The following is a 72089-nucleotide window of genomic DNA, read 5'->3' as shown; positions in this document are numbered from 1 at the left end:
CATGAATAACAGAAGGAAGCTGAGAGAACAATTTTATTTTACATGTCAAAATTCAACTCTATCAGATTAGGTCTTAATAGGAGAGATGACTTAGAAAACCTCATGTGTCCTGAATTGGTCCATTTTAGGGTCTTTGGGGTTTTCCTTCTATAGAAGGGCAGTGATATAGATGAAATACTGAAGAAATCCACTGGATTATGGTTGACATCTGGATGTAATGCATTAAGATTGATCCCTGGTTCTGATAAATTAGGGGAGTTTTGCTCTGGAAAAAAACATTATATGCTGAAAGTATATTAATAACCATTGGGTATCTCTGGAATGAGAATTGTTAAAGGCCTTCCTCTATGCATAGAGTGTTGGTACCATACCACATCGCAGGGGGGGTTCTGATAAATTTATTGAGTATGACACAGAGTTCTGTGTAAAATCGGCAGGTAATGACATTACGGGCATGTAAATGGCCACGACGGATCACCGGCTCTCCTGTGATTTTAGTTGACGGTCTCGTTTTTTCAAGCTACGTTGCTGTTTTAAGCCAGGGACAGTAGGTTGAAATTGTGCGGCAAACTTGAGGACACAAGATTACCACAATTTAAAAGGACGGGTGTATGCCACGGAACCCGGTATGCTGGGTGGGGGGGGGGGCTATAAGGCACATTTTGTTTTTAAGCTGTGTACCCCTAAAGATCTCTATATTTATTGGTGTTGGAGACTTGGAACTTTCCTAATTAGGTCTGGGTACTGAGTGCGCTTTAAATTTGCCTCAGCACCCTATTAAAGAATAGATACCCCAAGTTGGCATTTTCTTCATTACTGCCTTTGGGTTCATTGAACACGGGTACGGGGGCCATAATTTTGCTTCAGCATTGCTTTCACTACCGGCTTTTCACTGTAATCAAACACAGGTCCGAAGCACTTTCCTCATTACCCACATCTGCTTCAATTGAACATGGGTCCGGGGGCCCATAACTTAGCATGGGCATTGCTTTCACTACTGCCTTTTCGCTGCAATTAAATATAATTCTGCTTTGGCATCTCAAAAACTTTAAAACAAAATTGTGTTGTAAGACTTTGTGGCATTTGGGTTAAATACAATGCTGCTCAAGGTCATTGATGCTAAATTTCTATCTTGAATCGGTGCACATATGATGGGGTTATTTTCGATAATTCGGCTAATCCCCTATGCTTAGAATAGGATTAGCGCAGAGAGTGGAATACTGCCACTACATATACATACATGGTTTAATTTACTAATAAATATATGCGCTTAAGGTAGGAATACTTATTCGTGCTGGCATAGGGAAGCACTTGTTACTACATGGCCAAATAAGTTTAGTTTGATTTTTCCTCGTTATCCGAATACAAGGCCTACATAAATTCCTATAGAGAAATAATAGAGAGACCTGGCCAACATGCCATTTATAGTGGACACACACTGTTATGGAAAAAGCGGTTTTGCCCTCCTTTATGGTAAGGTCATTTATGCATTTAATACCCCGAGTGTGGTCAAAAGATCAGATGAGGTGGAAAAGCCCTTTGGGGTGGGAGTTATTGACCAGGTGAAACACATAAATACCTTCATTTACGTGTATAGGTTCCTCTTTTATGGTTGAAGAGAACCTGTTGAAGTATCTGTGATTGAAATATTTCTTAAGTGCCGATAGCTCTGAATGTGATTCGTAACTATGAACACTTCGTGTCAGGAGACAGTTTTTAGGTCTGTACCCCTGTGACGATGAGATTTGTGTTACAAATCTGCTACTAATACCTTTGGATTATTTTACTAAAATTATTTTTTGGATTTACTGTCATCTTAGGTACAAAAATAATTTCCTCTTAAGAGGCTGAGACATTGTGTTCCTGTCTACACCCATAATTATATGTGGCCAGTTTTATTTCAAAAAGGTAACATTTAATCTCAACCATTCTTTTGAATGTGGTGATACAATTGGCTGAATGAATATATGGAAGGGACACAAATGAATGAATGAATGTTGGACTCTAAACCTGACACTTGCTGGTGGAGGGTGTGATGATGTATCAGTGGGCATACTTGTGTCGCAGCCACAATTTTGTGCCACAGGATTTTGGGTTTGCACATATAAGTTGTTTTTGTTGAGATGGGTGTCTTTTTGAGTTTATGTACAGATGTATGTTTAAATGTTGTGTTCAAATGTTTTTATAGATATTCTTTGGGAAGAGTGAATTAATACATTTGTCCTGAAGAAGGTGGAATATTCTAATTAAGATCACCAAAATGCATTGACGGATTTTACAAACGCAACTCACTGTGCTTGGACAAGTAAACTACGCCCTTGAACATACTCAACGACACCCAATGACACGTTTAGTGGGAGTGTAACTCGTGTTAAATAATTTATTGGAGATTTTTAGACACTTTGCCTCCCCTTGGGTTTTTAACTAATTTGGATGTATTGTTTTTTTATATGTGATGCATTGTTGATCATTGTCAATTATGTGTGATGTATTGTTGATTGCAATATTTATGTTGGATATGAGGAGACACTCTTGAATTTCTTCATATTTTTTATGGATTGTTGTTTTATTAAATACTTTGATCCTATTTTGTATATGCGTTTTTATAAGGTCCTGTAGTAGCAATTTTGGTTGAGTGCAGAGAATGAAGTTATAAAGATTGTTTTTTAAGGTCTCATAAGGGGAATTATGTGGTAATTTGCGGTCACTCTAACTGTAACATTAAAAATGTGATATCATTATCTGCCCATGTGAACTAATGTGCTTAGGACAAACCACGCTGATGATCAACCAAACGATTTGCCAGCATCGAAGCCGTATTAGATGCAAGCAGTAAGGAGCATCTTTGGTGAAACATTACAGTGAAGCACATCATACAACGGTATGATACAGTGGTATATCCTGTAGTTCCGTAGTTTGAGGGTCTGAGGTTCAGTGGTTCCGAACCCATTCAATAAAGATCGTCAGAAATAGACGATTTTGGTGTCAGCGGACCGCAAATCACGAGTGCGGTATGTACGAGTGTTTTCGCATTAATCGATCAATGAGAACACTATGTATTCAGGGATTTCGTTTGAACCTTCGGGTTCCATTTTGTGAACGGCAGCCATTTTGTGTGGTTGCCCTCACATAGGCCGATGACTACGGCCGAACGAGTCCTTGGAACACATACACCTTAGCTGACTTCAGAATGACCTGGCCGAACTGACTCCCTTGCCCGAGGCTGACCTCGCTGAGCCAGTTCCTTGTTAAGCAGCTGGTCAGATAAAGATCAAAGAGCAGGACATGCCGAAGTTTACAGCACACTGCACCCACCTTTCTATATTGTTTCCAATCTGTTTCTGCTCCTTCCTTTACGACATAATCACTGATTTGGGTTGAGGTTTTATGATGGGTTTGTCCGGCCTGATCGAACAGGAGAATGGAATGTGCTTGGTCATTTCTGGTGGGCTGGACAACGGAAAGTGGGTTTGTCATCATGCGATATGTTTGAAATGTCACAATCTGATTGGTTAGTTTGTATGTAACTGATGCCACTTTGGAATGTGATTTTTGGGATAAAAGACCATGCTCCGCTCATTGAATTTGTGCAGTCTCTAGCGAACCACCCGTGTTGTGCTTCGTAGATCTCTGTTCCTGGTTGCAGCCAATAAACTTTGGTCTTTGACATCATCAAGAAGCGTCCCGTGTCTCTGTTTGCCAAGGCAGGGGAACTCAAAGGCATCGGGCGTTTTCCCTGGCGCCGCTGGGTTCTAAAAACCCGGTCCTTCAGTTGGCGCCCAATGTGGGGCAACTTCAGCGGTACCGGTGCAAGCCCGAAGATCGTGGAGAGCTTCGTGTGGAAATTCTGGAGGAAGGCCTGCCACTTCATCGATCCCTGTATGTCGTCGTGGTCCGAAAGTCTTTGCTGCGAGGTTCCCCGCCTTCCGACGGCTACGAAGGACTGCTGCCCTGATTGTCGCCCTGTTTGGAGCCTAGATGTTTGTAGAGCGAGACGATAGACGAGTCTTCTGGTGACGCCATCGACATTTCAGTTAAGTATGAGTGGAGCATCTCCCAGTCCTTAGTTTGTTTGGTATCCCTTCGTGGATCGCTTTGATTTGGTACCTGCAGGCCCCAAAGCCAAGGGACTCGTGTATTCACGAGGCTATCGTTTTTAGATTAAACTTGAAGTTTGAAGCTAGACTAGTGAGCAAAGATGCCTGGTCTTAGCAGACTTGGAAAGATATTTGGTTGTGGTTGTTCTAAGGATTGCCGGTTAGAGGATTTGTGTCTGGTTCCTCCGATTGGAACTCCTACATATGAACTCTATGTGAAGCATGGTGTAGGCCCTATTAGTTATAATGATATCTGGGTAAAATATACGAAGAAAGACGGTGTCCTACAGTGGCCCCGTTACGGTAGTTTTGAAACTGAGATTCTAGATAACCTTGAAGTTAAACTGTTCAAAAAGAAAGCCCGTCCGGCAATGTTTGACTCTTTCCGCATATGGCGCAAAGAAGCCAAACAGAAAGAAATTAAATTAGCGAAGAAGAATAATCGAGAACGATGTTTGTCAATGGTGCAAGCTGCTATAGCGTATAGGGATAATGAGGAAGAGCAAGAGAGCGAACAGATGCTTAGGGTTAGGAAGTTAGCGGTAGATAAATGCTACCCAGTTTTGCCGCTTAAAGAGCAGGAAGTAAAGAAAGATCTTGCGAAAGATCCTTTAATGTTGCATCTATTGAGTGAGGGAGCATTATCCTGCTGCTCTACATCTCCTTATATCAGGTGAGAGCCACTATGCCGGTTCAGACTTTCCTGCGAATGTTAGAAAATAACTTTTTTGCCCATACCTTAGAGTTGCTCTGTACCACTACAGATGCCATTTCTCCAATAATTTAGTTTGTGCCGTATGTTTGTTTTACAGACTGATAACAGCTTTTTTCAGTCACGAGAATGTCGTTGTGATAGGCATAATCCAACTACAGACGTACATCGCTCACTATTACTATTGGCCCATCAAAAATAGAGTAATCGAGGTAATTGCTCATTTTGGTGCTACACAGTTTTTATATTTTAATTCACTGTGCAACATAACTTAAGTAATACACATGCCATTTGTTTTTAGTTCCACATGCAACTGCAGACACGACAGTTGACGTCTTGGGACAACTTATCTCGTTGCCATACATATTCTACACGCTACCGACTTCTATCCAGAGAAATACTAAAGAAAGTCGTACATATGTTCAGGTAATGATGATGCATATATATGTATAGAATAGCAAGGTAGCACTTGTATGTTGAGGAGAAATTATGAACATCTTAGTTCTTTGGCTGCTGAATATATTTCCAATATACCGGTTATTTACCTTTTGTCTGTACCGGACTACTTCGATTACCCCTTGTATATATACATTTATCTCGGTAATCCTGGAATATATGGAACTTAGATAAGTCTGAATACCAATCTTGGGTTCATATAATCCTGTACCTGACAAACGGTATATCTTATCTTACCATTCATGCATGAGTCCACTGTCTTTTCGATTCACAAAGAAATGACATCGTCTTATATGTGACATTATAAATACCCCTGGACCAATGATTCATTCAGGATCTGTTTTTTGTTATTTCTTCCTCTAGATACTTTAGTAGATGGTTTTAAGATTTGTTTCATCACCAACCGTGACTAGCGATTGAAAACATCCAATACACCTGCTGATCTATTCTCTACAGGTACATCATCTTTATTTTGTGCGTTCTGTGACATTTATACAAATCCATCTAGCTTACACCAGCTTAGTTGATCGCCCTGGCAATCAAGTGCCTATTCATATATTTATCTGTTCTTGTCTTTGAGACTCAGTTAGGAGATAGCGTCTCCCACTTTGCTCATTCTTTTTGGAGTTTTTTACCAATATGTCATGTACCCGTGTGGCACCATGTGTTCAAAGGATTGTTATGAAATACTATGACACATATTTGTGTTTTTTTATTGACCAGGACTAACATTTACCGAGTGATGTTGTTTATCTATAAAAGAAGATATCATCTACCTTGACACCCAGTCTAGAATGTAAGTTTACATTAATGTACCTATAAATGCTTGTTCTGGATGCATCAATTAGTGTTCCGTTGTAATTATATGTATGTGTATTTTTGTAAATGTATTTGAGCTTATATAGCGCACAGCTACCCGCAGTGGGTTTCCCGGCGCTTGCTTAGGGAACCCGTCCTGATATTCCCCTGTGTGATAGCCCCAGCAGGGTATCCACAAGGTGAAAGTCAGGCATCCCGTCGCGAGAGGCCGTTGTGGAGATTAAGCAAGCTATTGCCCAGAGTCGCAGAGTGTGAACCCGTGAGTTGAGAAGGCACTGGAGCGAGATCTATATATCTTTATAGTCCTTACAGCAACCTGCATTGGATGGTTATAAGCTGTATTGTATATTATCATTCGAGTAAAAGACAATCGTTAGAAAAGATTTGTCTATTTTATGACATTTAGGGAACAAATTAGTAGATCTGATCTGATTAGTGTTGAGGACATTCTTGTTAGAGATATGCCATGTTATCCTTTGCTTTATGTATGTTATATTGGGGGATAAATTGAATAAAGTGTCTTTTTACCTGTATGTTCACAATGTATAAAAATGTATCTGATATTTGTTCCTTTTTTGTAAATAGATTTCCAGATAATCAACTGTACTCCTGAGGAAGGCGTTTTCTGCCGAAACGTGCGTCGAGTTTTTATTTATGAGTTTTTATTTATTCCTGTACTCTAGGCACCATTCACGAGTTAGGGTGTATTTTTTATTGATCTGTGTATAATTCTTGTGTATTTTATATACTTTTGTATTAAATGTAGAGTTTCTGATTGCATACATCATGATTCTTGTTTGATCTTATCATATAGTCTGATTTTTGTTCAGTTTCTATATGATTTTTACTATGTTAATTAAAAACATGTTTTTTATATGATTTTATTTCTTGAATGTTCCTTTCACTACTAGGTCAGATTAATTGTTTGCCTATTCATTAGACGGCCTAGGACATTTTGCTCACATACCTCACTTACCCTGCCCTAGGAGTCTGTTTTTTACTGCTACCCAGGGGGTCCTTGTTTTCCTCATCTGCATCTATTGAGTTCGCCACCCCCTTATGCACAGAATGCTACGGCACTACCGCCACCAGTTGTAGTTGTGCAACCTCCGATTGTTGTGCCATCTGCAATTCCTCCACAGCCAGCTCCTCTTCCGTTGGCTACTATTCCTTTGACGCAGCCTCCTCAGGGGCCGCCAACTTTGCCTCCTCCTTCGTCTGCTACTCCTACGCCTATCTATAATACTCCTTCTGTTCCGACTTTGGATTCTTCTACTATTGTTCCGTCTTCTCTTATTCTTTCACCTTCTCTTTCTGCTAGACAGAGAATGACTACTGCAGTTTCTAGCTTCTTTTCTCCTTTGTTGGGACAATTGGGTATGTCCCCTTTAATGAGCGTAGACAATCACGTAGTCAGTTGCCTGATACAGATGAACGTACAGTTTTGGATCATTTGGCGCGTAAATGGATTACGTATGCTTCCCAGTATGATCTTGAAGGTGTTATGGATGTTTTCCTTCAATGGGAAGCACCAAAGCAGCGGTACGTCTTTGAGATGATGTGTGTGTTCCTCCATGAACAATGGGTTGAGGAAGTAGGTAAAGCTCCTAATGAGTTGTACCGACTACGTTCCGAGTTTGCGAAAGGGACTATTGTGAGTCTTCTCGACATTGAGAGAGCAGTTGCGACGTTGTTGTCATTCCGTAATGATACTCCTTCTGAGCGACTATTTGAGCCTGATTCGTCAGTTAGGAGAGCAGCGTGTCAGTATCCGATGCGTGAGGTTCCTCCGGTTTGGAGACCTGGTGATCCTAATGCTCAGCCACCTGTTGTTGCACATTTTCAGCGTGTTTGGGTACATGTTCCTTGGAAGCATGTTGAAGTTTTGGCTATTAAGCAGTCTTTGCCTGATCCGCGCAAAAATCTGGCGGGATATTATAAAGAGCTCACTCAGACTGTGGGTTCGGGTATCATGAACTTAGCAGACATAGACATGTTGTTTGGGAATGTTGTTCCACAGCCTATTTGGAGTAAGATTCGTCACACGGATCATGCACAGGAATTGGGCGATGCATAGGTTAACCTTCGTGCTGCGAATGATAGACAAGTAGGAGGTGCTAAGCCTGAAGATGTCATTACTCTACTCCCTGGTAGGATAATTAATTATATGAAGACTTTGATGCCTAAAGTGCGTGTTAATTGGGACAAGTTGTCAGCATGTAAGCAGAAGAAAGATGAAACTGTGTCTGACTTTTTCACGCGGTTCGAGAGACATTTGTAGATCATAGTGGTCAGGATATGGCTACTGAGGGTGGCCAGAGATTGTTCGTCGACAAATTTGTACATAATCTGCTTCCCGAGTTGTGCACTAAGTTGAAAGATTCTGAGAGTACTTGGGCTGTTTCCACGTCAGTGCAGATTTTAGCTACTGCTCAGTACTATAAAAATAGGCACAAAGATGAAATAGAGAAAGCGGATAAGAAGACTAAGGAATTGAAGACTAAAGTTCTTCTACAACAAGCTTATCCACCCCGTACTAATAATCAACGCGATTATCAGCAGAATCAGCAATATTCGAGAAACTCGCGAAGGAATGAGTCTTCTCAACAGCGTTTTCCGTATGGGCCTAATCAGTGTGCGTATATTAGAGAAGAGGGCCATTTCAAGAATAGTTGTCCGGTTTTGTTGCAGCGCACGAATGGTGCTTCTGGTGTGAGAGGTCGAGGTGCTCAACAAGCGCCTAGAGGTAGAGGTCGCGAACAGAATGGGCGTTCTTTGCCTCCACAGAACTCAATGAATAGTTTTGATCAGCAGCAGGGTTCGTCTGGTAGGACAGCTCAGTACTATACGGACGATTACTATGTCGAAGGTGAGGAAGTGGATGGTAACGATTGCTAGGACAGCCATAGACAAAGAGAGGGAGGTGTTTCAGTTCCAGTAGATCAGAATGGACCTTATGTTGAAGTGATTGCATCAGGTGTGTCAGAGCCTTTTCTGTTAGATACTGGTGCTACGAAGAGTTCTATTATGCACTCTAAACTCCCTGGCGCACCTTTGTCTGGCTTTGAGAATGTTTCTGTAGGTTTTTCTGGCGCCCCGGTTACGAATCCGATTTCTACTCCGTTGTCTCTTTCTGTTGGACCTCGTAAATTTGAAGCACCCCTCATTTTGACTACAGGTTGTGGTGAGAACTTGTTGGGATTGGATTTATTGAAGAGATTGTATGCCACGTTCTATTGCTCTCCGTCAGGAGTACAACTTACGTTGGGTGAGAGAGTGATCTCTCCGATGTACGTATCCAAAGATGGACTTCCACCTGAATTGTCTTCTTTACCAGATTCATTGTGGGCCACTGGTCCGAATGATGTAGGTCTTTTGGAGATTCCTCCATATGTTGTGACACTAAAGGCGAATGCTAAGTTACCGCGCATTCCACAGTACCGTATCTCGAGTGATGGTGAGCAAGCACTTTTAACGATCATTTATGATTTGATCGATAAGGGTGTGATTGAGGAAACAAGAGGTAATGTGTGTAATAGTCCCGTTTTGCCTGTTCTGAAGAGAACCGATTCTTCACAGCCTCCTGTATATAGGTTTGTGATCGATCTTCGCGAATTGAACAAGATCGTCGTTCCACAGTTTCCTGTTGTGCCTGATATTACCGCTTTGTTGACTCTGATTCCGGCTACGGCCACATGGTTTTCGGTGATTGACTTGAAGAATGCTTTCTTCAGCATCCCGATTGCCATGGAGAGTAGAGATATCTTTGGATTCTCTTTAGGAGGACGAAGTTTCCGCTTTAAGCGCGCTCCTCAAGGCTATTGCGAGAGTCCATCGATCTATAGCCAAGCTTTGAAAACTCAACTTGATCTGTTGGTTTTACCTGATGGTGCTGCCCTTATTCAATATGTTGACGACTTGCTAGTTGCTGCTGACAGTGAAGATATTTGTAGAGAAGCTACTTTGTCGTTGTTACGCCACTTATCTGATTTTCATCACAAAGTTTCTCTCTGCAAGTTGCAATATTGTCGACAAGAAGTAACCTACTTAGGTCACCTCTTATCGAAGGAGGGAAGTAAACTGACCCCAGAAAGAATTCAAGCTATTGCGAAAATGAGTGTTCCTATGACACAGAGAGAAGTACGTGCGTTTTTGGGTATTACGTCGTACTGTAGACAGTGGATCCCTAATTTTTCTTTGTTAGGGAAGCCTTTGATAGCTCTTACTGTTAAGGATACTCCAAATCCTATTCCTTGGACTGACGAATGTCAGAAGAGCTTTTCCGAATTACGCAATGCGTTGTGTTCGGCTCCTGTGTTGGGTACCCCCGACTACAGTAAGCCTTTCACATTGTATGTCCATGAGAGAGAGGGATGTGCATTATCAGTGTTGACTCAGCAGTTTGGCGATAAGCAACGTCCATGTGCTTACTTTTCGTCGACTTTAGATCCGGTAGCTAGAGCGTTGCCAAGTTGCTTGAAAGCTACAGAGGCAGAGGCTGTTTCAATTCGACAGTCTGCTGGCTTGGTTATGGATAATACGTTAATCGTAATGGTTCCACATGCAGTGGATACCTTGTTGAACCGTACCAAGACACAGCACTTAACTAGTGCTCGGTTGTCGGTTTACGAGTTGACCTTGTTAGCGAGTCACGAGCACATTAAACGATGCAACATGTTGAATCCAGCCACGTTGTTGCCAATTTCAGTTGAGACAGATGATATTGAAGAACAACATGATTGTTTTCTGAGAACTGAGGAAGAAACGAAAGGGAGGATAGACCTTAGGGATACTCCTCTTCCAGAGTGTGATGGTACTTTATGGGTTGATGGTTCGTGCTTTAAGTTGCCGAATGGTGATACGACTGCGGCATATGCTGTTACGACTTTGCATACGATTGTTGAAGCTGCACGTATCCCACATAATTCAGCACAAGCAGCAGAGTTGATTGCATTAACGAGAGCATGTGTGTTGGCGAAAGGAAAACGAGTGAATGTGTACACTGACGGCCAGTATGCGTTTGGTGTGGCCCATAGTTTTGGACGTTTGTGGCGTGAACGTGGGTTTTTGACTTCGCATGGAACAAAGATTCAACATGGGCAATTGGTGAATGATCTTCTTGAATCACTTACTTTGCCATTGCAAGTAGCGATTGTGAAATGCAGTGCCCATAAGACAGTTACGGATGATGTTGGCCACGGAAATGCGTTTGCGGATGAAGTTGCAGGTCCGGCGAGATGGGTTCCAGAGAAAAGTATGTGTGAAGATACGATTGAGAGTGTGAATTCCATCCAAGCTGAAGCTACAGAGAAAGAGTTGAATGAATGGAGAGAAAGTAAGGGTAGATTGGACTCGAATGGTTGTTGGACTGATTTGTCTGAGCATCAAAGATGGTTGTTACCTGACGCGTATGTGCTTCCAGTTGTGACAATGACTCATGGGATGGCACATATTAGCGTGAAAGGGATTTGTAAGTTGTTGACTCCGGTTTGGCAGAATGCGGGAATTCCCAAATGTGCAGAAAACTTGGTTAAGAACTGTATGGTGTGTCTGATGTACAATCCTGGTAAGGGAACTCCAACACCAGCTGGTCATTTGTCTCCCCCTACGTATCCGTTCGAGGCTTTGCAGCTAGATTTCATCCACATGGAGAGGTGCAACAACCTGAAATATGTTTTAGTGGTTGTTTGCTCCTTTTCTAGATGGGTGGAAGGTTACCCTTTGAAGGACAATACTGCCTTGTCCACAGCGAAAGCCCTAATCAAGGAATTTTTCCCTAGGTTTGGTTTGCCGAGAATTATCTGGAGTGACAATGGGAGTGAATTTGTGGGTCAAGTGGTGAAGAGAGTATGCGAGGGATTAGGTATCCGGCAGATGTTCCACGCTGCAAATCACCCCCAATCAGCTGGTTTAGTCGAGTGCTATAATGGCACTTTGAAGTTAAAGTTGGCCAAAATCCAAGCGAGCTCTGGTTTACAATGGCCAGATGCTTTGCCTTTAGCGCTCTTGTCCACAAGAATGACTGTGCATTCGCGAATGGGTCTGAGACCGTATGAGGTTGTGTTTGGTCGCCCGGCGAATATTTGGGGCGTACCAAGACCAACAAAGTTTAGTGACCTTGAGTACCCTGTGTTGCTTGATTACTTGCACGAACTGACGGCTAAATTGCGTGTTTTACACCAACAGGTTTGTGACAGTTTGCCACAAGCTTCTGAAGATCCAGGTCACGCCATTGAACCCGGCAATTGGATCTTCATCAAGAACTTTCAGCGGAGCAAGAACGATCAGCCCCGCTGGATAGGACCACATCTAGTTCTCCTGTCTACACGTTCTGCAGTTCGAGTGCAAGGCAAGAAACACTGGATCCACAGCGTATATTGCAAACGGGCTCCATTGCCCTTACCGTACGACTGGTGGGTCCAGGAAGGACTCCCAGACTCTGAAACAGAAACTGTGCCATAATTTTTGCCATTCAGCGATGCCCGTTTGATTGGAACAAGCTCTGAGAAAGAAAGTGACGATCTCTTGTAAGAAGCTGTGCCTCCTTTGAATTGATTGAACACTACCGAGCCTGAGCTCCTGTTTAAAGAACAGACATTGCCTGGAAAAGATCGTTATAATTTGCGACCAAGAGTCGTGGGACTAATAAATAAATGAAGTTTTTATGATTTTTCTGTTTACAGGTTAACTCTCCACTGAGGATCTACTCATTTTTGTTTTTCGAACCGCCATCCGGGTTCAGCTGTAGGGTCGCGGTTGATAAGTCTTTGGAGTGCAAGCCCAAGACACTAGGTCGAAGGTTCTGGTTGACCTAAGGGAGTTGCCCTGGGTTGACAGAGGCATTTCTTAGCATAGAACACCCTACCATCGCGAGCAGCATATTTACTTAGGATGGATTTCTTCGAGTTGGAGAGACCTGTAAGGACAATGAATTTTAAGGATAAGATACACAAACTAATCACACGGAAACGATTTTTAATACTGTGTTTGTTTTTGCTATTGAGTTTAATGATATTTTTAATTGGTTATGTGACATTCTCTTTTAAAGTGATGTTTATTCCTACTGTGCAACCTCCACCTCCACCTACTATTTCTTCTCATTCTTTTCACCCTTTGCCTGAACACGAGGTAGCTAGACGACTGGAATTTGCCAATAATTCCTTCATTCAACTTTTGCATCAGCACCAGTTAGTGATGAACACAACGAATTGTTGGATTTGTGGTCTAATGCCCCATACGACCGATAATGGTATTCCGTACTTGGTTCTGCCTTTCAGCTTAAATGGTTCTATTTGGGCTTACAGAACGATGTTTATCTATGCCCATAGTGTCTATCCCCAACGTTCAGTGAAGGACAATCCGAAGAATAGTGCTCTGGTCAAGGGTATAGTCGATATGATTAGAGGAATTAGTTCGTATGAGACTATTCCGAAAGATGAGACACAAGCATACATTGGTTGGAACGTTACTGGATATGGAGTTAGTCTGAGTGTTAACGAGCGAGCGAAAAGTTCTCCACCGATTTGGATAGTGCCCCATCAGGGTCGCTATTGTCTGCAGGGTAATGGCAAGAATCCGAGAGCTCAGCTAGGGAAGAGCGTTTGTACTGACACCTATGTATTTAGGTCTCAGACTTCCCCAGCATTTCTAGCCGCTAAGGGTACTTACTTTGTTTGCTATGACAAAGCGTATACATGGTTGCCCCCTGATTTTTCGGGCACATGTTTTGTTTCCTTTCTGTTGCCTCCCACTTTTACAGCTGCGGCAGATTACCATAAGACGAGAGTTGCTAGAGGTGTTTTCAGTCAGGAAGACACTGTAGAGCAAGAGTTGGGAGATTTCTTTAAGGGTTTTCTGCTGTTTTGGGGACCGATGGCTAACAGCAGGAATATTCGCCAGTTGACGAGAGTGGTTGAGTCCACCATAGTCGAAACTGCTGGTGCCCTTAGTAACCTGACTGCTGAACTCCAGTCGGATAGACTTATGACACTTCAGAATAGAGTTGCTCTTGATGTCATACTAGCAGACCGAGGTGGAGTATGTAAACTGATTCAATCGAGCTGCTGCGTTTTCATTCCAGGCAACGCTCCAACAGTTTTCCAGGCCATTTCCAAGCTACATAAGATCTCCGAATTCTGTCCATTTAGATAAAGGAGATTGGTCGTTGATGGGATGGTTCTGGGGATTGATATCCACTTGGGGATGGAAGATTCTGATGGTCATTAGGATGGTCTTAGCTATCCTTTTCCTGTTCTGTCTCTGTGTACAGTGTGCTCCTGCTATTTGTGGCCTTTATGCTACCTCGTGTGCAAGGAGACCTGTCCAGAGAGAGGTACTAAGTACTAGGATGATGCTACAGCAACATATCGATGATCTGATGAATATAGATCCAGATTCAGACTGACATAAGTTTGGGTCTGTTGCCTATGTAAGGGAAAAAGGAGGGTCTGTAGTTCTGTAGTTTGAGGGTCTGAGGTTCAGTGGTTCCGAACCCATTCAATAAAGATCGTCGGAAATAGACGATTTTGGTGTCAGCGGACCGCAAATCACGAGTGCGGTATGTACGAGTGTTTTCGCATTAATCGATCAATGAGAACACTATGTATTCAGGGATTTCGTTTGAACCTTCGGGCTCCATTTTGTAAACGGCAGCCATTTTGTGTGGTTGCCCTCACATAGGCCGATGACTACGGCCAAACGAGTCCTTGGGACACGTACACCTTAGCTGACTTCTGAATGACCTGGCCGAACTGACTCCCTTGCCCGAGGCTGACCTCGCTGAGCCAGTTCCTTGTTAAGCAGCTGGTCAGATAAAGATCAAAGAGCAGAACATGCCGAAGTTTACAGCACACTGCACCCACCTTTCTATCTTGTTTCCAATCTGTTTCTGCTCCTTCCTTTACGATATAATCACTGATTTGGGTTGAGGTTTTATGATGGGTTTGTCCGGCCTGATCGAACAGGAGAATAGAATGTGCTTGGTCATTTCTGGTGGGCTGGACAACGGAAAGTGGGTTTGTCGTCATGCGATATGTTTGAAATGTCACAATCTGATTGGTTAGTTTGTATGTAACTGATGCCACTTTGGAATGTGATTTTTGGCATAAAAGACCATGCTCCGCTCATTGAATTTGTGCAGTCTCTAGCGAACCACCCGTGTTGTGCTTCGTAGATCTCTGTTCCTGGTTGCAGCCAATAAACTTTGGTCTTTGACGTCATCAAGAAGGGTCCCGTGTCTCTGTAAGCCAAGGCAGGGGGACTCGAAGGCATTGGGCGTTTTCCCTGGCGCCGCTGGGTTCTAAAAACCCGGTCCTTCAATCCTGGACACAGTAAAATTGGATACAAATAGTGAAAACCTAGGTGAGCTGTTGACTACTCAGGAATGAAGATGGGTGGAATTCTTAACATGCACTGAGAAAGGACTTAACAACATATGTGACTTAAGGGGAAGGGCAGGTACCCTGGCCCTAGAGATGCAAGAAAGTGTACACCTTCATTTGAGCAGACAATTCATATTTGTAATCATATGAATGAGCCATCCATGTTTCTGCAGTTGGTATAATGTGATAATCAAGAGTTTCATCTGACCTGAATGATATTACATGATTGTATGTGAATTGCCAGCCGGTGTAACATAAGCTGGTATTTTATACGGTGGTCATTAACAACATTCTCCAGTGTATGGCGGTATGACATATGTGAAACCCAAGTCTTTACTGTGATGGGATTGTATTCCTAAGCCAAATTCTCCAGAATATGGTGCATGACATATGAGAAACCCAAGTCATTACTGGGATGGAATTGTATTTCAAAACCACATTATTTTACCACTTTATCCTACTACTCCAGGCTTACACACAACGGTAGAGGTACTAATCACTCAATTGTGCTATTTCTGTGCTATGAGGATTGAGACGCAATTATAGTTGGGATAAATGTATTTTTGACCGTTAGGCTCACACACTAAAGGCACTATGCTCAACACCAGGGAACCAGCCATTTGGACTAGGATCAATAGGCTCACACACTAGAGACAGTATGCTGCACATGATATCGCAGAACAAGCAAATGGAGCTTGCTCATACCCATCCAAGATGGCCGCTGAGGTTAGCGGTCTAGTATACAGAGAGTACCGCAGGAGATAAAAGTATCTCTCTCCTGTAGCACAGGGCTCATACCTTGAGAGAAAACAGATGAGCTGAACCTCGCACACTGTGACTGCATGACCAAGAAAGAGCATGTTAGCAGCTCCATATACACTAGTGGGCACAATGGTGGACCGCACACCATTTCGTCCGAGACACACAGATTATATCTGAGGTTTTTAGCGGAGGAGGTTTGTGACACTTGCTGTCATACACAAAAAGGTATGTGGGTGAATGACACATATGTTTTTTTTACTGACTGCGCAAATCAAGACATGCAGTGTTTATATACATGCAATGGGTTTCATGTCACATTTAAAAGTTGTTACCTATCCCACTGACACTTGAACGTATTCCATAATTGGGTAGAACCTCATGGTGAGGACATATTGACCTTAATGTGGACCGGAGCTATGGGAACTGAGTACATGATGACACACATCTATCCAGATACATGTGATTTAGGGCCTGATTTTGATCTTGACGGATGGGTTACTCCATCACAACGGTGACGGATATCCCGTCCGCCAAAATACAATTCTCATTATGTCCTATGGGATTTATATTTTGTCAGACAGGATATCCGTCACTGTTGTGACTGAGTAACTCATCCGCAAAGATCTAAATCGGGCCCTAAGACTTTTTGCACAATTGGTCACTGGGTACTCAACAAAAAAAGGGGGGCATCATGAGTTGCTCTTCGGTATGCAGCATGTACAGTAGAATATGAACATTATAGCGAGTCAATACCCATATGGTGGATTGTTCTGAGAGAAAATACCAACTATGAAGCTATTGATTGATTATAGGGACCATGGCCTATTAATGGTGTACTGTAGACTATAATACCTTGAAGAGATACATATACACAGTCTGAATTATTTTCATGGATTTATTCTAGTGTGGATCCAGATACCCTAGCATTCGAGCAAGATGTACTGCTAGAAGATAGGATCCTTGTTTATTTATTACTCCTGTTTTGGAACAGATCTGTCTGTCATTTATTGTAATATTGTCCTCTCTTTATACTCTTGCCCCGACAGGAAAAGTGCCAGACAGCCTTGCACATAGATTACAGGTGTGAAATGTTGACAGTTGTATATGGGATAGTCTATTACACAATTGAATTGCAAACAATAATCTGTGACAAATGAATGGACTGGTTTGAAATTTATAAACTTAAATAGACAATCTGCTTGTATATATGGATCATTGTAAATATTGTACTATATCACATGTACATTGTACATGTTGAACTACAGCTATTGCTGGATAAAAAATGTTGATTGGAGATTAGTATAAAGAGCTAGATTCATATTGACCGTAAACCTAAACAGTCCCACGGAACCATTTTTTGTTATTCTGTACTATATACTTTTTTAAAACCTTTTTATTGGGTTTTAATATTTTTAAGAGCAATTCAGCTTGCATTGGAAATTATTACATATACATAGACTCTGTGTTCGGCTCACATATGCAGTGTAACAGGTGCAGGGTGAGACTTTTTGTGAATTAACATTTTATTGATGATGGGCTGGTGCAACTCTTTGCGTGAGTCTGTTGCTATGTAGTAATACTTCCTAAAGGAGTATATAAAGGACTAGGATCGTTAGGGGAGAATGCCTACACTTAGGATAGAATAATCATCTGTGAACTGGGGAACACACTGGGGGTCGAAGGAGAAAGGTGGTATGTGCGGGTGGGTGTATGCATTTCACATGTGTTTTTGTTCATGGGGTTGCGAGTATAGGTGAGTCTTGGTCTGATGGGTCCCGTAGTGGGCTGCCTATAGCATACGTTCGTATATGCTGTGTAGGGGGCTCTGATAGGGAGATTCTGCTTGTAACTGTGGTGTGTACAATTTGGTGTCACATGAAATCGCGGTAATGTAGAGGGGACTAGGTGTTTTCAATGGTGTTCCAGAAGCACTGGAGGAGTGAAGTCCATTCAGTAGAGATGCATCGGATGCACATTCCTTGAACCTCTTTATGTCTGAGCGCATCCTCCTCGACTGCTCCCCATTTATTGACCACTCCTGTCCAGACGTGGCCCTGTGGTCTCTCGCCAGTGCATGACGATTCCACGTTTCACCAACAGTAGGGTCAGAGATGCAAATCTTGTCTGGACTATACAGTTTTTTCGACATCAGAATATACCAAGCATGCAGGAGAGCCCCCTTACATCTCTCACTGTGTTATGGATTGCATCCCAGTAGAGCTGTAGCACCGGGCAGTTACAGAAAATGTGTAGGAATGTTGCACTGGGGGCGTGACAGCAGGGGTAGAAGAACTGTGAGGTTGGATAGTAGCGCCAAAGTTGCTCTGGTGTTAATAACGCGCGGTGTATGTTTTTAAAGCTGGCATTTCAGAACACCTGCTTTGGGAAATTTAGGGCATGCTCCCATTCCTTGTCGTTTAGTGGTCTCATGAGCTCTTCCTCCCTTTTGTGGTGAAGTTGATTAAGAAATACAGCCATTAGTTCCCGTTTAGCTTTGTTTTTCCAAGTGATTAAGTGCCACCTGGCTGGAGCCCATGAGTAGTATGGCGTGGAGAACTGGGTGTGTCGCTGGCTCAATGTTGGACGTGCTCCATATCCGGTGGCGATCCGACATTAGCTGCCGGTGGAGAAGGAATTGCCCTCTGGAGAGTCCAGTCTCCTCTATTAGACCATGAAATGTAAGTAAGTTGACCATCAGCAAACAGGGACTCCAACTTAAGAATCGAGTGATCTGTCCAAGTCTGTAGGGCCATTGCTGTGTAATACTTGCTACCCAGGGGTAAGTCCGCTAGTGGCAGCAGGGGGGAGTATAACAGGACCGTGCCACTGTCACCTGTATTGGGTAGGTCCTGGTTTCTGGCAGAATCAGATGTCGTATCGCTGATAACAGTAAAGGTCCCTTGTCTGTGCTGGCCTCTCCTAGATAGCTCCTTACTGCCTAGCACGATAGCCACTGGCGCTGAGCCACCAGAAAATATGCTTCAAAGAATGGGACTCACAGTCCACCTTGGCCTATCGGTAATTGTAATTTAGTCAAGACGACCAGGCGGCGACCGCTAACCCAAATGTGGTTGCAGAGCAATGTGTCTAGTTCCTGAAATAATGGGCAGGGGGAATAACCGGAAGGTTTGCAAAAAATGGTAAAGAATGCATTCTTCTGCAGTAGATATCTTAGTTCTGGCTACGGGCAGAAGGGTTAGGGCCTGTGTTTGTAATTAAATCAACAAAACATAACATAACAATAAACAATGACATCATGCCTTTCAAGAATAATATTGAGTACAATTCTATTGAGAAAAATATTGATAAACACATAACATCCTGTTCACCTAGTTATCCATGAGGACCCGGAAACATAGAGCTGATTTATAGCTTGGTGGGTGAATGACACATATGTTTTTTAATTACCGTCACCAAGGTGGAGTACTTTGCTCTCACCGTGACGAGGCTACTCTACTCATCATATTTAAAGATGTCCGCTGCAGACATCTCTCATCACCGCTGAGGTGGTTCCTGGAAATGCTTTATATGTTTGTTGGATAGCCCTGTCAATATGGCAAAGCTATCCTGTAAACTTACAACTTCTTTTTAAATAAAAAAAGAAAACCAAAGCTGGATTTTCTTTTTGAAATTAAAAAAGCAATGATTCCCCCCACCCCGCCTGCTATGGGAGCATTCTCTCATGGCGTGGGGTTATTAATATAAGAAAAAGGATGCTAATATGAAAAACGATCTTCATTTATGTGAATGAAATCGCGTGTTTATTAACGATTTCTCCCATTGTGAACTATACAGCCAGCCCGATTCGCAAATACGTAGTCAGGCAAGCACTGCAACTTGGGCCCGAGGTTATTGATTGATAGGTCACAGGTGGGGTGGCACGCAGCCAGCAGCCAAACAGACAGGCAGGAAAATTTGGATCAATCCCGCAGATGGGCGCAGCAACACTACCATGGTCAAGAGAGATTGGCCCCAATAAAGCACATATGGGCGTAGGGGATACGCATGTTCCTAAATCACCATAAAGTCAGATGTCACATGAGTTAGGATCCTATAGCCAATCGGAACACAGCACACACAGTGATCATGCGCTCCCAAAGCTGGACATCAAGTCTCAACACATTAACCACTGGCCACATTGTGTCCACACAAGGTCGAGTCCCATCTGTATTATCCATTAGACAATTAATTTATGACTCCAAAGGCAGCAACTTGAATTCCTCACTACATAAGGATCGTCTGAAACATTTATTACCTATGATGAACTATATATAAGAAAGTCACATATCAATTATAAATTGAGACAGTCCTCGGACCCTGTGCCAATAAGCATTGTTTAATTAAACAATTCAAATTATTTTATGTTCAAGTAGCATTTTGGCGAGCCACTATCAGAGCTGAATGGTACCCCGCCTGGATGGATTCATATTTGTGCAGGTGAGCAGACACAGCAATTGATTGGAAGTTCTGCTGAATCTGCAGGTTGGAGGTCCGTTCCCAAGCAGCCGTCATAGAGTGTAAGAGACTATATTAGAACCTAATTTTAAAGCAGCTGGCATATGTTAAACTAGGGACAAGCTTAAAAAGATAGTCTGAGCACCCTGTCACTGACAGAATCTGGCATATTAACTATTTTATATGTCCTTGCTGAGTAGTCGTAAGGCGGTCTCAGAAGTGGTCCGGTGGAAGTCACCTTTTTTTGATAGTCAGCACTCTGGGAAAGTGAATATTTATTGTATAGCCCTTGATAACTCCCAGGACACTGTTTGTGTGCCTGATGCATGGATTTTGCACCGCAATCTAATTTTGTAGTCTAAAAGGTTTTCTCAGTGCCACTGGTTTCTTAACACCGGTGGTATCTGAAAGGACTAAGGGGTGTTAGTTGCTTGGACTGCTGGGCGTAACACACATGGTACACTTTTTCTGCTGGGCGTGACACAGACATTACGCTTGAACAACTGGGCGTGACACAGATGGTACACTTGGCCCCTGGGTGTGATACAGGGTTTGATTAGGATGTTAGGGAAAAAGATTTTAGTAAACTAGGTGTAACTTGCGTGTGGCCTGTGGTTCCTGAGTTATTGCTTTTCCACATCAATTAGTATTACCTTTGTCCCAGAGCAGATACCGGCAGACTATCAGGCTTACTTAGTACTGTGTAGTGACCAGAGCTTCACCTGTCTACAGGATAGCAGGAGCTAGGAGTGAGCTAAGAATCTTTTGACAAAGCAATTATTTTTCTGTCAACCTTTGTTAAGTTGGTGTAATGTACATGTTATTTTATAGTGCTCTTATTTATTGCATCCTGTATTTTGTACAAGAGTTGATCAGAGACTATCCAAAATATTTAGGGTGCTGTTATTTCTTGCAAACTGTATTTGGCGCAAAAGCAGATGTAGTTCAGATACTGTTTTTTACAATTGTACTTTTTACCTATGTTGAAACTCTTCATATGCACTGTTATCTGTGTTTACTGAATAATTTCTAATTTCTAATTTAAAATGCTTATAAAGCGCAGCATACACCTTGCGGTTTCTTGGCGCTGAGGGTTCAGTGGCTGAGGGGAAGGAAGACCAGGGAGAAAATTTAGGCGGGGAAAGCCTGGCTAAATAGGAAGGTTTTCAAGTCTCCACGGAAGGAAAGGTACTGAGTTGCGGAGCGGAGGTTATCAGGGAGAGAGTTCCAGAAGGAAGGGGCCAGAGTAGAGAAATTGGATCCACCCCACTTCTTGCGCGAGAAACGGGGGATCAGGAGGAGGGACTTGGAGGAGGACCGGAGATTTCTTGCGGGGACGTAGGGTTTGATAAGTGAAGTGATGAAAGCAGGGGCAGTGCCCTGACGGGCCTGGAAAACCATGCACCCGATTTTAAAGAGGGAACGTTGTTTCACGGGGAGCCAGTGGAGTTTCTTTAGGAGGGGGGTGGAGTGGTGATAACGTGGGAGGCCAAATATCAGTCTGGCCGCCTGGTTCTGGATGGCTTGGAGTCTACGCAAACTATAGGCAGGAATGCCATGGAAAAGAGCGTTGGCGTAGTCCAAACGCGAGATTACCAGGGCGGCCATGATGGTCTTGAGGGCCTGAGGGGTGAAGAAGCGGGAGACAGAGCGGATGGTTCGAAGAGTGAGGAAACAGGAGGAGACCACGGAGCTGATGTGTGAGTGAAGAGTGAGCTGATTGTTCATTTTGACACCCAGTGTTTTGACAGTGGTGGAGGGGGAGGGTGCAAGGCCGAGGGAGGGGGGCCAGAAAAGAGAGTTCCAGGGGCTGGATGAACCACCAGTGAGAACCAGCTCAGTTTTATCAGGGTTCAGTTTAAGATGGTTGTGATTCATCCAGTCCCTGATGAATGTCATAGTAGACTGAAAATTGGAGACCGAGAGAGAAGAGGGGGACAGATCAAAGATGAGCTGGAGGTCATCCGCGTAGTTGAAGACGGTGACCTCCAGCTGCTGGAGAGCAAAGATGAGAGGAAAGATATAGAGGTTGAAGAGAAGGGGGGAGAGAGAGGAACCCTGGGGAACACCGCAGGTGACAGGGAGGGGAGTGGAGGTGAAGTCGCCTAGACGGACCGCCTGGGTGCGGTCCCTCAGAAAGGAGGAGAGCCAGACAAGGGCTGATCCCCCGATGCCAGCCGCCTTGACACGGGTGAGTAGGATGGTATGGTCCACCGTGTCAAAGGCGGCGGAAAGATCGAGGAGGACCAGTGCCTGGTGGTTGTTGTCATCCATGCCCTTTCTGAGGTTGTCTAGGACGGCGACTACGACCGATTCTGTTGAGTGCCTGGGGCGGAATCCTGCCTGACGAGAAGCCAGCCCCCCATTCGCCTCAATGTGAGTGCTCAGAGCCGCGGTAACATGGCGTTCCATCACCTTGCCCAGAAAGGGCAGCAGGGAGATGGGGCGAAAGTTGGACGAGATAGAAGGGTCCGAGCCGGGTTTCTTCAGCAGGGGTACTATGGTGGCTGCTTTTAGTACCGGGGTCACCACACCCTGTGCCAAGGCGCTGTTGAGGAAGGCAATCGGGGGATCAGGGCAGCTAGAATAGATTTGCTGTAGGATGCGAGCGGGGCAGACATCCGCCGGGGACCCTGATTTAACTTTGGGGAGAATCGACAGAAAGGATTCCTGAGTGAGGGGAGGGATAACAGTGAGATGATTTTGTACTGGGGGGGGGGAGGGATCGACGAAGGTAGGCGAGGGTAAAGGGATATTGGCCTTGATATTAGTGATCTTATCCACGAAGTAGTTGTTTAATTGGTCGCAGAGAAGCTGGGAGGGAGGGATTTGGGGCGAGGCTCGATCTGAGAACGCCAGGTCGTTTACGATGTCAAAGATAGCCCTGGGTTTGTTGGCGGCCGACATTATTCTCGTGGAGAAGTAGTCGGTCTTTGCAGCTAGAATTGCTGATTTGTAGTCAGCCAACAGTGTCAGAAAGTGGGTTTTTAGTAACGGGCTGTAGTCCTTCCTCCACTGCCTCTCCGCCCTCCGGACGCTCAGTTTAAGTTCTTTTAGATGGTCGTTAAACCATCGGTTAGAGTCCTGAATTGTTCAAGTTGAATTGTTTGATGCATCTGTGAAAAGTCCTGAGCTCATAGTACATACAACTGTAAAAGTGCACCATGCACGTTATCCCCATGATTAGAACAAACAAAGTAATATTTTGTCCACAAAACCAGTAAAGGTTTCATGGATTCCTAATTAAAACACATGGAAACCCAACTCCCTACACAGTAAAGGCACCTCAGGCCACATGTATGAAACCATTTTGCATTCGCAAACGGTGCAAATCGCTAAATCTGACAGTTTGTGAATGCAAAATAGCGTTTCAAGATGTATGAAAGGCTTTGTAGTCGCAATTTTAGGTAATCACAATGTTTTGCGATTACCTACATTTGTGAATACAAATAGGGAATCAAAATTTGCGATTTTGTAAGCACATGTACCAAGCAACTGTGCTTTCAGGAAATGCTATTAACATTGACTCCAAGTCAATGGTAACCATGTGCAATTTTTGAAAAATGCATAAAAAAGCATTTTTCAAAGTGCCATGTAGCGCACATATGTCCCTTGGGCTTGAGCATACTGTACATGTGCAAATGTTTTTTTGGGGTGTGCTTAAGGGGGCCCTTAGGCCCCTCCGACACCCTTGGTTTTGCATTATCTAATTTGGGATTACTAATTAGGTAATCACAAATTAGGTAATGCAAAACCATTTGCACCTATTAGTCTTTAGGCACATGGGAACAAATGGAATGGTATTACATAATAGTGATTACCTAATTGCGATTACAAATCTTTAGGAATAGCTAGTTGGTAATCGCTATTTTCTTACATACCATTTTGCATTCCTTAAATAGAGATTACCTAAAATTTGCTATTTAAGGAATGCAAAATGGATCGTTGATACATGTGGCCTGTAATAAGTTTTGCCAAGAATAGCACGCAAACACGACGGCATACACATTTTGATGACTTAAGGAGGGACATTTTTTCACTAACATAATAAAACATTCTAAAACACTCATAAAAAACGATATACAGGTCAAAAGAGAGATAAGAGAGAGGCACTCCTATAACTAGGGACCATCTTCGAAGAGGATTAGAGCGATATCCCTACAATACCAACAGCAAATAAGACATCAGCACCTCTACAACCATTTGCAGGTATGGAGCTGCTCACGCCAGCTTTCCTCACATTAGGATATTCCAATCCGCCAACAGTAGGAGCAGATGATCCCCCACCGAATGACAGACAGTTAGGCACATGCAAAAGAAACAATTGATGGACTAAATGCTGAACAATGCAAACATTCACCCCCAGTCACAAGGATCTGGGTTTAATCCAACATTCTTTTGCTCACCCCCCCCCCCCCCCCCAGTTTGGAAGCAGCCATTTGCAAATCAGTCTTGACCCTTATGGGAACAGTCCAGCCGAACTGCCAAGCCAGGTCCTCCCTAGACCGGAAACAAGCATCCTGGGACTGGTTTTTGGGCATCACCCTCCATCAGCCAGGCTGGCTTGAATCCAGTGGTGTAGTGAACACGGGACCCACTTCTGGGCATACCCTTCCCACTTAAGGCGACATATGCAAAAGAAACAATTGATGTACGGAATGCTGGACAATGCAAACATTCACCCCCAGTCACAAGGATCTGGGTTTAACCCATCATTCTTTTGCTCAACACACCACCTCCAGTTTGGACCTAGCCATATGCAAATCAGTCTTGAACCTTTTCTTTATGGGAACAGTCCAGCCCAAGCATGAGGAACCAACAAGCAAGCAAACCCAGACACTTCCAACACAGTCCAAGCCCCTTAGGAAGGTCCCAAAAGATCGACCCTCCGTCCATAATGACCAGCACATATGACCTCAACTTCCAACCGAGCACTCACCCCCACTGGTTTAGGTGAGCATAGAAAAGTGACAGGGAGGTTTTTGGTGGTCCTAGATAGTGGTTCAGCTTGTCAAGCAAGGAAGTGAATTTCACTCCCCTGGGAACCGATGATGAGGGTGGGGCTACAGGATTTGCCCAGGTAGCTGTGGAGACCACATAGAGCGAGGTTGAAGGCAAAGTCAAGCCAAAATGGACAGCATGTAGCTCAGAGAGACATAGACAAATTAGATGTAGTGAGGAAGAAAGGCATGAACTAAGATTAGAAACAGAAAGAGCACACACCCAGGAAATGCAGCAAGAAAACAGAGCAGCGCACACTTCACAGGAGGGTCGTAGGGGCAGGAACAGGACACTGCTCTGGAAAGAATCAGAGGTAGAAATAGATGAGAGGCTTTTGGAAGGGATAAGAGCCTCACCAATTGGTTGACAAAGGAGAGGACCAGGAAATAAAAGATCAAGGCAGTCTGGTACTAACCCAGCTGAGGTGCAGGAAGAATCAGATGGCGCCCTTGCATACACAGAAGTTAACTCAGAATGAGATAATACCAAGAGAGGAAATTAGATCTTTAAGCGTCCGTTCTGCCACCTATAAGCCTACTGGACTGAGGAAAGAGACCAATATATTAGACCTTGGCCAAATGAAGGCTCATTTAAGTCAGAGGACATGGCTATAGCAGAGGACTGCATCCAACATGATGGAGGAGATCCCAAGTGGAACTTCCCCATCATGCAGGAATGCCTAAAAAGATGGGAACGCCATGTTAGGGAGAAACCTGTACAGTCACCTGAAATACGAATTTACCCGCTACTACAGAGGGGCACAGCAGGGATCATTATGTGCCATGGGCTCAGATGGATAAAGAAAACTGTAGGAATAAATCTAGCAACAGGTGATGTTAAAAGTCTGCTAAGTAGCCTCATAGGAGAGCAGACAAATGCAATGTTTGTCCAAGCTCACATCCCAGCAATTAGGCTAACAGACACTGAGCATGACGGGCCACATTTAGCTCATAGAGGCACCTAATATGGATAGCCCTGAGTGATATGTTCCCTGACTGCCCTGATGTAATAGGGGTAATGGCAGAGACTATGAAGCCAGGGGACAGTATAACCAATTTTGCGTATAGAATGAGGGAACATTGTGGACAAGAGACAGGACAGCTGTTGACCGGTATAGGCCCACAAGTTATATTCTCTTACAATATTTTAAAAAGCAGTTACCCACCAAGATACAGAGTGGACCCGACAGTATGGTTGGGTTAGACACCAAACCCTGGTGGGAATCCCAAATATTATATTACCACAAAAAGAAGCAAGAAAAGGACTGAGGAAAACAGGAGCAAGCCCCAAGATACACAGCTAAATTTGTCCAACAGATTTTTTTTAAACTGCCCGTTGGCCATGACAATGCAAATGGCATCAGCCTCAAAGGGAGCTCCACAGCAAAACCCTGAAGGCTTTCAACTCAACTATGGCGGTAGAGGTCAGGGAGGTTGGTAGCAAGAAGACCCTAGGGAGTACTACTATTGTCACCTGGCAGACAAATGCCAGTTAAAGGCATATCATGAGCAGAGATCTATGGGCCAAAGCCAGCCACCAGAAAACCCCACAAACGTTAATCCACAGAACAAAGCATAGGGGGAACAGAAAGCACTCTACATTCAACCGGAGGGAGGTCCACCATCCACCACACCTCTGCAGCAGGGATTTGGTAGTTAGACAAACACGTGGAAGTAGCAACCGCAGGCAGGAAACTGGGGTCATAACTCTGGCAGGGAGGGGTGACTGTCTTGGTCGGTTACACCTTCACACAATCACAGACCCAAAATGCGCAGTAAGAAAAACCCCATCATAAGTAAGAATAATTAGCAACCACTCACACTCTTCCCCAAAAACTATACCAAACCAAAAGAAGGACAAATGAGACAACAATGGGAATTCAAACTTTTACTTGAGTCCAGGGATTCAGAGTGACTGAGAGCTGTGGTCACCGGATATCCTCACTAAGGTTTGACATCAATAAGTGACACCCAGGGGGTGTGAAACAAATAGGTTACCCAAAGTGCCTCAGGGAGCCATGGCCCCACTCTGCTGCTGATTCCCCAGGGCGGGGTTGGCCAGCCACACCCCAGGGGGAAGGCAATCCGATGAGGGGGTGGGGCGGCACCAAGAGAAAGTATTTAAAAAGCAGTCACCTAGGTCCCCGCGTCCAAATGTCAATAGGGACGGGTTCCAATCACCAAGTTGAAATATTCCCATTCTCAGGCGTCCGCCCCAGTACCAATTTTTCCATCATGGTGTGTAGTTCAAACAGTACCTCCAAAAAGCTGGAAGCCTCTGCCCAATGGAGGCTCCCTTACAGTTCTAAAACAAAGCTGTCACCAGTAGCGGTAATTAAGATTCTGTTCACCTTGGATGGTACAGACACTACAAACTCCACAACTTAGGCACAAAAAGCCAATAAGCTGCGAGACATCTGCATGATTTTGAGTTCAAGCCTTTAGTTTGGGGGTTCACCGGGATGACCAGGCATTCCAGAATTACTGAGGAAGTCCTATGTTTTTGGTCAAAGTCCAGGGGTTTTCACCTTTTTGTGTTTCCAAATAAGTCCATACGATTTTTCGATTTCTGAGGTCTGACAGTTGTCAAGGCCCTTGAAAATAGCGACACAAGCATACCAGTTCATTAGGAGATCATAGCCACAAGTCAGGAACCATAGGCCCAAATTTGCTAAAAAGAAGCAGGATGTAGTCCAAGGAAGAAGGGGTGCCTGGGAAGCAGGATTCCCAATGTCCACTGCAGCACCAGATGAAGGTAGGATAACAGATACGCTCCGCTCCATATCAGGCATAGCAACTAACAAACACTCCAACCCTTGCATGCACCATCCAGGAAAAGCAGTAGGCTCCAACGTTGGACACTACAAGAGAGCACAGGTAGGTATAAAAGAGGACCATAGAGTAGTCTTTGACCCCCTCTGCCTCATGACAAATGAGGCAGTAGATCAATCGAGACTTAGGGAAAACTAATGAAAGTAGCCCAAAGTTAACCCAAAAAGAAGCTTCCAGAGAAAGGTTGGAGTTGAGATACCTGGTGTAATAAGCGAGGGTCACATTGCACACCACATGCTGGGAACTGAGAGATCCATCCACATGATCTCAGGGCACATTGCAAACACCAACAACACTCAATAGCAACATGCTCCCTCATCGCATATTCCCATACACATGTAGGATGAAAGCCACAATTCATACCAATGGCGCCTCCATGTACACACCAGGCGAGACACATATCAAAAGATTCCCCAACAGGGGCCATCTTCAGGCACCTCACTAAAATTGCGCCTAGTGGAGTGTAGAGAACACACCCATTAGAAAAAATACAGGAACCCCAAAAACCATTGATTATGGCACATGTAATGTTTCTGAGTTAACAAATGAGCAGAGTTATTTTCCAAACAGCTCAGCCACGGAGTCTTCAAGTGTACCACCACCCAGCTGCCATATCAAATACCCCAGCATGGACAAGAAGTGTACAAGTCAAGACTTTGAACTAACACCACAAACCTTTTTGATTGAACTAATGAGGGAAACCACAGTCACTGGAGGACCACAGACGCCTCCTTGGGGACTAATACCAGCCTCTGCATTGTCAAATAAGAAATTACGTATGATTGTATTGTTATGCACCCTTTATCTACTATGGATGATACCCCACTTATTCGCTGTCCAGGAATAGCCTAGTCAAAAGGAGTCTATACAAAAATTATCACAGGGCTTGCGCAGGGATCTCTCTCATGTCACCTACAATTACAATAAGCCAAACACTAGCATCCCACATGCACTACACAGCAGCCTTTTGCACAACACATGGTATCAGCACATGACTGCAGTGGGCTCCAAAACATCAGCCAGGTCATGTTTGTTGATTCCATATGCAGTGGGCACAGACAGACTTTACTTATCTCAAAAGGTAGCCCCCAAAAAAGCAAAATGCCTTCTTCACTTACATATATGCAGAATTAGGTCCTACACAGCGGGATTGCTGAGAGGTCACCCGAGGCCCGTCCCCTTTCTCCACCATTTTGCAAATGTGTCTCCTGGTGCACAAATGGTTGGGGGAATGAAGTCCCCTTGTATGCTGAGGGTCCTTGGGACCAAGAACCCCTCCTGTCACCTTCAGGAAGTCCCACAAGCGAGCAGGTAAACAGATTAATTGCTTTCAGATACAAGGAAATATATGTTTAACAGCTCCCTGTGTCTGAAAGCAAAGCCTTCTCCCAGGAGGTGGGGAACCGGAGGCGACCGCTGGGGCCTTCAGGCTCTCCCCACGTTCCCAATGCAGACTGGGTACCCTGGGGGTACCCAGAACAATTGGCCAGGCCCTGGGAGATGGGGTCCCCAGTGCTAAAATCAGCCTGAGGAGGATGGCCATGCAACCCCTTCCCCCATTTGTAAATGGCCGGGCCTCAGGGGATGGGGTCCTCGGTACCAAAATCAACCCAGGGAGGGGGGCCGCATGGCCCCTCTCCCTTATAACTACTGATTTTTTTAAAAGGATGAGGTCCTCGGGGCTGAAATTGGCCCGAGGAGGGAGGATTCACATCCCCTTCCCCATTAATTTGTTTTTTTTAAAAATGCATGGGGATGGGGTCCCCGGGGCTAAATTCTGCCCAGGCGGGGGCAACGCAGCCCCCCTCCCCTAATTAAGATGATTAATAATAAATGTGCAGGCCCTGTGGATGAGGTCCTCGGGGCTGACATCACCCCAGGGAGGTGGGCCATTAAGCCCTCCTTCCCCAATAAAAATAAAATAAAAAAATAACACCAGCCCCAGGGAAGGTGCCGGAGGTCTCAACCCCTTAATCAACCCATCTACAAAGGGGCCTCCTGTCACACAACTTGGGGATGAAACCCCTTGCTGGTGAGGGACCTGGGGGCCAATAACCCCTCATGCTACCTCTGGTAGGTCCTACACAGTGGGATTGCTGAGAGGTCGAAAATAGGTGAGAGCAGAGATTCTACTCTCTGTTGGAGGTGTGCACATTTACACTTGGACCTAAATTGGTCCTGTTCACTGGTTCATTAAAGTTCAATAAAGTATTCAACGAAAAAAAGTTTTTTCAAAATCTTCCAATGAAATATTTATTCCATATTCCTCTTCATTCAATATATACTTCAAATAGTTGCAAGATTCATTGCTTAAAGCATTTCTACAAAACCCAATGCATTTCGGGTCCCACCTGACCCTTCCTCAGGGGTCTCTAGGGAAAGAACAAACAAGAGAACTTCGAACACTGCCAGCATATATTTTCGAATATATGCTGGCAGTGTTTCCAGACAAAACACTCCAGGAGGGAGTCGCACAGCGTTTTAAAAAAAAGTTTCAAACAGTGATATAAATCAAGATAATAAGAGTGCAACTAATGGACTTGTAAAAGATTTATTGCTGAGAGGTCACTAGAGGCCCGTCCTCTTTCTCTACCATTTTGCAAATGTGTCTCCTGGTGCACAAATGGTTGGGGAATGAAGTCCCCTTGTATGCTGAGGGTCCTTGGGGGCCAAGAACCCCTCCTGTTACCTTCAGGAAGTCCCACACAGCGTAATTGCAGGAGACACAATTTTGCAAATGTGTCTCCTGGTGCACTACTGGTTGGGGAATGAAGTTCCCTTGTATGCTGAGGGTCCAAGGACCTTTCCCGTTACCTCCAGAAAGTCCCACACAGCGTTATTGCTGAGATATTATTAGAGGCCTGTCCCCTTTGTCCACAACTCTGTAAACAAGCCTCCTGAGGTACTACGTGTTGGGGGATACATTCCCTTTGGACGCTAAGGGTCCTTGGGTGCCAAGAAGCCCTCATGTTACCAGCAGTAAATCCCACACCACTAGTAGTTAAAAAAAACTTACAAATTCACTTAAACAATCAAAGGTTAAAGGGACGTTATTGCTAGGAAAAAGATTTTGAAAAACCCTAGCAATTCAACGAAAAAACCAAAGGTTACAGGGATGTTTTAGTTAGAAAATAGAATTATAAAAACCACAGAAATTCACTGAAAAAACCTATAGAAATGCAGCACTTAAGTTACCTGAGCTAACTATAACTAATGCCCCTGCAATGCACTGCTTATGACCTAACATATTACATCACTTATGGCGTTGTCAGTGACATCACTGATGACATCATCCACATAACCACTCACACCCCATACCTCTCGTATGCCCACTCCCTCTCTCTCACAACTCCTTACATACCCATTCACAGACCCATACCAGTAATCACACGACCGATCACTCAACCATATATCCATTCACACAGCTACTTACTCATACAGCCACTCACACAACTTCTCACTTACCCATACAGCTACTCATTCAACCAGTCGCTCACCCATTCAGCTGCTCACACAGCCATACACTTATACATAAAGCTACTCACACTGACTAATTCACCTATACAGCCACTCACATACCCATACAGCCTCTCAACACAGCCACTCACTCACCCATACAAGCACTCACACACTCACTCACACATCCATACTCCCACTAGCATACCCATTCACACATCCATACAGGTACTCCCATATCTGCTCACTCACCTATATAGTCATTTGCACATACACTCACTCTCCATTACAACCATTCACACAACAACTCACTTAACCAAATACTCACTCAAACAGCCACTCACTCAACCATAGAGCCATTTACACACCCAGTCCCTCACTCGTACAGTCATTCAGGCGCCCACTCACTCACCCATACAATCACTCACACGGCCACTCACTCACCCAAACAGTCACTGACACACCCACTCACTTCATAGTCACTCGCACCCCACTCACTCACCCACCCAGCAACTCCATATGTACTTATACACCCATACAGCCACACAGATATCCACTCACACATTCATTCAACTACTGACACACCCACAGACCTGGGGTCGATTACGATGTTGTTCGGAAACTCTTCCGACCAAATCGGTTTTGGAATAGTTTCCGACTGACTCGTGTTCTGTGAGTCTGACTGATGGATTATGATGCTTCTCAACATCGTTCGGTCAGACTCGCATAGGCTGTGTTCCGAACAAGAACATAGGCTCCCATTGAAAAAAGGAGTGGTTGGGGAAAACCATGCACCCTATGACGGGCACCCCAAGGTGCCTGCCACACGATGCATGGTTTGTAATGGGGTCCCTTGCGTACCTCCACGGGCACTAACCGGAGGCCTACTTGTGATGAGGGGCCTGCTGCAGGCCCCTGAAGTCAGATTCTGACAGCCGTTTCGTGTTGGGCAGTATGAATCCGAATGGCTGTCCCAATCAGTTATCATAATCGCTTGTTATTACTTAATAAACTTCCCACCCAATACCCCTACAAATCCAATGACCTGCACCTAATATATTACTACAATTGTAATAATTACACAACTTGCATAGTTAATAATCAATTAAGAATTAATAATACATTAATAATTAATTGGTAAATAATTATTACTTAATTACCTTCCCATCCTTTACTCCTTACCTAATATGTACCTGAAAAAATCTAATTATTACACAATTTACATAATTATTAATCAAATAAATTATTAATACAAATGAATAATTAATTGCCAATTAGTTTTACTTAATTAACACCCTGCCCTATACCCCTACAATCCTAGCAACCTGCTATGACACTATAAATAAATATTAGCAATTACATTACACATGATTAATCACCTAAAATTACAAACTATATTTAAAAATAATATTAACAATCATACTTACAATAATAACACATACAGTTAATATATACACTAAAATACATGAATATAATTAAACATTATACTTTTTACAGCTATATTATTGAAAACGATATTAACAATGATATTCTTGATAACAATATTACTTACCTGAAGTAATCAATATTCCTGTCAACTAGATTTCTGCATCAAGATATTTTTGTATCATGATATTTTTTTTTTAGATTTCTGTAACTGTATATTGAAACTTGATATTTTGTCCAAATACCTTAAACATTTTTCCTGCCCCGTTTTTCATGGTGGTGACGGCCAGTGAAAACTGGCCATGTGTCCACTCACTCTAACCTTTGTTGGCCCGACAGAGATGTGTGCAGGCAGCAGAGATGTAGTAGTCTGCACTGAAGGTCTGCCTAACTCTAAATAAGGCAGGCGGAACTTCAGGCTGGTGGAAAGGGTACTTCGCTGTGATGGAGAACTCTTTCTGCCAACATCTAATTCAAGCACCGTCTTATGTAAAATTTGCACAGCTGCTAAAAATGGAGTGATTCCATTTTTCACCTCTTGAACAGTATGAAATTTAGGAAACAGCAGAAACAGCATTTGCTCCAACATCAGTGTTGCACAAAGGCAAAAAAAGTTATTTCTCATCATATTGGCTGTGGTTATACAATTGAAAATGGGGCAACACATATTGCTTCACATCTCAGGTGTGACAAAGCTATTGTGTTACATTTCATATCACTTAAGCAGAATAAACTCTTCAAAAATAGTTGTTCCAGTTAAAAAAGATCAACAATTGATTGCTTTGTCAGAGTAAAATGATTTTAATCAATGCATGTGGTGTTATTTTCTTTGCAATGGACTTGAAGATCCCTAAGTAAACTTGCACTAAAGTAAATAGGGGACACCTACTTGTTTGCACCATGGAGGTCCTTGTTTTAACTGCAGAGGCATAGCAGCATTTTCTTCAGCGCACCAGCCCACCCCTCGCCGTGTGGGACACTGGGCTGCATCTTCGACGGAGCTTTGACCAAGGCGGCACCGGGTGAGAGGCATCAGCGGGGCTGCGAGCGTGCGGTGACTACAATACCCAGGAGTCCCTGCAAGACCGACGCCCAGCTTCCGGTCCGCTCTCCCTGCTGGCCCGCCCCCCGCCCAACTGAGGCCTTTTAAAAGTGTATCTGATCATCTACGTGTGGGACACCTACTTGTTTGCACCACGGAGGTCCTTGTTTTAACTGCAGAGGCATAGCAGCATTTTCTTCAGCGCACCAGCCCACCCCTCGCCGCACCCGCTACGCGGGTGCCGTTTCGCCGTGTGGGACACTGGGCTGCATCTTTGACGGAGCTTTGACCAAGGCGGCACCGGGTGAGAGGCATCAGCGGGGCTGCGAGCGTGCGGGGACTACAATACCCAGGAGTCCCTGCAAGACCGACGCCCAGCTTCCGGTCCGCTATCTCCCTGCGGGCCCGCCCCCCGCCCATCACGCCCCCTATATCATATCCTCAAACTCCCGCAGCGCGGGACGCAGCCCGGGGCGAAGACTGGGCAAAGACCGGGCCGTTTCAGGCCGTTCCAGACCGATTAAGACCGGACCGGGCCATCTCCCTTGGCTGTATTTGTTACGGTATCCAGACTTATTAGTGTTTTATAAACCCCTACCCTCCAAACAATGTCTGTTCGTGAAACACGGAGCAGGGCCACCAAGACTGTGAAAAAGGCTACAGGAACCCTGGATGATTTTATCACAAGGACTAGTTTATCCATTGACAATGAGATTACCAAACTCCAGCATAGAGTCTCCCTGGAGTTAGAGTCTGCAAGAAGGCTGTCAACTGAATTAGCACTAAGGAAAAAATCTTCGTTAGGTAGTATTGCCTCTTCTAAAACTCCTGAGCGTACTACTGGCCCCACACCAATCATCACCTTGGCCGAGGTACATCCTATCCCCGAGGAAACAGTTCCCTCTGCCAACCATGAATTAGACCCCACAAAGCTATCTGCCAGTGTTGTATCTGAAAGCATTCAATCTTCAGATCCACTGATTGAGAATGTTGAGGGGGGAAAGGTGTCGAGGGAAGCGGCTTCAAATAAGAATCAGGGAGTCGTAAAGGCAATACCCAAACTAAAAAGAAAACGGAAACATCTATCTGTGTACGCTAGGAAAAAGGCAAAGGTAGCCTCAAGCCAATGCATTATAGGGGGGGCTTTACAACAACCTATTGCTACTATTGGGTCCGATCAGACGCCTCTAACTGTACAAAGCAGTAATGACAACATAGAGGCACTAAACCCGGATTTAAGGGCTGACCATTCTGTTGATGAGGGCGGGAAAACTTCCATATCCGTGGATGATCTAGAAGGGGATAGGGAAGAGTTTTTGAAAATTGTGTGGGAAACGCTTAAAAAACTTCTCAGGCCGATAGAAGTTAGGCTTACTGGCATTGAGAATCAGCTACTTGAGGTGGAAAAAAGTGTTATAACTTTAGCTAGCTTAAGCCTTAATGGTAGCGATATACCTACAATTCCCACTCAGGCTCCAACCATGGCCCCTGTGGCATTCTCGAACACAAATCCATCTAGTGTACAGCATCAAAAAGAGGGAGTGGTAAAAAATATAAGTACTAATTTGATAGCAAGTACCCAAATAAATTCTAATGCTACACCCTTGAAATTGCCATCTGTTAACACCATTAGTAAACCCTCGTCAAAGGGTCCTGTACAAAGTAAAAAGTCACAATTGGCAAATGTAGCTGCCACCCATGCTTCTCCCCTCAAGACTCCCGTTCTGCAGAAGTCCTCATCTAATCTACCTCCCCCTAATCACACTACTCTGGGTTTAAACAAATCTTTGGCTGATAAATCATTTGCCAACAGAACAAACACATATAACTATCAATCAGCCCACGCTTCTAACAACTTTAAGGGAGGATATATAGACCTGCCCCCTGATGCCAGTCCCTTTGTAATTGTTCTTACTGGGGTACCTGTATTGGATAACCAATATGAAGAGAACTTCTTATCCCTAAAAAATAAGGTGATCTATTGGTTAAACTCAAACAAACCCATTGCAAACCATATGAAAAGTAAAATTCTTATGGTTCGTAGGGTACCATGGGTCGGTCCCACAGTTAAATCAATTCCGGGTGATTGTATAGTTATTTCATTCGAGGAACCCCATAGTGCTAATCAGATTTGCACATGGAAATCATATGGTGACACATCATCTATTGAAGCTAGACCCTTATCGTTTTTTTTATCCTCCACCCAGGCCCTTAAATTACGGGTCTAACTGGAATACTGTTAAACAACACTATGGTTATGCACCAAACCTGGCCAGACAGGCTGACCAAAATATGTGGGATGGAATTCCCACTTTCAACAGGTTCAGTTGCTTAGATGCAGTTGATTGACTTGAGACCATGCCAAATTGTATCTCAAAGCTATATGACACCTACCGTACACCCGGTGATGGGAATATTTACCCCAGAACTAGAAATAGTAAGATATCACAAAACGAGGGAGCGGGTGTTGGAAACAATACCAAAACGTGGGACCCTCAGAATAAGGAAAGCTTTTCAGTAGCGAACCCAGTATGCCACGACATAGATGAGGGTTGTCTTGGTGAAGAAACTAGTATTGTAGCAGGGGTTTTGATCACCGAAGCAGAGAACCAAACTGCCGACCTACAGCTAGATAGTGTAGATCCTCTGTCGGTATCAGTGCCCCCCATTGATGATGGTACCTGTGCTGGTAATCGGCTAACCCCAAAGTTGCTTATTCTGTCATGGAATATTGCTGGAGTCGGCAAAAATCTGAAAGACCCAGAATGGGCTGATTATGTTGACTCCAGTGATTTCTGTTTATTGCAAGAAACATGGGCAATGGATATTCCACACAGGATGGGATACAAAACCTTTGGTATTGAGGCAGTCCAGTCCGACAGGGGGAGGCCGTCCGGAGGGTTGATCATATGGCTCAAAGTTACCTTGACAATAAGGGTCGAACCTATAGACACAGGAACCCCTGACATTCTGGCCTTAAAACTTGTAACCTTAAAGGGGGATGAATATTACATTGTTAATGTTTACAATAGACCCCTTGGTCGTTCCAAGGTCTCACCTACTCTGGAAACCTTGGATTCTTTTTTGAAAAGAGTGGTTGGTGATGTCCCTGTAATTCTGGGAGGCGATTTGAACTGTAATTTTGAACCGGTTTCTGGGATTACTGATGTCTTTGAGGATGAAGACCAAGCATATAAAATCCCCCAGCTTGAGTCTTCAAATTGCGTTAAATGCTCTACACTGGCCGTCCAACTATTGAAGCTAACTGCTGATCATGGTCTCAGAGCATGTAACGGCCGCCTCCCATCTGACCTATCTAAACAGCCAACCTTCGCTAAATCCAAAAGTAATCTAGACTTCATACTTGTCTCACTAAGCATTTGGCACTTTATGGTTGATTTTAAAGTGACAAATAGGGATGAGAGTGATCACTATCCCCTAGAACTTCATATTGATGCACACATGTTCAGTGACATCCCTGCCCCTACATCGACTGAGATTGCCACTGGTAAAATGTGCGAGCTGGTACACATTAATAATAATAGACGTGCTTTAAAATGGCCGTATATTCTATCTGAAGGCAAGGCCTTAGCATCGGTTTACTCGCTTTTTGGGACGATGTTTGCGCCTATAGTTGGACAACCCTTCTCACCTGACCACTATGATCACTTTGTTGAATTACACAAGGTCTTTTTCAAGGAGCTAAAAACCTACTTGTCTAAAATGCCTAAGAAAAAGCATCAAAATGTACGAGTGGGATGCCCCAGATAACTATGGTATGACCACTCATGCAGGTCGGCCAAGAGGAAGCTGTTGTTTGCTATTAAAAATAAATCAAAAGAAGATGTCAGACTAGCAAGGGAAGAGTACAAGCTTGTCCAAAAAACCTCGAAAAAATCATGGGAAGAGTCGATTTGGGCTGATATGTTGGCTGCTGCAAAATCAAATGACAACGTCGGCTTTTGGGGGTTGGTTGCAAACGAGGGGCATGCAGGTAGAGCTGTGAAGGACAAGTTTTTAGATGAATTGACATGGGTGACACACTTCACATCTCTGTATAAACAATATGATAGTGGTGTTGATGAGATTCCATGGCTACCCCCACCTTATGAATGCCTTGACTTTACACTGGAAGAAACAAAAAGGGCAATCAATGAACTAAAAAACAGTAAAGCTCCTGGCCCTGATAAAATACCGGGCGATTTGTATAAACACGAAATTGAAGTTTGGGCCCCATATATAAATCGCTTGTTTAATGCTTTGTCCAAAAATTGTCAATTCCCTGACAGCTGGCGTGCAGCAGAAGTTGTTTTAATTTTCAAAAAGGGGAATAGATCTGTCCCTTCAAACTACAGACCAATTAGTTTAATGGACATCCTGCAAAAACTCTATGCCAAACACTTATTATTTCGGATAAATGATTGGCTGGAGGAATCGGCCATACTTTCCAAATTTCAAGCAGGCTTTAGGAGCAAGACCAGGACTATAGACCAGGTTTTCAGATTTTGTTGTATATATTGGAAGTATGTGCACATTAGGAAAGGTCATCTGTATGTAGCTTTCGTAGATCTGAGAGCGGCATTTGACCTTGTCCCTCGAAACCTGCTCTGGAGATCCTTAAGCGAAGCCGGCCTACCAGGGTGTCTTTTGGTACAAATAATTGAGTTGCACGCAAGAAACCATGCCAACATTAGGTGGGGTCCAAATGGTGAACTGACGCGTAACATTCCAATTGAGCGTGGTGTCCGGCAAGGATGCGTCTTGGCCCCCACCCTTTTTTCTTTATTTGTCAATGATGTTCCTGATCATTTGAATGTTTGTAGCAATGATTCACCACAGCTTAATGGAGAGAGGGTGCCTGCGTTGCTCTTCGCGGATGATACCATCTTAATATCCCAAACCAGGAAGGGCCTCCAGGCACTCTTAAACTCCTTTAGTGGCTACTGTGTGACCAAAGGACTTGAAATAAACGTTGACAAAACTAAATGTATGGCATTGAATCCCAGTAGACCGGACAGAGGGAACTTGACTTTGAATGGTCAAACTTTAGGAACTGTGGACACTTTTTCCTATCTGGGGGTAGTACTTGATTCAAAATTAACATGGAAGGCCCAAATCGAGAAAAGCAAAGTGTCATATGCCCATAATGTTAAACCAATCATTAGCAAACTGAATGCAAGTACAAGTATGAGCGTAACCCCTGTCCTTGAACTCTTTAAATTCAAAATCCAATCTGCCGCCCTTTATGGGGCTGAGATATGGGGACCTTGGGCCAGGGATAGCTTCCAAAGCCTGGATAATAAATTTATGAGATCAATTGTAAGGGTTCCCACCAGCACACCATTAATTCCCCTCCAATTCGATTTGAATTTTAAACAAACCGATTATTTGATCATCATAAGACCATTAATGTTTTGGATAAGGATATGGTCTACCCCAGAATTACTTGAATATAGGAATGGTCTCAGAGAGCTGTTGAATTTAGACTCTTTTCACTCCATCCTATGGTTTGGGCATATTAAAAAATGGTTCTTAATACTGGGCTTGAACCCGCTGTGGGAAAATCCAGATAATTTACCACCTTTTGCCAAGACCATAGTAAAAAGAGCCTTTTGGTCCTACATGACTAATAGGCTTGTACATGAAAGTAGAATTGGGACCTTAATCCAAGACTTCTTATCTTTTAAAGATGAACCCTGTTTTGAATCCTTTTTGGACGAAATAGAGCCTCCTGTTGCGAAGTCTCTTTTTTTGAAATTCAGGTATGGGAACCTCATGTTGAATTCCAATATAGAACGCTGGTCAAAGAAAAAATTGGAATGTCTGAATGGTAAAAGTGGGAAATGTTCCATGTGCTCAGATTCTTGTATGGAGAACGAGGTTCACATGTTTTTTATATGCAAAGCGTATTCGAAAGCTCGAAAGAGATGGCTAAAACCCATGTGTGCTCTCTTAGGAACCAGATCCTGTCTCACAGCATATAGGATTATTAAAACCAATACTGCCCAGTTTATTGTATTCAGTATCAGTAGGTTCCTCTATTCTGTGTATATTGTTCGCAGGAAATTTGGTCAGATGCTTTGAGTAGGGCTCTTGTATAAGCTTATACTTTTAATGTCAAATGAAATATGCTTATAAGAGGATTAATTTTGTACTGTATTTTAAAAGTTAACTGTTTTTAAAAGCTTTTGGTGTATGTATATTGCTATGACCCTCTGTTTTTATGTATGCTTATATGTGTGTCTTTTATGGCCAACTGGCCGAAATAAAGAAATATAATAATAATAATAATGTTAAATGTTGTATACTTGTAAAGCGCACAGCTGCCCCAGCAAAGGGGCGTCCCGGCGCTGTATACCGCTGGGGAACCCGTCCTGGCTTTCCCTGTGGGATGGTCCCTACTGGGAATCCCCAAGGTGGAGCCAGGCATCCCCGGCGTTGGTGGGGCCGTTGTGGAGATTAGGCAAGCTAATGCCCAGAGTTGCCGAGAGGGACCCCAGGTTAGAGTAGGCACCGAGGCGAGAATTGTCGAGTCCGCTGACCCTGGTCCACGACCCTGCCGCGTCGGGAATTGAACCCTGGTCCCGGGCCGACTTCTGCTCCCGGGTCTGCCGCCTCTAACCAGTGAGCCACACCACTCCACAATAATAATAATAAAATATGTGGAACAGGCTGGATTAAAATCAGTGGGCTTCATTTTTACATTACAAGTAAGCTAAAAAGATAGTTTAATATGTATTTGCTATGCTTCCAAACCAGTTCAAAATAGGCCTCATTCAGCGACAGAGTTCTCTCTTCTATATACGTCAGTACCCTCACTTCTTTTTAGCCATGAATTATTCAAACATATTTAAGAAATAGTCTTGGTTTAAGCGGCTGTTCGTTCCAGTTTCATGTAATGTGGCTATTCTTTCAAACATATTTTCAGAAATGGATCATTGCTTTTTTTATTTTACCTATTTTGTTCCAGGTATTCGTTCATTTTTTTAAAAACAGATTTGATTGCATTTTACACAATTCTCACATCATACAATATCTCTGTTGCAAGTACGTCAACATGTGAACATATTCTTCTTCTCGAAACACAGTTGTCTCTATTATTGTTGTACAGTTCCATGCCTGGTCTGTCTTCGTATCCCCCCTCTCCCCCACCCGCAAACTTAAACCTAAACATGTCCCCTACCCCCTCCCTCAACCTACCGGCATTGCTGTCTCTTATAACTACCGGATGTCTTCCTGTGGTCTCTTCTCACACGTCACATTGTGTGTGTTGCTATTCTCTGGCTGCCCTGAAGTATTCCAGATCCTCCTCAGCGCATGTGGCCCTACTGATCCTCACCAACTGGTGCCTGCTATCCCCTCTCCCCCTGGCTCTCTCTCTGGGGCCGTCCCTGTCGTGGGGACCATTCAAGGGTGGTGGCCTCAGATCCATCATCCTTGTCCCTCAGCTCCTCCATCAGGTCCTCTCATGTCCGTGCCCTTTCTAGTGTTCCCAATCCCCTTCTCGCATTTCTGAGCAAGATTCTGCCCTCGCTTCCTGCCCATTTCTTTAACTCTCTCTGTCATCTATGTATAATGGGGCCTCCGGAGCCTTCTATCTGCTTGTAATCTCCCGCTTCACCAATATGAAGGCGAGGTCCTGGAATTTATCATTGATCTTAGTCTTAGCCATATGGGGAAATAGGTTAAGTAGGACATGCTCTGGTGTGCACCCAACTATGCGTTCTGTAACCCTAGCTGTCTCCTTCGTTACTTCTTGCCAGTAGTGAGCCAGGGCCTGGCATTGCCATACCATGAGGATGTAGGTCACTCTTTCTCTTTACACCTTGGACATTCTGCATCCTCCATAGGGAACAATCGGTTAACCCGTTCAGGTGTTATATATGCTTGGTGTAATGGGTAGAAACTAATGAGGCTAAAGCGTGCATTTCTGGATACCTTAGTCGTGCATGAGAGGATGTTCTCCCAGTCTTTATCTTCCAATGGTTTGTCAATATCTGCCACCCACTAATTCCTCAGCCTTTTCAGCGGTTGTATAGAGTCATGCCTCATGGCCCTATACAGGCAAGTAATGGTTTTTATAGTGATGGAGCAGGGTGAAGAGCAAAATTTTGTTCTAACCTGTGAAGTTAACCTCCCATAATGTATAACTTGACTAATAAACATGTGGTGAAAAGTATTAATCAGCTTAGTTTAAAAATTGCAAACATTATACGCTGGATTAATTAATGTGCTTTATGTTGCAAACGCAAATATGAAAATAATAAACTAACCTTGTCTATTCGCTTTGTCAGTATTAAATGCGGCTGTTTAACTAATCCCATGTGCTTATTATGTTTGCTTATGTTATGTCTTTTGTGACCAAAGCCTTTGGAGTTCGTGCAGTTCCTGAAGGAAAAAGTAAATATATTGCTGCATACATGTGCTTCAGCTAGGTAACATAAATAACTGGTTAATTATTAGAAGGGGGTGGGTAACAGAATGGGTCTCAATTCTTTAATTAATTGATGTCTTGTGTTTGTTTAAATAATAGTTTCCGAAGTGAGGCCTAAAAAGTGGCCTAGAAAATATGGCTGACAGCATGGCAGACGTGAAACCTTGTCCAGAGTGGAGCCTTGCATTTACATAATGGAGATTTATGCTGCACAAACATTATTAATAAAAAGAAAAGACTTTTGCTTGAATAAAATGTGCTCACGGAGAGAAGGCCCAAGGACAGGAAGAAAAGTATCTGCCAAGTTTAGGAAGTAATGTTCTGAACTCGAATAATGTAACATTTCCGAGGAAATGGAGAAACGTGAAATTGAATGAACAATAGGGCTTATGTAAAGCCTAGTCTTGGTCAAAATTCGAAGATGACCTAACTGTGGACTGACATGGCTCAGCCAATGAGAAACCTGGATTTTGTTGAAAGAATGTAAAATGTAGAAAGTTTAGATAGAGAAAAGGTATAAAACCTGACATCATGAGCAGGGCAAAAAAGCTTGCTTCCCGATTCCTGAATGACGTGCTGACTTTTGGCGCACGTAAGGACAGCAGACTATGATATTTTTCTTTTCAGGTGAAGTGAGAAATAGTCAGGGAAATAGAATTAGGGTATGGAAACTGTTATTTGCTAATACTTCATGTTTCTGATCTTGCTTTAACAAATGTCAGTTTAATGATTCTTTTCCTAATAAAATGCTGCTTTATTATTTGCTTTTAAAATAAAGATTCTAAACGTAAATGCTCTGCCTTTATGAAGAATAAAGTCAATAAAAATTTGATTCGAAAAGACAAGCTGGTCTTGTTTATTCATGGTCTAGTTACTATCAGTTGATCCAATCACCATAGTGATCTGTTTAATAAATAATAAATGTTTATAAAACCATGGTAAAGATGATAAACTGCAGTTGTATATAAAAGTGTAAATAATAAGTGAGTGAATTTATTAATCAGACCACATGATTCAGTTGCTCAAAAATTGTCTCTTTGGTGTTATGGGCCTGTTTGAGTGTTTCATAATTAATGGTGAGTATTGAGGTAATAGGTAGTGCTTATGAGACAGTTTTTCAATAGGAGCGCTGGATCAATAAATTGGTAGCAGAGTTCGGTTACTATGGTAACTGACATGTGCATAGAAATACATAGGATACATGTCTAAAACATGTTAAGTTTGTTCAGTTGTTAAATGTAGTCGAAAGGACATTTTTTTATTGTATATAGTTAATTAAAACCTTTACAATATTGTAACATATATATACATGTAGTCGAAAGGTTTTTTCCAGCAGTGTGAAAATTCCTAGTTGTGCCGGCATGAGTAGTGTGAGAGGTGAAGTTACACAGTGCATTTGTTCTGTTTTAAAATAGTGGTATCGTCGTATATCACAAGTGTTGTGGATGTACAGCACAAGTTTAGGGATTTTAGGTGTGTAAGGTAAAATGTATAGCGAGGATTGACTATGAAATCGTAGCTTTCGAGTATAGGGACTTCTGTCCTGTTTTAAAACTCACTGTGAAAAGAGTAGTAGAATTTATCTAAGCTTGAGTGAAGGGTAAGGAAGCGTCGTCTATCTTACTGACGAATGAGTATTTCTATTAGCCGGTTGGAGTCCTACTAAAGATTTATGTATGAATGGTTAGGGATCCTTTCCATATGAATGTGCGTAAATGAATGTGTAAAGTAGTCTTACTTTATCGACGAATTTAAATATTCTGTGAAAATAGCGTCGTCTATTTCACGCGAAAGAATACTTGAATGTTTGAGAAAGCTATCACTTTATTTAGTGAAACAGGCAAATGGTTTGTTTATGTGGTGTTACTAACTGAATTCAATCGGAAGGTTTGTAAATATGGCGCTGTGAACATTTTTTATAAAGGAGGTGTCAGTGTAAGGAGCGAAGGGAGAGACAGAAGCTGCAGCGGTAGCATACGTCACAAGAGTCGCGCTGTGATTGGCTAACATACGTTACAGTATTCGTGCACAGATTGGTTCACGTGACAAGATGAGCTTACAGCTGATTGGCTCATCCTGAAAAGCAGTGATTTTATTAGTAGAGCAGAACAGTGATGTGGCTTAACCTTATTGGTTAATTAGTTTGTTTCGCGCACGAATTGGTTGGTGTTGCGGAATAACAATTTTTCTTGTTACGATCTTTACTGAAGCAAGGAAAATTTGTTTAAAAGACATGGATTATTATTATTTGAAAGGGAAAAAGAAACTTACATGGTTTCAGAAGTTGAAAAACAAAATTAAACCTGACAAGAAAATGTCAACGCAAAATGGAAGATTAATTCATAAGTACAAAACACCAGCAGCTTATATGTTAGGTGAATATGGTTACCCTACTTGTCTTTGGATTGAGAATTGGATAAAATATACTGAAAATGATGGTATTTTAGCATGGCCGGAAGATGGATCGTTTAACATAGCGGTCTTGAGAAACTTAAGAGAAAGGATGATGAAACTTGTACCAAAGCCTAGACCCGGGGTCTCCAACCGGTCGATCGCGAGCTACCGGTAGCTCGCGGAGACCCCGGGAGTAGCTCGCCTAGCCCTTCGCTCGGATTGGGCATTATCTGTGGATGGGTCGGGCGAAGAGGATGACGCGATGACGCGATGACGCGATGACGCTCCTCTCCTGGAGTTTCCGACTTCTCTTCTCTCGTGAAAGTCTGACGTCATCGTCTACAAAACGCGCTGGCATCGCACTGTCGGCCTTGTGAGACGGGTGCCAGCGCGGAGCAGGAGGAGACGTGATTCCACCGCCAGAAGCAGCCACTGCAGGTAAGCTCGTTTTTTTCTTGCCTTCCCCCCCTGATTTTGCCGTTTTTCGTGTCTTGCCTCTCCCCCTGATTGTGCCGTTTTTCGTGTCTTGCCTTTCCCCCTGATTGCCCTGTTTTTCGTGTCATGCCCCCCCCCCCCGATTGTGCCGTTTTTCTTGTTTTGAAATACAAACAGCATTTTAAGCACAGCGAATCTGAACTGCCACTTCCTGCTTGAAGACGGGCAGTAACCTTGAAAGGTGTCTAGGAATGCGCAGAAATACTAGGCCTAGCTAGACCAGCTGATGGCAGTCAGTTTCTCCCTTTGTGTGTTGCTGAAAATATTATGAACTGTAATAAACAGTGCAATGGGAAAATATGCTGATATGACAGAAGCATGCTCCTTCTGCCCCTGTAATGAAAGCAAATGACCCCATGTGTGAGAACTGTATCCTTGTCTAGGGGATCTGGTAGGCAGTTTCCCAAAGGGTGCATGTAGAAGGCAGGTGCCTGTGACTACAAAATTAGCTGCCAACACACTACATTGCTTGGGTAAAGAGGGTAGTAAACGCATCTGGGTGTCGGGTAAATCGTGGTAAATCCAGTGGGCTTGCATGATTGTCGAGTTCACTGGAGGTAAAATAAAAATGACTATACTTAAAACTGACCAAGTAGTCCCTGCTCACAAGAAAACTGGAATTGGAAAACCGGATCCATGTTAATTGACCACACAAACCGTACCTCGTATCCTAATTTTGCACAGAACGTCTTCAGAAAGACGCCAGAGTTCAAGGATTTTGCAGATTAGTCTGCCCTCTTCAATTCACAAATGCAGTCCTTTCCTTAGCAAAAAGTTAACTTTAAACTTGAACGGGAGCAAAAACGCAATCAGACCTGCAGGTGACTATATCACACGGGCATTCATACATCAATCTTAGACACCGAAAGTAGAAAGTGCCTCCAGAATTACTATTTAAGCCTTGAAGCGTGCAGTATTGGGAGGTGGCAGGGTAGTAGTTATCCAGGCTTGTGGAGCGTCTTGCCTCCCCCCCTCCCCCCCCCCGATTGTGTCATTTTTCAGAAGGCATTTGTAAACGTCAAACACCTACTATTGATTAGTAAGAGGCGACAGAGAGCCTGTGATGGATGAAGTCGGGGGTCGGTAGGATGCAGAAATAAACATTACCTGTGGTGGATGGGAGGGGGCAGGATCAGGGGAATGGTGGAGACGTGGAGAGCCTGAGACCTGTGATAGGTGGGAGTGGGGGCGGGATCAGGAGAGACAGTGGACTTCCGATGGGCGAGAGCGGCTTGGAGAGACATCCTGTCATGGATGGTAGTGATGAGGATGAGCAGTGACACAGACCTGCGGTGGGTGGGAGTGGTGGGGGGGAATGAGTGGAGAGGAAGAACCGGGGTTGTGGGTGGCAGGGGGAAGGCAGCTACAGACCCTGTGACAGGTGGGACAGGCGGGAATCAAACCAGGATATCCAGAAGAGATGCCAGGATAGGCTGGGGAGGCGACCCAGAGAGCCTGTAATGGATGAAGGGGAGACCCGGGAGTCACAAGCATGGCTGAGGAGGAGAGACAGCGAACTATGAGAGACATCGAGCTTGTGGTCAGTGAAGGGAAGGCTGGAAACACATGCCTGGATAGGAAAGAGATCCAGGGATACTTTGTTGGATGAAGGGGAGACACGGGATGCTCACGCATGGCTGAGAAGGAGAGACAGCGAGCTTGTGGTCATTGAAGGGAAGGCTGGAAACACATGCCTGGCCGTAGAGGAGACCCAGAGAGCCTGTGATAGACGAGGGAAGAGTGGAAACACACACATGACTGACTGGGGAAGAGAGCAGAGATACTGAGATGAGGGGGTTTGCTCATTAGTGATGCATACCTCGTGATTTTTTAATCCCCTGTAGTTTGATTGTCCTTCCTGTGTTCTTGCAGCATGGCTCACATTGCAATAGGCCTGTCTTGGCAGGTCCAGCGGTGCTTTACTCGAGAAAGAAGTGAGACCCTTCTGAGCATACGCTGGTCACTGGAACGCGTCACTACTGCTGAAATTGGATGTGCAAACACACCTGATCCCTTTTACTGGGCTTGGAACAGGGCTAGCCTTTCCAAGAGTTAGCTGCCATTTGGCGAGCTTCTAGTTATGAGAATTTCGCTCTTTAGTCCAATATAACTCTCAAATGCATTTAAAAGCGAACGGCCTGTTTTGGGTATTTTTTTCAAACCACAGTATGGGCTCTGATGAAATTAGGCTTAAAGGCAATGAAACTGGGCGTGGGGGGGTCTCTCGGAAAAATGCGCGTGTTGATTCGGGTTCAGTAGCTCACGACGATTTTCAATAGCCAGAAGTAGCTCTGACTACACAAAAGGTTGGAGACCCCTGGCCTAGACCTACTCAATTTGAAGCTTTAGTTGAATGGGAGGATGAAATGTTTGAATTAGAACGAGAAAGTAGAGGTATACCAAAGCGAACAGGTTTAGGTTTTGAGAGAGAGACACATGAGGATAGAATGCGTCGATGGAGAAAGGCAGACATGTGTGATGGTTTATACCCAGTGAGACTAATTGATGAGACAACTGGTAAAAAGGGGTCCCAAAAGAAAAAACATATTAGGGAGGAAAGTGGTTCAGAAGATGCGGTATTAGAAAAAATTTATACCAGAAAGCCAAGTGCCCCTCCAAGAGAAATAATTAATGGGACATCCCCTGAAACAAATCCGAATTTTAAAAGAAAGCCTGAAAGAGTAGCGACATCTCTAGACACAAATCAGAGCAACAGAAAAACACCTGAGAGAGTAGAAACAGGATGTAATTCAAATATATCAGGAGAAAATAGTAATTTCACTGAAACTCCTGTTCAAAGAACTGAAACCCCAAGAAATGGAAATAGAACAGAAAGGTATGAGGGATTGCCAGATACTTCAAAATACATTAGTTCTGCGAATGAAATAATACAGCAGTTAACTAAAAGCATAGAAGCGGTAACAGTACCTGTAACAATTGGACCTGTTCTTCCAGTGTTTGATCAAAAAGAAATTAGACATTCAGCTTTAACTGTTCCATTAAATGCAGAAATTCAGAAAGTGACTGAAAAATTGTATTAAGATTTAAGTGAAATGCATCGAGAAAAAATGATTGTGCCTGATTTAACTTTTAATCAAAGTTTGTCATGTAAAACCCCAACTGGTCCAGATTCTGATTCTGGGTCTCCAGTAAAAAGTTTGAGCAAAATAGATTTAACGCAAACCCCAGAATGTAAAATACTTGATATTGCAAAATTGAAAGCAGACATAGAGGAATTAATAATTGGAACGATTGGAACTGACAGATTAAAAGCATATAAGGATGATGAATTATTATTCATTTGCAAAAGCATAACATGGAAAACAAAAAACAAATATGACCAATTAGAGGAAATGGCTTTTGAATTAGAAATAGATTTAAGCGAGCAGAAGAGTTTGCAGAGAAATTATATAGTGGATTTTTCTGAAAAAGACATTGAAAATTTGAATACTGCAGGAAGAATCACTCATATAAAAGATTTAATTGTGATTCTGAGAAAATGGGGTGAATTAAGCAAATGGAGAGCAAAATGGGCAAAGAAGAAAGATGAAGACACAATAACCTTAGCTTTTCCTATCAGAGAAAAAGAAAAAGAGGCAAAAGAGTTTCCAATGAGAGAAATAGCAGGAGGAGGCTATGTGCATGTTCCTTGGACAAGGCAGGACATTCTAATGTTTACTAATGATTTTCCCCAATTAAGAGAAAAACCTGTAGAATGGTATCGACAGGTAGATAGATTTGTGAAAGTTTCAAAAGTCCTGTGGGCTGATCTTGATGGATTCTTTGATATAGTTGCCCCATGAGATCTTTGGACGGAATGTAAAATTTCCATAGATTGGCCTAGAGAAGAACCCTCTCGAGATAAAGTAACGGGTGCTCCTTCGCCAGATGTAATGAAAATGTATGATAAAGTAATTGTATTTTTGAAAAACAAGATTCCCCCAAAAGAAGTGGATTGGGTTAAAATAGACAGAACAACCCAAGAGCCGAAAGAATCAGTGCATTCATTCTATGAAAGATTACTCCTGGTATTTAAACAATACAGTGGTTATGAGCATCTAAGTGAAAAGGATATGAGCCATTTCATATACAGATTTGTATATGGCTTAAGACCTGAAATTGGTGAGATGATAAGATCTGGAATTGTTGGTTGGCAGTCACTCACAGTGGATGATATTTTGAGAAAAGCAAAATACTGCCAGGGATGGGGAATTCCTAAAGCCCGACGCCCAGGACATATTGTTTGGGGTCAAGGGCAACAAGTTATCATGTGTATTATGTCCTTGGGACAAGTAGGCCCAACCCACTACAGCACAAACCCTTTGGTTGCCAGTTTACAGTACCACGTTATGGATCAAGGAAAGGCATTGCCTGCAGTTAAGGTAATATTAGTGTCCATGTGGTAATGCTTTTCAAACTTGTATTTATGGTTCATTAATGCAAAGCCTTTTCATTAGGGTGAGCGCTCTAAGTAAATGTTGTAAACCCAGACTGCACTACTGACATTAGTTCCAGTATAAAAATGTGCACACACTTTTTCAATGTTTAGAAATATGAGGCTATGTATAGTGCTCCCAGAATGCTCTCTAATTAGATGCAAATATTTGCAGAAGCTTGAAAGCAAGTTTGATGATTCTTTGCTTTCAAAATAAAATGTTCACAAAATAATGCAAAAACATTTTGCTAAACTACTGTCAAATTTTAGGAACACTTTTTTGCAGCATCATTTAGCAAAATGTGTTGATGTATGCTAGTATTTCCCCAAAATATTCATAATGGAAAATCAGTGTAACCAGTTTTAATAAGATTATGGGAAACATAAAAATAAACAAGCATTGGTAAAGCCAGTAGGTCTGAAACTGTTAGTCAGCCTTTTGGTTTTGTCAATGCGTAACTTGTTTTGGCATGGTTTTTGTAAAACCTTATTGGTGTGGAAGATGCCGGGATCTCACCGTTATAACAAACACTGGCAAAAGCAAAAATTGATTTGGTCTCAAAAAGCACACATTGCCTCAGTAGTTCCTGGCACTGAACAAAACATTTGTGTGTCAATGTGCTTCTTGTGAAAGAACAGAACGCTGTCACCCACAGTGAAACTAGCCGATAGACAGAGAGGGGGAGAAACAGACAGAATTTTAATAAACACAAAAGGTCATGGATAACGCCAGACCTACTTAGGGGCCCAATTATTAAATATAGCCTCAAAAGTGCACCCATGTCCTTGCATTAAGTGCAGATATATGGCTTTCGTGAATTCACAATACTTTACAGAAGTAGGCCAAGAAATAGTACTCCTAGAAAATATTTGTGAACTGCATTTTAGCATGATCAAATCTTGAGGTGTAGATTTGCTCATGCAAAAATGTGAGGGTTTGGAAGTTCGCTTACCTCCAACCACTTTTTTCCCAACCCTGGAAGAAGTTTTATGTCTGCCATTGTCAGGAGTACATTTCCAACCTTTCTCAGTATGGTACTCTAAGTCTAGAGAAGAGTTGGTGAAAACCCTTAAAAACATGCAAGATAGAAGGTTTGCACAGACTCAAAAGGGCATTCCAACCCTTGAAATGTTGCTTACTATTACCTTCAGCCCCCAGTATGTAGATCTGCAGAAACGTGGTAACATAAGAGATCTGCTAGTATTCAACCCCTACTATGGTATGAGCCCTGGCATATTCCGAGACGCTATTTCAGAGCTCTTATATAATGAGATTCCTTTCATAATTTGTGGCCTCATTACATTGAACAAAAGGGACAAGTGGATTTTGTTACAAGACAAGTAGATTTATGAAGCAACCTGTCCCATGGGCAAGTAGATATTTTATTAAATTCCACACCCCTGTACTGCAGTGATGAATTAGATGCGAAACAAAAGAAGCTGAAAGAAAAAGCTATGTGGGCACAGGTAAAAGTGGCTGAACGGCAAATAGCAACTTTAAACAAAAATGTTGATCAGAATCAAGGGAAATTTAAAGGTAATTATAATGAACCAAAATTGATGGGAAACATAGAAGAGTTAAAAAAGAAACTCCCATGTTTTAATTGCGGCGAAATTGGACACTGGAAGCGCAAGTGTAAAAATCCACCCAGAAATTTTGTAAAAAATGCATCATTAAATCCACAGATGCAGAATGAGATAAATGAGCAGCAACAGCTACAGCGACACATAGTGAATCAGCAAGGTCAGATACCACAACCGCCACTTCCAACCTGTGTAAATGTGCAGAGATACAATACAGAAACAGGATTCTGCGGAAGTGAACAGTTAAACAGATCACTGAGAGTGAATGTGTCAAATGTGTCTCAACAATTTTGGATGAAAGAGGATGGGAGTGAATCTGAGGATTACTTCTGACGGTGCCTAGGAGAGGAGGAAGAGTGTGTGCTTGGAGCCACTCTTGAGGTAGATCAATCTGGTCCATTTGTGAATGGTAAAGTGAATGATGTAGAAATTACTTTCCTAGTGGATACAGGTGCTACCCGTTCCACTGTTAGATCAGTGGAAATAGAAAACCTGCCTCTCTCTGGTGACAAGATCCAAGTAGTAGGTGTAGCTAATCAGCAAATCAGAACAGATCTAACTGAACCAGTTGAAGTTGAAATAGGTAAATTTAAGGACATACATAGATTTGTAGTTTGTGATAGCAGTCCTGTAAATGTATTAGGAAGGGATATTCTCTGCAAGATGAATTGCAAAATATATTGCTCACCGGATGGTATAGAGCTGCAAACTTCAGAAGAGGATGGACTTTACAAATTAACAATGTCAATGGTTGAGGAAGAAGAAAGCAAATTATTTCCTGTGTTTGATAAAAATAATTTGCCTGAAGAATTAAAAGACACAGTGAATGTTGAAATTTGGGACTTCAGTGGAGATGAGATGACTTTGATGAAAAATGTAGATCCAGTACAAATAACAGTAAAAAAAGGAGCAGATTACCCAAACATTCCTCAGTATAAAATTAAATCAGAAGTGATTGAAGGAGTTACTCCTGTAATAGACAAATTCATAAAACAGGGAATTCTAAGAGAAATCGAGAGTAGCCCATGTAACTCACCGATTATGGGAATTAAAAAGCCATACGGTACCTTCAGAATTGTTCAGGACCTGAGAAAGGTAAACAAAATTGTTGTTCCATGTTGTCCAGTTGTACCAAACCCTGCGGTAATTTTATATCAGATTCCGCATGATGCAGAATGGTACACAGTTATTGATCTATGTAATGCATTCTTTACTGTTCCATTGCATCCAGAAAGCCTACACATTTTTGTGTTCCGGTTCAAAGAGCGCATATTAGCATGGTGTAGAATCCCACAAGGGTACACTGAGAGTCCATCTATCTTTAATCAGTTGCTAAAGAAATCCTTGGAAGATCTAGAGTTACCTGGAAGGTCTACATTAGTGCAGTATATTGATGACCTCCTTGTAGCTGCAAAAACAAGAGATAACTGTGTGACAGATACCATTACTCTTTTAAATCACCTGGCAGATGAGGGACATAAAGTGTCACCTGCGAAATTACAGTTTTGCAAACAAGAAGTAAAATATCTTGGTCACAGTATTGCAAAGGGAATCAGACAAGTGACAACAGAAAGAATTAAAATGATTCAAGCAATGCAACCTCCAAAAACACAGAGACAAGTCAGAATGTTTCTAGGAATGGTAGGTTATTGTCGTCAATGGATCAGTGGATTTTCGGTAATTGCAAAACCACTGCAGAGACTGACAAAAGCAGACATAAAAGACCCAATTAAATTAACAAAAACTGAATTAGAAGCTTTTGAACAGTTAAAGAGAAGTTTGTGTGAAGCTCCAGCATTGGGAATGCCTGATTATGAAAAAGAGTTTGAGCTGTATTGCAGTGAAAGAGAAGGATGTGCATTATCAGTTCTGATTCAAAGACACGGAAGACTGAGAAAGCCAATAGCATATTTCTCAGCAGTTCTTGACCCTGTTGCAAAAGCATTATCAGGTTGCTTAAAAGCAGTAGCTGCAACAAGTGTGAGTTTGGAACAAAGTGAATGAATAATAATGGGATTTCCAGTTAAAGTTTATGTCCCACACTCAGTTGAGATTCTCCTCACCAGAAGCAAAACACAGCATTTGACAAACAACAGGTTGACAAAATATGAAAAGGTTATTCAGATAATGTCTCGATTTCAAGATGTGTGAATTTAAATCCTTCCACATTGTTACCTGACACTACTGAAACAGAAGTCAGAGATGAGATTAAACATGAATGCCTGGATGTATTAGAATATTGCACAAAACCAAGGCAGGATATTAAGGATGTCCCATTGCCTGAATCAGACTTAGTTTTGTTTGTTGATGGTTCATGCTTAAGAACAGATGATGGTGTTCTATGTGCGGCATATTCAGTGTGCACTGTTGCAGATGTAATTGAAGCCTCCAGTCTCAAAGGAATTCATTCAGCTCAAGTGGCAGAATTAATTGCTTTGATTCGTGTATGTGAATTGGGAAAAGATCAGAAGATTACCATAGTGACTGATAGTCAGTATGGTTATGGTGTAGTCCATGACTATGGCCAGCTTTGGTCTCAAAGAGGTTATTTAACTTCTGCGGGATCACCAATAAGAAATGCTCAGCTGATTAAAAGACTAATAGACGGAATTCAGCTTCCAGAAAAGATTGCTGTGGTGAAATACACAGCTCACAAAAAGGGAGTGGACTATAAAGCTTTGGGAATTGCATATGCTGATGCAATAGCAAAATTTTGCGCAAGACAAAATGTGTCTGTAAATCGGGAAAAAAATAATGAACATGTTTTGAACTCACTTATGCTAATATCTGTAGTTGAAACTTGGCAAGGAGTAAAACAGTTACAAGATGAGGCAAGTGATGAGGAAAAAGACACATGGCTAAAAGCAGGATGCAGGCAAAGAGAGGAAGATGAGATCTGGGTTTACAAAGATGACAGACCAGTAATGCCAGACAGCATGATTTCTGATATGGCACGCATGTACCATGGTCCAGGACATATTGGAAGAGACTCTATGATTAGATTGTTTAGGCAGACTTGGTAAATCCAAAATTCAGAATAATTGCAGAGTGTTTTTGCCAGAGATGCCTTATATGCCAACAGATTAATCCAAACAGAAAAACTGTTGTAAGCATGGGAACCATAGGACAGGAGGGTGGTCCATTTACCAGAGTACAGCTTGATTTCATTGAAATGCCACCTCGTAACAGATTAAGATATGTTTTGGTGATAGTCTGTTTGTTTTCAAGATGGGTGGAAGCATGTCACAATGATTCAATTACTGTGGCAAAATTGCTTTTGAGAGAACTCATACCAAGGTATGGTTTTCCAGTATCAATGGAGACAGATCGCGGCACACATTTTGAAAACAGATTGCTAAAACTGATTTGTGAAGCTCTGGGAATAAAGCAAAAATTGCATTGTGCCTACAGACCAGAAGCATCAGGTGTTGTTGAACAAGTGAATGGTACAATAAAAAACAGGCTAGCTAAGATGTGTTTAGCAACAGGAATGAAATGGACAGATGCACTTCCACTTGTTTTGATGACTTTGAGAAGTACTCCAGACAGAAAAACAGGTTTGAGTCCCCATGAAATTTTGATGGGAAGGGTCATGAGACAAACATTTGTTCCTGTTGACAAACTTTGAGCATAAATGATAGAGTAATTATGGACTATTGCAAAAATCTATCTGACGTGGTGACTTCTGTGTTCCACCAGGTAGAAACTTATTATTATTTATTTTATTATTTTATTTATGGTTTTTCTAGAGCGCGTAGTCACCCAGAGGGTATCCCAGCGCTGAACCTCTTACTCACAGGGGGAGAAAGTCAGGAGTGATGGTGGCTCAGGGGAAGAGTAGGGTTTTGAGAGATTTCCTGAACCGCAGGAGGTTTGGTTCTGCTCTGAGGCTCGGGGGGAGTGAGTTCCATTTTTTTCCCGTGTTGACCGAGAAGCGGCGGCCACCTATACGGGCCTTCTTCACCTTGGGGATCGTGATGAAGTTTCCATGTTCGGAACGAAGCGCTCTCGTGGGTCTGTACGGAGTGATCCAGTTATTTAGGATTGGATGGCCCGTGTTGTGAAGTACCTTGTGGGCTAGACAGAGGGCCTTGAAAGTTACCCTTTCCCTGATAGGGAGCCAGTGCAGCATCCTCAATGCAGGCTTAGCAGATGTTCTGGCCGGGGTGTTCGTTAGGAGTCGGGCTGCGGCATTTTGAGCTTTTTGCAGAGTTTGGAGAGTGGATTCTGGAGATCCCAAGTAAATGGCGTTGCTGTAGTCCAGCCTGGATAAAATTAGGCCTTGGATCAGCAGGAGACGCGACTGGAAAGGCAGAAGAGGAATCACCTTCCTGCAAGATCTAAGTAGTCCGTAGCATGTGCTGGCCGTCTTTCTTGCCTGTGTCTTGAAGGAGAGGTCAGTCTCCAGCCACACTCCGAGACTCTTGATCTCCGTCTTGGGGGTGGGGGGTTCACCCATACAGGCGGGCCAGATGTTAGGGGGGAGGTTAGTGGTGTTATGCCCTAGGAGCAGGATTTCTGTTTTGGAGCCGTTTAATTTCAGGGCAGAGTTACTCATCCACTGATGTACGTTGGAGAGGCAGTCGTGGAGGTTGGAGGGCTCTAGCTTGGGGTGGGAAAGCGTCACCACCAGCTGTGTATCGTCAGCGTAGCTGACGATAGTGACTCCAAAGGGTGAGACCAGTTCCTCCAGTGGGGCCATGTACATGTTAAATAACGTGGGGCTCAGGGATGAGCCCTGTGGCACGCCGCACTGGAGGGGGATGGAGGGGGAGCGGCTTTCACCTTCCCAAACTTGGAAGAAGCGCTGGGAGAGGAAAGACGAGAGCCATTTCAACGCCCTGTCTTTTACCCCTATATTGTCGAGACGTTGGATTAAGACCTGGTGACTGACCATGTCAAAGGCCGCACTCAGGTCTAGGAGGACCACTGCCACTGATCCTCCTGTATCAATAATTTCCCTGGTCTTCTCTACTGCTGCGAGGAGAGCCGTGTCCGTACCCTGACCTGGTCTAAAGCCTGTCTGTGAGTCATTGAGGAGATGGTTTGACTCCAGGAAGTGTGACAGTTTTTTGTTCGCAAGTTTTTCGGCGACCTTACCTATCCAGGGGAGGAGTGAGATAGGTCTATAGTTGGATAGATCTGCCGGGTCTAGAGATGGTTTTTTGAGAAGCCCTTTTACGACAGCCTCCTTCCAGTTTGAAGGGACTTCTCCCTGTGCCAACGAGATGTTAATGAGGGCTGTCAATTGGGGGACTATGGTCTGAGAGATGTTTTTGACTAACCGTATAGGGACTGGGTCGCTAGGGGCTCCACTCTTGGTTGATGTGAGTGTAGCCATCACTTCCTCTTCTGTCACTGGGCCAAACGACACTAGATACGGCTTATCGTGTGGGGGCGGCGGTTCCTTAGCTCTCTCTATGGAATCAGGGGCAGCGGCCGGAAGGGAGGTAAGTATTTTTTTGATTTTTTCGTCGAAGAAGGTGGCCAACTTGAAGTATTTTTCCTCCGCTGCTATGGGGTTCATGGGTTTCTGCGGGGGGTCAGGGACATGGAGGAGCTCTTTGAGGATGGCGAAGGTCTCCTTGGCTGAGCAAGAGGAGCTTTTTATTTTTTCCTCGTAGAAGGCACTTTTTGCGTCGTGTAGGGCTCGTTTATACGCTTTCATGGAGGTTTGATAAGCACTTTTCTCTGCTGTTGACTTGTTTTTCCTCCAAGTGCGTTCTGACTTTTTGCATTCCTTCTTGAGGGCGTTGAGGGCGGGTGTGTACCAGGGGGGCGGGGTTGATTCTTTTAACGTGTTTTAAGGTACTGGTAAGTGGGATGAGACTGTCCAGGGGATGGGCTAGCCAATCGTTGAATTCTCTGTTCGCGGTGTTCGGGTCCGCGGAAAGAGGGCCAACGGATTCGCGTAATTTAGCTTCCCGTTCCTCTGGTACTAGCTTGTGCCACCGTCTAGTTCGTATCCTTGTTTTCTGTTTGAGTGCTGGTGTCGTTTTGACTGACCAGTGCATAGGGATCAGCATATGGTCTGTCCAAGGTAGAGGGGTGGGATCCTGGGCGTTGAGGTTCTTGATGTTGGTGAAGATTGGATCCAGGAGTTGTCCTTTCTCATGGGTGGCCTTAGAATTACGAAGATGGAGATCGGCCGTAGTGAGGTCAGCAAGTAAGTTGGCTGCGGCATTGTCCGCGGGGTCAAGAAAGTGCATGTTAAGGTCCCCTAGGAGGAGAAAGTTAGAGACTGAGATAGTCTTGAGTGAGATGTGGTCCATCAGAGTACTGGTGAATTCTCCTAGAGAGCCTGGCGGACGGTACACTAACAGTCCCGAGAGGGACATTGATGGTGAGATCTGGATGGTGAAATTGCAGTTTTCACAGTCTTTGACGGTTCCACATTCCATTCTACATTTAAGATGGTCTTTGTGGAGTATGGCTAGGCCGCCACCTCTACCGACTGGTCTATTCAGGCAGCAGATTTGGTAGCCGGGGGGTGTTGCATTGACCATGTCGAAGTCACTGTGCGGGGTCAGCCATGTTTCAGTCAGAAACAAGATGTCTAGCATCAAATCCTGGACAAGGATGTTGGTTTCGTGAGCGTGTTTAGCTAAGGATCTGCAATTCAGGAGGCCAAGCCGAAGTCCTTGGTGGCGTTCTGATTCCTCGGGTTTGTTACAGAGGATACATCCTGCAAAGGGGGCGTCTTCCTTGAGGATGTATTTGCACTGGGGGTGTTTTTTTGGGTTCCAGGCAAGCAGTGTATCTTGGGTGTAAGAGATACGTTTCTGCAAGTTGGGCATAGTGTCTAGGCCTGAGGCCGTCTGGGCCCGGAAGGGCCCAGACGGGCTTGCCTTTGGCGCGCCTTCGGCGCGCTGACGGCGCGCCCGCTGCGCCCGTCCGCTGCGCGTCCGGTGGTTGCACATCTTTTCTGGGGTGGAAAAGGGGCGTGTGGGCGTGCCCTAATGGTAGGCGTGGCCTCGTTCCTCGCCTTCAATGGCGGCTGGATTGTTAGGTTTTGGTGCAGCGAAGAGTTCGCTGTTTCGGCGATTTCTGGAGCACGCTCCGGTGGTGCCAGAAGGGTGAGTGGTTTTTAAAAGGCAAAGATTTGCTCAATTGTGACACAGAAAAGAAAATACAGTTTTTAAAATATAGGTGCTCTCCCGGCTTCCGCCTCAGGAGTGTGCGAGGTTTCTAGGTTGTGGCGCTGTCAGCAGCGTTTTTATACTCTAGGTCGGTGGGCGAGTGGGCGTGGCCTAATGGTAGGCGTGGCCTCGTTCCTCGTCGTCAATGGCGGCTGGATTGTTTGGTTTTGGTGCAGCGAAGAGTTCGCTGTTTCGGCGATTTCTGGAGCACGCTCCGGTGGTGCCAGAAGGGTGAGTGGTTTTTAAAAGGCAAAGATTTGCTCAACTGTGACACAGAAAAGAAAATACAGTTTTTTAAAATATAGGTGCTCTCCCGGCTTCCGCCTCAGGAGTGTGCGAGGTTTCTAGGTTGTGGCACTGTCAGCAGCGTTTTTATACTCTAGGTCGGTGGGCGAGTGGGCGTGGCCTAATGGTAGGCGTGGCCTCGTTCCTCGCCGTCAATGGCGGCTGGATTGTTTGGTTTTGGTGCAGCGAAGAGTTCGCTGTTTCAGCGATTTCTGGAGCACGCTCCGGTGGTGCCAGAAGGGTGAGTGGTTTTTAAAAGGCAAAGATTTGCTCAATTGTGACACAGAAAAGAAAATACAGTTTTTTAAAATATAGGTGCTCTCCCGGCTTCCGCCTCAGGAGAGTGCGAGGTTTCTAGGTTGTGGCGCTGTCAGCAGCGTTTTTATACTCTAGGTCGGTGGGCGAGTGGGCGTGGCCTAATGGTAGGCGTGGCCTCGTTCCTCGCCGTCAATGGCGGCTGGATTGTTTGGTTTTGGTGCAGCGAAGAGTTCGCTGTTTCAGCGATTTCTGGAGCACGCTCCGGTGGTGCCAGAAGGGTGAGTGGTTTTTAAAAGGCAAAGATTTGCTCAATTGTGACACAGAAAAGAAAATACAGTTTTTAAAATATAGGTGCTCCCCCGGCTTCCGCCTCAGGAGTGTGCGAGGTACTTTCAAAAGAGAAAGAACAAGCTCATGATCTGTTGCCAGGAGACTGGGTAAGGACAAAGGTTCATCGAAGAAGAAATTGCCAAGTACCAAGGTGGCAAAAGGCAAGACAGGTGATACTGGTCACAACAAATGCAATAAAGTGTAGGGGACTGTAAAGATGGATTCATGCTAGTCATACCATACGAGTCCCTGCACCTGAAAATCCTGATGACGAAGGTGATACAACAGCTGATTCCGATTCAGAAGAAGAACCTGAAAGAAATCCAGATACTGAAGATCGACAAGAAAGTCAAGATCTGGAAGATTCAAATGCGAATGAAGCATTGAATGAAGAGAATGATGAAGTTGTGATACAAGATTCTGAAGAAGAAAATGACAATGAACTGCTAGATCAAGTAGCAGAAGAGCAAACTGAACAAGAAGTGATTCAAGATCAAGATCAGGAGAGTAATGAAAATCAGATTGGAAACTTTGGAAGAAGGAACGAAAATTCTGAAACTGGTGGACTGGAAGTAATTGAAGAAGAAGAAGAAGAAATTCCAAGTACCAGCTATAAGGATGCTGTTCCTAACAAAGTGAAACTGCTGAGTAAAGAAGTACCTGAATCTGAAGAAGAATCTGATACAGAAAAATTGATAGTAGACGAATCAGTTGATAACACAGAAAGTGAAACAGATGACTGACAGTGGAGATGAATCAAAAGTGAAAAGATCAAGGAAAAGAGCTTGGAGAGTGGAATATAACCTGACAGAGCCAAAAAGGAGGTTAACAAGAAAAGGAGACAATTGGCCAAGTGAAAATGAAGGCTTGAAATTCAAATTAGTGGATAGAGCAAAAGAGCAGGTGAATGAGATTACAAGTCAAAAAGAAGAAGATTTGAATAAGAAAAAGCTAGCAGGAAAAAGAATAGAAGTGATCAGTAGTAGGCCAAAGAGAACAGTAAAACCAAATCAGAAGTATAAGTCACCTGAGTGGACCTATATAGTGATCCCACCAGTAATAGAAGTTAATAGCAGTCAAGTTGATTTGGACAGTGAAAGTGATAATAATTGATTTCATTCTTTAAGGTGACACAAGGTCGGAAAAAATGTGTTAGGAGACACAAGGTCAAAGAAATTGTGTTAGCTGAAAAACACATTTGATGTATGACATAAGGTTATTTTTATTTTTTAGTAAAGATGCCTTCTTATAATAATAATTTGAGATGCTCAATTCTCAAAAGATGTTGCAAATTGTCCTTAATATGTGTAATTTTGATAATTTTAGTTTGGTTAATTTTAGCTGTCATTTTTCCTTTTGGAATAGATAAAGAGATGTATAAAGCTAATATGATTAGTAAAGCTGTGGTCAATCATGACAAAATTGATGACCCTAATAAGGTTATTGTACATAAACCAGAGATTCATCAAGATAGATCTGTGGGAGATTTTTCTAGAAATACTTTTTCAAGACTTTTATCTGAATACGTTAAGGTGATGAACGCAAAAGATTGTTATGTATGTGTGAAATTACCAACTTCTGTGTCAGAGGGCGTGACATATAATATGCTTCCTCTTACTTACAGAGTGACATGTAGTGTAATAACTAGTTTGTTTTATAAAACTGGACGTCTGGAATATTATTACTCTGACTTTGATGAGATTTTTGCAAATTTAAAAATTGTAGAAAGCTTGAATAAAGTGAAATATGCTAAACAGATGAGGGAATTTTTCTTAGTGACTAGTAAACTTACTTATGAGTATGCTTTTAAAAAGTAATCTAACATGTAAATTAAGAACAGAAGAGAAAACGGTTTTAAACATGGTGGAAGAGAGGAGGGCAATTTGTAAGCGAAACGAAATGATGAAACAGACAAAGTCTAAATTCTGGCAGTTGGAAGATGAAAAGCTAAATGGTAGAAATGAAAATGTGGCAATTCACATAGATAAACCTGTTAGTGGAAAATTTTGTATAAGAAGAGATAATACCACGCATTTTCTTTAAAACAAGCCATGAGGTGGATCTCTTCTGATCTTCCTCACATTCCCCCCCTATGGCTCACATTAGAATCTTCTCTACTTCATCCTTATGAATTCGAAGAAGTTCTTTCCTTTTCCTCTAAGGTATCATCCCTATGCTCTCCTATCATCTCTCACTCTTGCTCTCTTCTTCGTCCATATTTATTATCCTCTTACCCATCTGCCTCCTCCACCCACACCCAACCTATCTGGCATAATAAACTTCTCAAAATCCGTAACCGATCCTTATATTGGAAAACCTGGCATTCCCTTGGTCTAAAATGGATCTCACAACTTCTCTCAGACAATCAACCTCTTCCTTTTCAGGATCTCCAAACACAATTCTCGCTACCTTCCTTGTCCCGTAAACAGTATTTATCACTACTTCCGTGCCTTACTCAATATCTTTCTTCGCTCCCGACCTCCAACTCTATCCCTATCACACATCTTTCGATTTCTAATGCTATCGACCAATCTCTTTCTGCTTCATTTATTTATAAATCCCTGCAGTCCTCTACTGACCGTACAAAATCTAAAGTTGAGTTGGCTTGGGAAAAAGATTTATCTCACACATGGTCCCTCATTTTATGGGAAAAAATGTGGTCTAAGATCCACAATACATCCAGAGCTGCAAATACTACACAAACCTTATTCTTTATTTATAATCGTACACTATTCACTCCATTAACTCTGTCATCCTTCTCCCCAGACACTCCATCTACTTGTTGGACATGCCAATCCCCCCTGGCTGATCTGAAACACATGTTATTCGAATGTCCTCATATTTTACGGTTCTGGCACTTAGTTTGGTCTCAATTGCAAAAGATTTTCAACTTTACAGTTTCTTTTTCCATTACACACGTTTTCTTAGGTTCCCTCTCTCCTGTTTTTGCAGAATCCCATCACAAACAAAAAATACTTGATCTCTTTATAGCTATTGCTTTTCACCATATTACATCACACTGGAAACAAGCTAATGATGTCTCTTTTACTGCTTGGTGGAACGCAGTTTGCTTTAATCACAGACTTGACACTAATTTTGTTTCTCCCATTTCCTTAGCAATCAAACGTGATCTTTTATGGCTTCCCCTCACTGAATATTTATCCAAAGTTGCTAGGCCTCCTCCCTCATCTCCGATACGTATTGTTGAAGTTTGTAAACCACCATGAATGCATTTTTCTATTTGATATTATGTTCTCCAATACATCTATTGTTTTAGCATATTATTTATATACTTTTATAATTTAAAATGTTTCCTCATCGCCCTATATTCCTTACATTCATTGCTTATTTTATTTGTTTATGCATAAGTTTACCTTCACTATTTTACGCCAAGCTGTAAGAATGATTTATGTTTCTTATAACTCTTGATTGTTTCTTCATTTTCTGTCTTTGCTTCTTTTTATTTCAATAAACTTCAAACTTAAAAAAAAAAAAAAGAAGAGATAATACCCAATTTGATAATTTGTTTGTTGGTGCAAGTCAATGTGAAGACACTTATCGTATTACAGGGGGTTGGGGATTTAAAGGAGGCAAAGATCCAATTTTCCCTGGAATTTATTTCATTTGTGGGGATAGAGCTTACTACAGTCTTCCTGACCACTGGTACGGGACATGTTTGGTAGGTTTAGTTTTTCCAAAAAAATTTCATGTGGATAGAAATGCAAAGGGTTCTTTTGAAATTGGTAATCACTTGAGTAGATTTAGAAGAGAAAGCTTTTCAGAAATTTTGGGAGACATATTTGGTCCTTTAATACCTATGGTAGGAATAACTCTGAATGCAAACAAAATTAGAAAAATGTCCACAATAGTTGATAGATAGTCAACAGATACTGCAGGTGGATTTCAATTAGTTGACACAGAACTTGTTGCCATGAGATCTATGGTAATGCAGAACCGTCTTGCCCTAGACATTTTGCTAGCAAAAGAGGGTGGAGTTTGTGGGATATTACATGTCCAACATTGCTGTACATATATTCCTGATAAGAGTCAGAATATAGAGATGTATATAAAAAACATTACTGAGTTACATAGTGAGATAGTACCCATAGAAGATGAAAGTTTTTAAGAGCGCTTGGCTAAAAGATTTGCAACAATTAAACGCTGGTTTCAAGAGATTGGTAGTTAATTTATAGGTAAAATAGTTTTTCCTTTAATAATCATAGATATATTAACACTTTTGCTGAAAATTAGTTGCATGATACACAAGAGAAGAAAACACTTAATAGAAAAGAGAAGAATTTACAAACTCAGAAATGAAAAAGAAAGAGAGATTGAAATAGAGGAGTTTCGAAGAACTCAATATGAAAAATGCAGGAAGACAGATGAGACTAAAGTTTAGAAATACTAATATTAAGAAAGTCCAAAACATGTTCAAAGGTTAAAAATGAATACATTTTTGGGGTATTGTTTGGTGATTTTGAAATCACAAGATGAGGGAGTTGATGGAGCAGGGTGAAGAGCAAAATTTTGTTCTAACCTGTGAAGTTAACCTCCTATAATGTATAACTTGACTAATAAGCATGTGGTGAAAAGTATTAATCAACTTAGTTTAAAAATTGCAAACATACGCAGGATTAATTAATGTGCTTTATGTTGCAAACGCAAAGAAGAAAATAATAAACTAACCTTGTCTATTGTCTTTGTCAGTATTAAATGCTGCTGTTTAACTAATGGCATGTGCTTATTATGTGTGCTTATGTTATGTCTTTTGTGACAAAAGCCTTTGGAGTTCGTGCAGTTCCTGAAGGAAAAAGTAAATATATTGCTGCTTACATGTGCTTCAGCTAGGTAACATAAATAACCTGGTTAATTATTAGAAGGGGGCGGGTAACAGAATGGGTCTCAATTCCTTAATTAATTGATGTCTTGTGTTTGTTTAAATAATAGTTTCCGAAGTGAGGCCTAAAAAGTGGCCTAGAAAATATGGCTGACAGCATGGCAGACGTGAAACCTTGTCCAGAGTGGAGCCTTGCATTTACGTAATGGAGATTTTTGCTGCACAAACATTAATAATAAAAAGAAAAGACTTTTGCTTGAATAAAATGTGCTCACGGAGAGAAGGCCCAAGGACAGGAAGAAAAGTATCTGCCAAGTTTAGGAAGTAATGTTCTGAACTCGAATAATGTAACATTTCTGAGGAAACGGAGAAACGTGAAATTGAATGAACAATAGGGCTTATGTAAAGCCTAGTCTTGGTCAAAATTCGAAGATGACCTAAAGGTAGACTGACATGGCTCAGCCAATGAGAAGCCTGGATTTTGTTGAAAGAATGTAAAATGTAGAAAGTTTAGATAGAGAAAAGGTATAAAACCTGACATCATGAGCAGGGCAAAAAAGCTTGCTTCCCGATTTCTGAATGAAGTGCTGATGGACTTTTGGCGCACGTAAGGACAGCAGACTATGATAATTTTCTTTTCAGGTGAAGCGAGAAATAGTCAGGGAAATAAAATTAGGGTATGAAAACTGTTATTTGCTAATACTTCATGTTCCTGATCTTGCTTTAATAAATGTCAGTTTAATGATTCATTTCCTAATAAAATTATGCTTTCTTATTTGCTTCTAAAATAAAGATTCTGGAGGCGTGGCCAAGATGACGGGCTGAGAGGTCGCACTTGCCGAGAGCTCCCGGACCCCTGAATCCCTGCACCGCTTGTAACCGCTGATTCCCCCCCGGATCACGCGGCGACTGAGCCTGGTGCCCACGGTGGAGGTGTGGAGCGACCGCTGAGCCCGGTTTGCGCCGTCGGGGGTGAGATCCTGGCCGGTGAAGCCCGGATCGGGGCCCGCTGCATGGCACGTGTGCGAGCCGGAAGCCGCGAGTCTCCCGGCCCTTGGGGCGTGACGGAGCGCCCAGCCGCCTGTGTGTGAAGCCCGCAGCGGTGCATGAACTGCCGGAGTGGGAGTCAGCGGCGGCTTCGCGAACGGTTCGGAGTTGTCCGACGGCGGTTGTACGGAGCGGAGCAGAGGTGAAGAGCGGAGGCGGAGTCGACATCGCCTCACTACGCCAGCCCGTGGATTGAAGAGGCCCGCTGGGAGAGGCCGCTCCGACCGGTTGTCTGAGCGGAGCGGAGGAACGGGGCTCCCGGGGCAGATCTCCCCCTGAGGCTACGGGCCCCGGCGACCTTCGCACCGTGACTTAGCCCACTGGCCGGATTTTTGGGTCCCGGATCAGAGACGGAGAGGGGTTCTCCATCTTGGGCGTTGGCCCCTCGACATCACAGAGCGGCCATTTTGTGGTCTCCGGCCAGGCAGCTCGGCCTTCCTGGTGCTCTTTGTGTGGCGCTGCCCCCGGCTGGCATATAGCTGCTTTCTTTGCCCTCAACGTCCTCTACTCAGCTGCGATGTCGAACGCTAGAGGACAGCGACGGGGCGACCGAACCTTGCCGGACATGCTGGGTCGCGGCGCCCTACGCAGCGGTGGAACCCAACCCGCCACGACCTCCCCGGCCCCGACCAGGGGTGCAGATGGCGGAGAACCCCCGGTGACGAGATCATTCCTCGAATCGCTCTTTAGCTCCCTTCGGGAGGACTTTCAAACGCTCAAGCGTGAGGTGGCCGGGGAGGTCTGCGAAGTAAGGAGAGAGATGGACTCCCTGGGGGAACGTGTGAACACAGTGGAGGAAGTGGGTCACTCCAGGGATGAAGAGATCACCCATCTGCAGCAGGAGGTCCTGCGGCTGCGGGAGCAGCAGATTGAGCTACAGGCCCACGCCGAGGACCTTGAAAATCGATCCAGGCGGAACAACATACGGGTCCGCGGTGTGTCGTCCGGTGAGGAGGGTGAAGACGTGACTGCATATCTGGTGGCCCTCTTTCGTGCGATCCTGGGAGAGTCGAAGGACTTTCGGATCCGCATAGACCGAGCACATCGGGTGGGCCGCCCCCGCAGAGCTACGGCGCCCGCACCGGACATTCTGGCCTTCCTCCCGGACTTTCCCTTGAAGGAGCGGATCCTCCGAGAAGCACGAGGGCAGCAATCTTTCCGATTCCGGGACCACCCTGTGACCCTGTTTCAGGACTTATCTACAGTCACGCTGCAGAAGAGGAAATCATTCAAGATCGCCACTGACTTCCTCCGTGAGCAAGGGACACAGTACTCTTGGGGGCACCCCTTCCGTCTGATATTTCGATGGAACGGTGTTTTGCATCAGCTTCGGTCCCTCCAGGATGTCTGCGCGGTGTTGGGCCTCACAGCATCGGATACAGATACCCCGGCTCCGCGGCGGAGGCAAAGCACTCGTGACGGATGGCAGCAGGCTGGAGGGGGGACCTCTCCTCCGTCGGAGCGTCCGGGCTCGCCCGTGATCAGGGCGGACATGGCGGCTGCCATCCAGGAGGCCTCCAGAGTGGCGGCGAACGGCGAAGTGGCCCTGACGGCCTGAACTCACTCCGGGGGGAGTCTACTCTAGCTTATTCCTCTTGCAGGTGCGGGGATCCGGGGGGTGGGCTGGGAGGAATGGCGAGTGCTGGAGGAGGTGGCTGGACGTCCACTAGACTGCTTTACCACGGCCCTGCCCGTTACGGGCCGGACTGGGACAATGTCTTTTTTGAAAAGTTCGAGTAGCAGGGAATGGGGTTGGGACTGGCGGGCAGATGTTTTGATTCTGGGGCCTAGAGGGGGGGTCAGCTGCGGGGGATGGTGTAGATTTGGTTGTGTGGGGACAGGGGGGGTTTTCTAGTTGTGGGGTGTTGGGGTTCGGGGACTGTACTGTGCCAGTGGTCGGTTCAAAGTTGCTCTGTTTTGAGGCCTCGAGTGGTGCCTTCTGTGTTTGCCTGCGGGGCTTTGCCTCTTGACATGTGCTCCATTGATCCCCCTCCTTGATGGCTCTTAAGGTGCTTACTCTCAATGTGAAAGGGTTGAATAATCCGGTTAAAAGGCGGGCAGTGTTATCCTTGTTAGAAAACTCACAAGCGGATATCTGTCTGTTGCAGGAGACCCATTTGCTGGCTAAGGACTGCTCGAGGATGCGTACCCCTAAGTTCCCCACGCAGCTGTTCTCCTCTAGCGCCTCCAAGACGGCAGGGGTGGCGATCTTGTTTTCTAGGGGGTTCAGGGGAGAGGTCGTGTGCAAGGTAGCAGAACAGAAAGGGAGACTTCTAGTGTACAGGATCAGGATGGGGGGTTTAGCACTGACTGTTGGCACCGTCTACTGCCCCAATGATCACCAGGACCAATTCTTACACAGGGCTTTGGAGGACGTTGCATCCACCTCTGATAGGCACATAGTGTTGGGGGGTGATTTGAACCTGGTTTTCGACGCGGCGATGGACAGGTCTGTGCAGCGGCGCCACCAGTTGGGTGAGCTTTCGGGCTCGATTCGAACTCGACTTGAGGAGCTGGATCTGCATGACATGTGGCGCCACCTCCACCCCACCACCCGCGCATACTCTTACTTCTCACATGCCCATAGATCTTATGCGCGATTAGATCATCTACTTGTGTCGGGCCCAATGCTCCCTTTGGCTTCGAGTGTAGACATGGGGGTCCTCTCTCTTTCTGACCACGCCCCGGTGGAGGGCACTTTCACTCTGCCCCCGGTGGTTCGGCCGAGAGGGGTCTGGCGGCTCCGGGACACGCTTTTGCACAGGCGGTCGGTGGTGGATCAGATCCGGGCGGCCATTTTGGATTTTCAGACCATAAATGATACTGGGGATACTTCTCGTGCGACACAGTGGGCAGCCCTGAAGGCGGTGCTCCGAGGCGAATTTAGAGCGATTTCCTCGGCCGAGAATAGGGACCGACAGCTCAAGAGAGATGAGCTCACCCGGCAGGTGAGGGAGCTGGAGCAGGTTCATCACAGGACAGGGGCCCCCAGGGTGTGGAGGCAGCTGAAGGCGGCACGGAAACTCCTGGCGGCCCTTGACACGGACCGGGCGGAGTATGCGATGCTTCGCCTGAGACACAAATATTATACAGGGGGCGATCGGTGTGGGCGGCTCCTGGCTAATAAACTTAGGGTGCAACACCAGCAGCACCGAGTGAAGGAACTGGTGGACCCGACCGGTGGTAGGGTCACGGCTGATGAGCAAATAGCAGACGTCTTTCGCAGCTTTTATGCTGACCTCTACACCGGGGAGGCCCCCTCGGCCCGGGCTGAGATGGCCTATCTGGACTCGGTCTCGCTCCCGTCGTTGTCTCAGGAGCAGGCTCTGTATCTGGAGCGTGACATCCGTCTCGAGGAGGTGATCACGACGATATCCCGGCTTAAATTGGGCAAGGCCCCGGGACCGGATGGCTTTATCCCGCTGTTCTATAAAACCTTCTGTCAGGAACTGGCGCCTCTACTGACCCGTCTTTTTAACTCCTTCGCAGAGCCGGGAGCCATCCCCTCCGAATTTCTCCAGGCCACGGTTTCCGTGATTCCGAAGCCGGGCAAGGACAGGACCGCCTGTGGGTCCTACCGTCCCATTTCGCTACTGAACACTGATTTGAAAGTGTTCACCAGTATATTAGCTGCACGCCTGGCGTTGCACCTCCCGGGCATGGTTGACTCGGACCAAGCGGGCTTCGTGCCCGGTAGGCAAACAGTAGATAATACGAAGAGGGTGACGCACATCCTCGAGAAGGCTTCCAGGATCCCTGGGGAGAGGATGCTCCTGTCCATAGACGCAGAGAAGGCTTTCGACAGGGTGCACTGGCCCTACCTAGAGAAGGTCCTGGGCAAATTCGGAATTGGGGAGAAGTTCCGTCATCTGATCTTCAATTGTTACTGGTTCTCCTCTGCGGTAGTCCGGGTGAACAGCGGCAGCTCTCGACCCTTCCCTATTGAGCGGGGTACGAGACAGGGGTGCCCACTCTCCCCTCTGCTCTTTGCCCTGTACATGGAGCCTTTTGCTCAGAGGATTAGGCAGAACCCCGACATTGTCGGTGTCAAGATGGGTGAATTCCATCATGCGATCAGCCTGTACGCGGATGATGTCATTCTGACGCTGGATGACCCGCGGAGATCGCTGCCGGCCTGTGTAGAGGAACTGCACTTATTCGCCGACGTGGCGGGCTTCAAGGTGAACTTGGGGAAGTCGGCCGCCCTTGACATTTCGCTTACTAACGCCACTAGAGCGGGCCTACAGAGGCTTTACCCTCTGAGCTGGTCCAGGGACCGGATCCCGTACTTGGGGATCCTATTGGCGCCCTCCCTCCCGGAGATGGTCACGGCCAATTACGCGGCTCTGGGCGCGAAAATCAGGGAGGAACTGGGCCGGTGGGATAAGGGCACGCTGTCGTTACTGGGTAGGGTTGCCGCGGTGAAGATGACCCTCCTGCCTCAGGTGCTTTACCTCTTCAGAGCGTTGCCGCTCCAGCCCCCCGCGGGGTGGCTTGCGGAGACACAGACCGCCATCGCGCGGTTCGTGTGGCAGGGTCGCAGGCCGAGGATTAAGAGAAGCATCGCTATGCTGTCACCGGAATCCGGGGGGCTGGGGATACCGGACTTGCGGAAATATTTCCAGGCCGCTCAGCTCCGCTATCTAGTGGAATGGAGCCGGTGGGAGTCTGATAAGCACTGGCTGTTCCAGGACCAGGCGGTGGCGGGTAGGACGCTGCAGGAAGTACCATTCTTGAAGCGGGCCCATCGACCCCCCAATCTCTACGCGTCTCTGGTAACGCGGGTCCCGCTCCGGACGTGGGACTCGGTGGCTGCCAGGTGCGAGCTTACCACCTTCCCCTCTCCCTTTACGCCGCTCATTGGCAACCCGTACTTCGGCCCCGGGATGGAGCAGGGCGCTTACGAGCGCTGGCGGGTGGCCCGCTGCTGCACTCTGTATCATTTGTACTGCCCTGAGGGGGTTGTCCCCTTCCCGGACCTGAGGAGGGATTATGGCCTCCCGGAAACGGAGCGCATGCGATACATGCAGGCGCGCCACTGGGCATTACAACCCCAAGTGCGCGACGCGGCACACCGGGAAATCACGGCGTATGAGCGTTGGTTAATTACTCGCACGTCGGACGCTAAACTGATCTCGGACCTGTATAAAATGCTGCAGCCCCCCTCCTTTCATATTCACAACCCCGGTCGGGAACGTTGGGAGCGTGAGCTCGGGCGCGTGTTGAGCCATAAAGAATGGGAACACATGTATTGGCATGGCAATTGGCACATCTCCTTCCGCGCACGTCACTCGGCCTACCACACGGGTCTTACGGAGACCTTCACTAAAATCTCGACCTACTGGTACCGTACTCCGGAGAAACTGCACGAGATGGACAGGGCAATACCAGGGACGTGCTGGCGCAACTGTGGCGATACTGGTACTCTAACACACATACTATGGGACTGTCCCCTGCTAGCTCCTTACTGGGAAGAGGCTTTGGGCGAGGTAGACAAATGCTTTGGGATAGAACTGCCTAGATTCCCGGCCTATGTTCTGCTAGGGTTGCCGAATGGGCTGATGTATCCCCTTAGATCTAAGAGAGGTAGACAGATCGCAATTGCGCTGGGGTCAGCGGTGCAGAATATTCTCATACACTGGCGCACTACCACACTTCCCTCTGTAGTTGGTTGGCTGCACAGATTATGGCATGTCCTTGGAATGGAGAAGATGTCCTTAGTGGCCTTGGGGGATACTGATACCTTTGAGGAACTGTGGGAGCCCTTTCACAGCCTGTTATGTTCCGAGTTTCGGGAGATCACCTGCCCTAGATACCTTAGGTTGTTAAGGCTGACACCGCCACCGGACCCGCCTGCTTGATTGGGTGGGGTCGATACTGTATAGCGGGGATTTTCGGAGAGTTGCATGTAGCGGAGACTGTAGATATTGGCACAGTACAGGGGGTGGGTTAGGGTTAGGTAGTTGGGGGTTCTGTTTGGTTAGGTAGGTTCTTGGAGCGGGGTTGCTTCCCCTCCCTTCACCCCTCCCTTTTTTCCCTTCCCCTCTTCACCCCCCCCTGGTCCCCCCCCCTGATTTTCTTTCCTCCCCCCCATCCCGTCCCTCCCTCCCTTTCTCCCCCCCCCCCCTCGTTGTTTGTATGTGACCACAGGTGCGAAAGCTATGCTCCCGAGTCGGATGGGGCCTCTTGCAAACTTGTAACTGCATTACTGTACTTGCTGTACAATGCGCATTGCTGTGCGGTTCCTGTGGTTTACTTGTTCCTTGCCCCCTTGTGTCCTACCCCACCCTGCTTCAATAAAATACTTTAAACATAAAATAAAGATTCTAAACGTAAATGCTCTTTCGTTATGAAGAATAAAGTCAATAAAAATTAGATTTGAAAAGACAAGCTGGTCTTGTTTATTCATGGTCTA

Source organism: Lissotriton vulgaris, chromosome 11, assembly GCF_964263255.1.
Source record: "Lissotriton vulgaris chromosome 11, aLisVul1.2, whole genome shotgun sequence".
NCBI lineage: Eukaryota > Metazoa > Chordata > Amphibia > Caudata > Salamandridae > Lissotriton > Lissotriton vulgaris.
The sequence above is the reverse complement of the archived record's forward strand: the minus strand, read 5'-3'. Positions refer to the sequence as shown.